This window comes from Nannobrachium achirus (assembly GCF_963921795.1).
Source record: "Nannobrachium achirus genome assembly, chromosome: 14".
In the NCBI taxonomy this organism is placed as follows: domain Eukaryota; kingdom Metazoa; phylum Chordata; class Actinopteri; order Myctophiformes; family Myctophidae; genus Nannobrachium; species Nannobrachium achirus.
This window is the reverse complement of record NC_137821.1, coordinates 23468892-23540980: the sequence shown is the minus strand read 5'-3', so window position 1 is coordinate 23540980 and position 72089 is coordinate 23468892. Positions and strand designations below refer to the sequence as shown.

At 43.1% G+C, this 72089-nt stretch overlaps 4 protein-coding genes across 4 annotated transcripts; 1 reads left to right on the top strand and 3 right to left on the bottom strand.

Moving 5' to 3' along the window:
* Positions 1-15663: 15663 nt before the first annotated feature.
* Positions 15664-37881, bottom strand: wrap53 (WD repeat containing, antisense to TP53; the record flags this gene model as incomplete). Its single annotated transcript, XM_080741497.1, has 11 exons — positions 15664-17932; positions 19725-19868; positions 20951-21054; positions 23409-23623; positions 27375-27598; positions 31102-31190; positions 32383-32491; positions 36198-36293; positions 36944-37139; positions 37465-37699; positions 37876-37881. The coding sequence occupies 11 exons, from the start codon at positions 37879-37881 to the stop codon at positions 17695-17697; spliced, it is 1656 nt and encodes a 551-aa protein (XP_080597623.1). The 3' UTR covers positions 15664-17694.
* A 2813-nt stretch (positions 37882-40694) lies between these two features.
* On the bottom strand, positions 40695-53813 carry LOC308297932 (E3 SUMO-protein ligase ZBED1-like). The gene is made up of 16 exons (XM_080741496.1): positions 53759-53813; positions 52439-52785; positions 51806-51949; positions 51159-51200; positions 50453-50653; positions 49297-49520; positions 47428-47611; positions 46753-46843; positions 46554-46651; positions 45047-45197; positions 44409-44956; positions 44157-44301; positions 42971-43202; positions 42198-42323; positions 42003-42095; positions 40695-41698 (listed from the first exon to the last, which is right to left on the bottom strand). Exons 2-16 carry the CDS (start codon positions 52629-52631, stop codon positions 41324-41326), a joined length of 2847 nt encoding a protein of 948 aa, XP_080597622.1. The 5' UTR covers positions 52632-52785; positions 53759-53813; the 3' UTR covers positions 40695-41323.
* Positions 53814-56712: 2899 nt separating this feature from the next.
* On the top strand, positions 56713-58674 carry LOC308297931 (cold shock domain-containing protein E1-like; the record flags this gene model as incomplete). The annotated part of the gene is made up of 1 exon (XM_080741495.1): positions 56713-58674. One exon carries the CDS (start codon positions 56713-56715, stop codon positions 58672-58674), a length of 1962 nt encoding a protein of 653 aa, XP_080597621.1.
* Positions 58675-59024: 350 nt separating this feature from the next.
* Positions 59025-68244, bottom strand: LOC308297930 (zona pellucida-like domain-containing protein 1; the record flags this gene model as incomplete). The annotated part of the gene is made up of 9 exons (XM_080741494.1): positions 59025-59050; positions 62223-62334; positions 63250-63418; positions 63707-63787; positions 64135-64232; positions 64452-64524; positions 65421-65551; positions 66117-66340; positions 68148-68244. The coding sequence occupies 9 exons, from the start codon at positions 68242-68244 to the stop codon at positions 59025-59027; spliced, it is 1011 nt and encodes a 336-aa protein (XP_080597620.1).
* Positions 68245-72089: the final 3845 nt, after the last annotated feature.

Genomic DNA, 72089 nt, shown 5'->3' with positions numbered 1-72089 from the left:
ACACCGATACAGACAACGATAGCCGACAACTACATCGTTAGGATCAACAACGATGTGGTTAAGATCACAGTGATATGGAACTGGTTCTCTGACAAACAGCTCGCGATGCGCACTGAGCGAGCGGCTGTTGTTAATTGACGCCTCTTCACATTGATGTCCGATAACTTTATCGGACATAAATGTGAAGGCATAATTATCGCTTTGATATTTTATGGCTATCGTCATCGTTATCGCTGCCGGTGGGAATGAGCCTTTTAACCTGACGTAACAAAGCACTTACACGCACGCGCACACGCACACACACACACACACACACACACTAAACAAATATTTTGTCTCTGTCATTGGAATCCGCTTGCTTTTCAGGATTCAACTTCAAAAATAGCAACAGTAGCAGATCTACAGATCTTTTTGCACATTAAATATTCAAAAAAGTATAAAACATGAACAACAAATTGTGAGGGTACAGGTACTTATTTTGCTTACTGGCAATGTGCATACAAAATATGTCACTTATCGGTGCAGAGGCTTGTGGGATTAGCTCTGGACACACGCACACGCGCACGCACGCACACACACACACACACACACAAAACTTTATAGACGGCTAGACTCCAGCAGAGCCAAATATTGCACCAGAAAAGTGCCACGATGACAAAACTTTTATTGTGATTCGGATGCAAATAAAAACTGAGTTGACAAACATAATGTCGCATATATTGTGTATGCATATTGTGCTCATACAGTCTGTCAGTCAGACACCTATACGTTACACACACATTATGCACATGCACACACACGCAGACATGTGCATGTGTACCGGGGGACATAATGTGGTGGGCTTGGATTCTTGAATATACCCACAACATGCATCATACATATGCATGCATACACACAGAATACATGGTATATCGTCGTTGTCGGGTGGAAACCTTGTATCTCCAAGTTTCAAATTTGTATGTTCTTTCGCAAAGTAAAGCCCTGCTTCATCGTACAAGGCCGTCGCACAAAAGTAGTGAAAACAGACGATCTACAAGCACACAACGCCTCGCACCTCATTTTTTTAAATGATAAATAAAAAAACAAACGGTTTTGGACATACAAGGTTTCCATCCGACAACGACGATATATAAGTGTATAATACATGCTCATGTCACATTTATATGTGCAGTTTATCTCCTCAAACTCACTGACTGATTCTCTCTCTCTCTCTCACACACACACACACACACACACACACACACACACACACACACACACACACACACACACACACACACACACACACACACACACACACACACACACACACACACACACACACACACACAAAGCCTGGCTCCCACAGCGCTCGCATTACTGAGACATGTGAGACACATAAACACACACACCCTGCCTCAATATAAAAATTCACACCGAGCAGATAGGATCACAGTGGCCCAAAATAAGTGTGTGTGTGTGTGACGTGTGTGGGTGTGTGTGCACGCGCATGTGCGTGAGCCTGCATCTCTGAGAGAGAGCTAGGCTGTGTGTCTGTCTGTCTGTCCGTGTGGAGAATCTGTCTGTCCTTCTCTGCACGTTTCGTTCACACTGTCACACAATCACCTCTGCCTCAGGCTCCAATACTCACCTCCTCCTGAGAGAGAGAGAGAGAGAGAGAGAGAGAGAGAGAGAGAGAGGCAGGGAGGGAGGGAGAAAGGGAGAGAGAGAGAGAGGAGAAAAGAAGATAGAGTAAAGAAAAACAAAATAAACAGAGCAAGATAAAGAGAGAATGGGATTTGAGAGAGAGAGAGAGAGAGAGAGAGAGAGAGAGACAGAGACAGACAGACAGACAGAGAGGGAGTAAGGAAGAGCAGTGGTGGAAAAAGTACTCACATTTACTTAAGTAAAAGTATCAATACTGCAATGTAGATGTACTCCATTACAAGTAAACGTCCGGAATTCAAAATGTACTTGATTAAAGTATGAAAGTATTGGCATCAAAAAGTACTTAAAGTACCAAAAGTAAAAGTACAACATGTTTGAAAATAGCAGATCTACAAGCTCACAACGTGTCGCGATGCAGCGCATTGTGAGCTTGAAGATCGGCTAGCATAGGTATGAAATAGGGCTAAAGTGGTGGTAAATGTATGTTTCTTAATAATATCATTTATATCTGCAAAGTAACTAGTAGTAACTAAAGTTTTCAGATAAATGTAGTAGAGTAAAAGTACAATATTTGTATCCGAGATGTAGTGGAGTGGAAGTAAAAGTATTGGAAATTGGAAATACTCAAGTAAAGTACAAATAACTCAAAAGTGAACTTAAGTACAGTACTTAAGTAAATGTACTTAGTTAGTTTACACCACTGAGGAAGAGAGAGAGAGAGAGGAGAGAGAGAGAGAGAGAGAGAGAGAGAGAGAGAGAGAGAGAGAGAGAGAGAGAGAGAGAGAGAGAGAGAGAGAGGGAGAGACGGGGAGAGAGGGAGAGAGAGAGAGAGAGAGAGAGAGAGAGAGAGAGAGAGAGAGAGAGAGAGAGAGAGAGAGAGCAGTGTGGCGGGGCATATCTAGTATAGAATGTACAACATCAACCTGCTGATGTTGCATTAGGAAACACTTTTTGTCCTCGACACCTAATCTCCGCCTCAGAGCCTGCATGAGAGCCTGCGTTGTCCCCTCAGCCTCCAAGGCCTCCCCCTGGCTGCCAGAGGCTGCCTACTAAACCTCCAGCCGGAGGAGACAAGATGGAGACACACACAGGGAGGCACGGGAAGGAAGGTGGCTGGGAGAGGATGAAAAGGGAAGGATGTTGGTGGGTGTTGAGGATGAAGGGGACAGGGAGAGGGATACAGGGATGGAGAGGAAGTCAGAGGAAGCGAGTGGCGGGTGGGGGGTTTAGGCCTTTTAGACCAGGTACACATTATTGCGTGTTATTATTTTATGCTTTAACTATTGAAAAATAGCAGATGTACAAGCTCACAGCGCGGCACCGAGTGCCGCGTTGCGAGCTTGTAGATCTGCTATTTTTGAAAAATCGTGAAAATTCGAATTTTGACCCGATTCTATAAGTGTCTTTTGAATCCTTCTAAGGTTTATTTTTTTTGAAAAACCTGTTTCTATTCTCAGCAATCTGGCCAGCCATCGTCAAAGAAAAGGTCCTTTTCACTTAACTGGAGCTCAGTTAGTCTGTTCTTGAGATACTACTATGTCAGTGGTTCTCAAACTTTTTCATGTGAAGGACCGCCAAAATGATATGTGTTTGGCCACGAACCCCCATCTCAAAATATGTATTTCCAGGGACCCCCAGAAGCAAAATTTGAGTTACAAATGTTCGCTTAGAAAATACATTTGCACACATTTTCACGACTTTTCAAAAACAGCAGATCTACAAGCTCGCAGCGCGGCACTCGGTGCCGCGCTGTGAGCTTGTATATCTGCTATTTTTCAATAGTTAAAGCATTCAATAATTCTAAATGGGTTAAGAGACCACATGGCAGAGGGAGGGCGGTGGATACAGAAAGGAAGGATGGATGGATGGATGGAGCGGGCTGTTAGCTCGCTAGGTAATCCACGGGGGTCTCCACCCGCGCTCACGCCCCCCCCAGAGTGCAATTACACAAGCGATTATTCCGAATGCAGACGCCTTCCCCCCCCAAAAACCTCCTACTTGCACATCCAATCTATCAGGTGCTAGTGGTTCCCCCCTCCCCCCACACACACACCTGCTTAATGTACCTCTACACAACATACATGGGCAACTGGCGGCCCGGGGGCCACATGCGGCCCCCACCTTCACTTAATGCGGCCCACAGGTTAATACCGGAATACTGATATAATATTACTGATTTCAGCTGTTACAATTCCAAACATGACCTGCTTTAATTACGTCAGTTATATTAGTAGGCAGCTTAATGACTCACTAGTGTAGAATGTATTTTTTATGCCCAATGTATTTGTATTTAGGTTCATAAAGTTAACATGAGTATATAACTAAATGCGTTTGAAATTAAATCAAAATGTTAGATTTCAGGATTCCAATAAAAAAATAACAAAAAAATAATTCAGGATTCCAATTCAAAAGAAGCAAAAAATAGCCGATCTACAAGCTCAAGCCGATCTATCTGCTATTTTTGCTTCTTTTGTATAAGATACTAGAATTAGAAAGTAGGACGTAGCAATAAGCGATGTGGCCCTCTGGAGTGAAGGTGGAAATATAGTGGCCCTCGCCATCATTAAAGTTGCCCACCCCTGCTCTACAAGCTCAGCCTTTCATCATAACTAGCTATGGAGGATCGCCCCGGGGCTTGGGGGGGGTGGAGGTGTGCAGTACTCGACAATGGGTCGCAGCGGCGCGAGATTGAGTACTTATTCTAAATAGACGTATTCTATATGTATGAGGTCGGAGCCGCGGCCGTGAGTGAAATGTCGATGGCGGCGCGGCGGGGCCATTGTCTGTTGCGCTAGGACATGTTTGAAGACAGTGATTGGACATGGATTTGTAATAATCTGCCTGGCTGTTTTAGATGGAAATCCATGGTCTGTGTGTGCGGCTGTGTATGTTTCATTTGTGTATATGTGCAGTATATGTGTGCGTGTACTGTATATGCATAGTTGCATAACTATGTGTAAGTATTTATGTGTGTGTGTGTGTGTGTGTGTGTGTGCACACACACTTATACATTCCGCTTTATACAGGTATACGTGGATATGCATACACTCATGTATGTATAGTATGTATATATGCGTGTGTGTGTGTGTGTGTGTGTGTGTGTGTGTGTGTGTGTGTGTGTGTGTGTGTGTGTGTGTGTGTGTGTGTGCGCCACATCTGGAGTGAATAGAGTGAGATCAGACTGCTAAGTGAAGTGCGAGCCCCGCCAGGGTCTCTTTCTCGGCGGGTTTTTCTGCGTACGCGCTGGAATACGTGTCTCCGATTCGGTGCCAATTATTTCCACTTCTAATGTAAACCAGAGAACAAGGATGTGTCAATCACCGCCGCGGCCTTTTGGAATGGAAATGGGATGTATTCACAGGCACGCGGGGCGGGCGGCAGCGGGTTTTTTCTCTCCTTCTCGGCGGCTGTGAGAAATGTGCTGCTGGATGATGATGGTGACTGTCGGAATATCACTTGACACGCTGCGTCGAGGCTTTTTTGGTTACGAAGATGTGCAGCTATCTGAACTTCACAACCCGACCGGTTCTCTCTGTAATACCGAGCACAGAGACGTGCGGCATTGTGGGTAAAATTACACTCCCCCAGCCGAAGAAGAAAGTCTTCTTTGTCATACATGCACATCAAGGCCGCATGCATTTATATTTAGGCATTTAACCACTTAAAGCTGTTTATTCCTAACTTTCATGTCCTGGCCGGGATTCAAATGTGTGTAAGCACCGAAAGTTCTACTATTGAGCTATAAGAGAGAGCTTGTTTGGGAAGGCAAGATATTCCCGTTTGAATTTCTTGCATTAACTCTTGTCAACCAGTAGTGGTCCTATGGGGTGGGAATGGCTACGGAGGTTGAGCGGCAACTTGGGAACCAGATGGTTCCCGGTTCGATCCCTGACTCCTCCTGCGTTAGTGTCCAAGTGTCCTTGCATAAGACACTTAACCCCTAACTCAGGGGTCTTCAACATTTTCAGGCCAAGGACCCCTTAGCTGAGAGAGAGATGAAGCAGGGACACCCACATACTTTTCGTAGATTCCATATAGTTTCATCGTTTGACAGCACAATCATCAGTGTATTTTGGATTCATGTCAATTTGTGTTTTCAGATATTGAACTACTTGAACCGTCAACAATTAATAAACTTGACCTTTCACTCCGTACTTAGTCTGCTCTTTTCCCCCTCTACACCAAACCTCTTTGCCGAAAATAGCAGATCTACAAGCTCTAAATAGCAGATCTACAAAGTTTGAAGATCTGCTATTTTTGGCTAAAGTTCTCCGAATATGGACGTTAGGGTTCAAGTGGTGAATATAAAAAAGGAGAAAAAAAGGTTTCTATCACACACATATTTGGAGGACCCCCTGTAGTAACTCTGAGGGCCCCCAAGGGGTCCCGGACCCCCTGTTGAAGACCCCTGCCCTAGCTGATCCTGAGCAGGTTCCCTCTGCTGTTGATGTGTGAGTGAGTGTGTGAACATAACGCACATTGTGAAGTGCTTTGGATGAAGGCGCTATATACTGTAAATGCATCATTTCCCCCAACCACAGGATATAAATGTCTCAATAGAAGAGTAAGGGAGACCACCTCAAACTACTTCAGTTTGTTAGTTATATTAATAGTCCCCTGCGTACAATGGCGTGTAAAGGCCTAGGTTATTTTTGCGACTTCCATCCATCCATCTTCAACCGCTTACCCGGAATCGGGTCGCAGGGGTAACAGTTCCAACTGAGACTTCCAGATTTCCTTATCCTGAGCAACTTCCTCCACTCCCTCTGGGAGTATACAGAGGCGTTCCCAGGCCAGTTTGGAGATATAATCCTTCCATCTGGTCTTAGGTCTGCCACGGGGTCTCCTCCCAGTGGGACGTGCATCGAGGACCTTCCTAGGAAGGCGCTCGGGGGGCATCCGTACTAGATGCCCGAACCACCTAAGCTGACTCCTTTCCAAGTGAAGGAGCAGCGGTTCTACTCCAAGTCTCTCTCGGGTGATTGAACTTCTCACCCTATCTCTAAGGGAGATACCAGCCACCCTTCAGATAAAACTCATTTCGGCCGCTTGTACCTGAGACCTTATACTTTCGGTCATGACCCACACTTCATGACCATAGGTGAGAGTGGGAACGAAGATTGCTATTTTTGCGATTTTCTGCCTATAATTACATGCCCAGAATAGGGACACCAGGGTTAATGTGGTTAAGCTGATGCTTGTATCCGAGCTCATTCAGGCTAACAATGTGACGATGATAGGATTCATAAAGCACCGTAGCTGCAGGTTGTCTGAAATGCGAGGGTGGCACATACTGTAGAACTGGAAAATAATATTCAGCTAACTTGGGTTTGTTTTCCTTCTAAATATAGCAAATTAGATAGAAGTCGCAGAACATTGCAGAATGCATGCATTTCGTTTTGGTGCAGTGGAATCTGAGTTAAATTTTAAAATCGACCATTACATATTTTCTTTAAAGAGAAATCTTCATATTAATGGTGAGGATTTTACTGTGCGCGCTAGACTCTAGACCAGTGTTTCTCTGAAAGTGGATTCCAGGGACTCTGTGGCTTCCTTTAGGGGGGTCTAAATGGAACCGTACAAGTCTGTAACTCTGACAGTGTACATTAAGGTTCCATTTGTACACTGTCAGAGTTAAGGAGAAACCTTGACATTTTAATGTTTGAGAACCACTGGTCTAGACTGAGTCCGATTTTCTCAACTGGCCAGAATATTTGATTCTTCCATGGGTTCAACTAAGGCCATGGCTACACAGAGCTCGATTTTTCATATCCTGTTTTTTTCAGATATCCACATAGAAAAATATCTAGGTCCACACGGAGCTGGATATTTCATATATCCCGGTTTTTCAGATATCCACATAGAAAAATATCCAGGTCCACACGACAAAGATATCTAGGTCTAACAAGAACACACACAGTAACGTTTTCAGAGATATCCGGGTTCCCCGTCTACACGGATCCAGTGAATCAGATATTTTTCAATCTCTCCACTTATTTATCCGGTTTTAAAAATATCCAGTTTCACAGCCGAAATATCCAGCTTTGTGTGGCTGCAAGCCCCAACAGCACAAAAAAATGTCTAACTTCAGAAATATCCAGCTCCGTGTAGCCGGCACCTAAACACCGCATGCGTGTGTGCGCCTGCCCATGTGTGGGGGCTTGACAGCGTTATGTCCCATCTTCAATCCCACATCAATCAGCCGTACCTCTCTCTTTTTTTTCATTTCAGAGCCTGCTCCTTCTCGTCTCTCTCTTCTTGCCCTTTCCAGGAGGTCTTCCGTCCAAGCCAAGGCCAGCCAGACCTTGTGATGTGTCCCCCCCTCCCCTCCTCTCCCCTTCTCTCCCCATCTCCTGCTGCTCTGAGTGGGGTGTGACAGGCACTGGAACGAGCTGCTGCCAGGGGCTTCTGGAGCCCCTGACAGCTGCCTGGAGGACACAACCTTGATCCCAGAAGCTGTTGGGAGAACACACACAGACAGACCGGCAAAAACAACACCGCAGGTTGCAGGATTAAAGAGATCACGGTGATAATATGGATAATATTAGATTAATATACAACGTCTCATGTTGTTAGGGCAGCTTTGGCTGCTTAACCATTTGAACCCCAGCAGCATCCCATTGAACCCTAGCAGCATCCCTATTCTGGAGCTGGAACGTTGGCTGAAAATAGCCGAGCTACAAGCTCACAACACATTGCGTTACAATGTGTTGTGAGCTTGTAGATCAGCTATTTTTGGTGCAGAGGGAAAAGGATGAGACCAAAGTACTGAGCCGTCCCCAATCAATGAAATGTTTAACCTCTCTATATACTTCTGGACTGGGTTACCACAGGGGTTTACTGTGGTAACCCAGTCCCCCCTTCGGTTCTACACCAAATCTGTTAGATCTGCTATTCTGGCTGAATGTTCAACTTTTATCTAATTATGATGACTTAGTTTTCTTTATTACTTATAATAATTTGAAGACCTCGCAAAATGGCATTTTACTTATTGTACCTGTATGAGTAGTGTAAATAAAACCTTCTGGATTCTTCTATCACGACATGTCCAGAATGGGGACGCTATAGGGTTCATGGATGATGACCACTGCTCCCCGCACAGACTCAAAGCCTCCCTTAGACGAAGGAGAAGCAACCCACTGACATTTTGATTAAATGTCAACTGCGACAACCTACATTACTCGCAGGAAATCTGTTCCCTTTGCACTGCGGTGCTTTTTTTAAATGCCAGGGGCCTTCCACCACTTTCAACCCAGGGGGAGAGTTCCGCCGATTTAAAATGAGCCCAATACGGAACTAAAACTTCCTATGGTTGGCCGCTAGTTGCGCTGTTTTCCCCCCCGGCCGATCGCAAAAAGAATTGTTCTCAATTGGACCCCATTCATTTTCCCCTTTTCATTTTCTAACCTTAATTAACACTTTCATACATACTTTATGGTTCCTATGTGCCCGGGTAGCTCAGTCGGTAGAGCTCTCGCCTTTGTACCGCAAGGTCACAGGTTCAATTCCGGGCACCGCCAACTCAGCGTATGAGTAGCACGGCTTGGCAAGTCGTGCGGCAAGTACTGGGAGCTGATGGTAGTTGTGGCGCTCCACCTCAGCAGTCCATCTCCCAGGGGTCTAGCGCATTGTAACGGGGACAGACTCCCGCGTGTTACCGGCTGATACCGACAATAAGCCACTCCCGACCTACTTGTGCTATCGCTAGTTAAAAATTGCCTTTCAATCAATATGATATGCGTTTTGTGAAAATAAGGTCCCATTTATGTTAAAATTGATGATAAAGTTGCGGGGGGGGGGGGGGGGGGGGGGGGGGGGGGGCGTGGCCAACTAAACTGATACCAGCCGGCTGTGTTCTTCTTCGTGTGCTGTATTTCGGGAGGCTTCGACCACATTCTCCCATGTATCCCTGCGGTTGCACGTGACCGTTGGCAGCCAATAGCCTCCTCTGATCGCATTTCAATCTATGATGGCAACACCCATGCCAAGGACCCATATTGTTTCATTTGCGCTGCATAGAAATCAATGGCGTCGCTTTGTCCATATCTTTTATACAGTCTATGTTTCAACCTGGTGTGTCCCTAAACTGGGCATGTCCTTATAGCTCATAGCTTGTAGATCAGATATTTTCACCATGTGACGCCGCTGTACGACAAAGTATTCAATAGGGGCTTAAGTGGTTGAGAAAAGGTAGCTGCAAAGTGAGAAAACACAGAGACATTTAACGGCTACGGCTTGCAGGAACGCGTCGTCCTATTACTCTGTGGCAATTTTATTTTAAACGGGGTCAGACTAGTGAGTGTTTGCTTGAGTGCTTTCCTCCGCGCAGGATTAGGAAGATAGCGAAGGCTGATGGCCATTTGAATAATTGTTTTCAAATGCCTTCCTTAACATCAAAATGCCATTACTTGCTATTCCGCACATTAGCCTCGGTGACGAGTGCTAAGGATTGTGCAAGTCGTTCTCTGTGTCGTCATTGTCGGGCAGAAACCTTGTATCTCCAAGTTTCAAATTTGTACGTTTTTTCGCTAAGTAAAGCCCTGCTTCATCATACAAGGCCGTCTCACAAAACTAGAGAAAACAACAGATACACACACGCGACGCGAGGCGTTGTAACTTGTGTGCTTGTAGATCGGCTGTTTTCACTAGTTTAGTACATTTTTTTTAGATGACAAATACAAAACGAACGGTTTTGGACATACAAGGTTTCCATCCGACAACGACGTGAGGCTTGTGCGCGCACGGTGTGTAATGGCAGGCACTTATGCACGGCCACGCAGAATCCACTCAAGGTGGAAGGTAAGTGGAAGCGTGGAGACAAACACTTCACATAGATAGGCTAATTAACTACAAGAGGGAAGGATACACTGAAACCACCTCGGGACATAGGTAATAGCCTCACTGTGTGTGTTGTGTCCGACAGACAGTAGTGCTTGTCAGTGTGCATCAGTGGCTGTGTGTGAGAGAGTGGAAGTAAGAGTGCAGGAGTGTGGGACAGAAAAACAGGAACAATCTAACTAAGATGCATGTGCAGGACATCGTGGACCCCTAATCTAAAGCCCCATTCCCACCAGGCACAATAACTATAAAGATAACTAACTATATTGTTGTTGTACATTTATCTTGTGATTTTATTGTTCTATATTTGTGTACATTTCTACATTCATGCTTTGGAAAAAAATGAAAAACTAACTATATTGTTCACCATTGTATTTCTTTTATAGTTACTGCCATCCACTCGACTTAGAACGATTTTTAAAACTATACTTTTATAGTTGTAGTGCAGTGTGAATGGCCCTTTAGTCGTACAATTGTTTTGTACAAAAACACTTAAAATAGCCGTTCACAACTCATTGTGATGCGTTGTGAGCTTGAGCTTAAATAATCATTACTTGCCAGGTTGTGTTTTACTGTTGCAGCACTTGCTACTGTATGTTTTTTTTATTTTTAGAAGTTAAAATTGTACCCCCAAAATCAATTATTTTATTCAAATAGATTGTTTTTTTAGGGGCAAGGTGGTGCAGTGGTTAGCACTTCGCCTCACAGCTCGAAGGTCCTGGGTTCGATTCCCGCCGGGGGAAGCTATGGGCGCTGGGGGGCGTGTTCCTCCACCCGCGTCATCAGCGCCCACACCCTAGGTGGGGTTGGCGATAGGGCCTTTCTGTGGTGAGTTTGCATGTTCTCCCCGTGTCTCATTGGGCATAGGCCCTCACACAAAAACATGCAGTAGTCCTGGTTTCTATACTACCTCCCCCTAGCCAGCCGGGTGCTCCCCGATGTCCCCTGGCGCGGCAGGGGGAGAGCGGAAACCAGGACTACAGGTTAGGTAGTCACCGGGTGAGAAAAATGGGTTGCAAAAACTGTGGGATAAAAAAAGAAAAAAAGAAAAAGGTTTTATTATTGATTAAATCATTTACTTCTGATTAAATGGTCATTGAGATGAGTTTATTTTTATACAAAATGTGAAAAAACGGGGGAGGTAGGATGTGCTTCGATTTAAAGAATCGAAAAAGGAATCAACAGAACAATCGCTAAGAAAAGTTGCAACTTGCAGCCCTAATATTATACCCATAAAAAATATAGGCTCAGATCCTCTCCGAGCACCGCATGCTGTCAGGGCTGCTCCTCTAGCCTCAACCTAAAGCTGTTGAACACTCAAACACAGACACCCTCGGCTGACAAACACCATCAGCCTCCACCATCAACCGCCAAATCTCCCCGAGCCGCCAGAACGAGGCCCTTTCCCTTCACACTCCAAATCACTGCCGCTATTACAGAGGAAAGACAAGCCATCAAAAAAGCGGCAATCATCGCACAGCTGGATTAGCACACACAGACAGCACACGTCTTGCACTTTCTTTCTGTACGCACTCCCTCAAACCCCTTTCCCCGCGCTCCGTCTCTCCCAACCCAACACTTCTCTCCTAGGGGTACTTGTCTCGTTCCACGATGGTCGCTAAGCAACTTGCAAAACACAACAGAAAGCAGCTCTCCAGCTCAGTGGCGGTGCCCCTGCGGTTTAAAGACAATCAAATGCATGAGTGTGTGCATTCATATGGAAGTGTATGTGAAAGGTGAAAGCTATGAATAATTTCCATCTCATAAATGGGAGCTAATAGTGCCCAGGGCTTTTAAGAGTAGCCCCTCGGCTCATGCAATAATCCTGAAATCATCACTAGATTATTACGGGTCATCAAAACCTGATTTGCCAGCGAGAAAATGAAGGTATGGATGGAGTGGAAACCAGGTAGCCGGTGTGTTATGAGATTAAAAAACAACGGAATCAAACTTAACTGCTAATATCATACACCTACACCCACCTGTCGTATTAGGCTCTGAAGGGTTGTCTCGTTGGAATCAACAAGCCCCAGAGATTTAGCAAAGCCTCCTGGTAGAAGGTTAAACGTCAAATAGTTATCCTGGCATTAGAAATAACATTTCAGCATTTCAGGCAGAATTCTAAAAGTGCTTAGCGATACGAGTTTGGGCTATGTTCAGGCTGACAGCCCAAATCTGAGTTTTGGCCTACGGTATCCAGATTGGAATGATACTGGTTTTATCAAGCAGGAACAGCAAAAAACACCACGTGGAAACAGATTTGCGGAAACAGATTTTTGCAACCACATTCCTAGGTGGTTAAAATGCAATTCAAAACATATTTGATTTATTCCTTGTAAGATGGTACTTGCTGAAAATATCCCATCTACAGATGTGAGCTTGTAGATTTACAATTTTCAACCAACGCAGATAGGTCCGACCACTTGGAAATAAAGAGTCAGTCCCAAAGATCAGATTTGAGAAACATATCTGCAGGATTTGCCTGCAGTCTGACAAAGCCAAGAACTGTCAAGAATTGAAGGCCTTGCCCTTATTGTGCATGGCTTATAAACATTCTAGATACTATATAGTACATACATAGTAGATACAAGGTGTAAAATACTACTCAAAGGGACTGGTTGTCCAGGATTAGGACCCCGCCGCAGTGGTGTCCGGTGAGAACTTAACCGAGATGTCAACTCTCATGCTTATGAGATATCTGGGTTACTTGTAAGGCCAGATATCCAGACTCGTACGGAAGGCTATTATGGGCTCTCTCCGTGAGCACTGGGCGCTGGCTAATGAATGGGATTATAGACTATAGGAGTCGTGTCAGCGTAGAGCTTTTGCTGACATCTAAACTCAGGGTGCGTCCGGTGCGATGGCCACTCTTATAGTGCTCATCTGTGTACTGTGAGACATCAGAACCCGTCATACTAAGCTAGATGTCTTTACTGGTTCCATATGCTTTCTCCATATATGAAGGTATATCTCGTCCAGGTCAAAATATGGAGCTTGTAAAGCCCTTTGCACACAGGCGCGTTTAACCGCACGGATAAAACGGACAATATAATTTTTTGAAAAGAAAACAAATGATTCTCTATGACCTCATGCACACCGGCTCCGAATTAGCCGTGCGACGAGTGGCTGCCGCCGTGCGTTTTTTTCTCGGTCGAACCCGGTTCGATTTGTGCGTCTTGTCGCATGCGGTAAAAAACTCATCACTCCTTTTATGACTCCTTTTGGGATCCGCAGCGCCGATTCCGCACAGCCTTGCACACCAAATCCAATGCGTTTTATTCATGCCGCAAACGAAATAAAACGCAACTGTCCTGTGTGCAAAGGGCTTAAGGTCAGACATACAGAGTACCAATATTCAGTGGGTAACTATGGCTACAGGCTACCTATCAACCACCCACGTGATGTGAAGGTGAGTGAGGGTCTTCGTAACACAAGGCTTTGAGTGGAGCTGACTGATTACCTGTGTGCTTATTCTACAGTACATCAATCCCGGGTAGCCAATAACTGCTGTATTAATTAACACGTTGCAACATACAAGCATGCTGTAAGCATTCACCCAGATATAAAATGCAATTTAAATATCATCTATAGACTAATATGCTAGACAGCAGTCATTACACAAGCACACTCATTTAAAAATAAACACTTCACAGATGGTTGAGGTCCAATCTATCAGTTCTTCATCGCTTTACAAAAATATACATTTGATGGATGGATGTGCAGAGTGACGCAACACTTTGGCACACACATAATAGTTACAAAAACTGAGTTTAAAAACAAGAAGTCCTAGTAATCAGTTTACAGAAATTAAGCATGATAACAAATGGCATGTAAACTACAGTATAGCAATTAGGACTCTTGGGAGCAGCCTTACAGCCACAATCAGCTAAACAAAAACAGTCCCACGGAAGCCAGTCAGGCCAGCAGCAGGTCCACACTGAAGGTTCAGGCTCAATTCACTTTCATTTCGGCTAATGACAAATTCTCATTTCTACACATTTCAATGGGACAAATGAAACCACAACGTTTAAGTCATACTGTGTAGCATTCATTTCAGTAGTAGTCTATTTGGTGACATCTTTGGTCTGCCAATATATGGGCTAGAACTACAATTCCCAGAATTCAGTTGGTTAGAAAAGAAAACTGTTCCGAAATGAACGCTGCAGGGAGCCAGCGCCGAGATATTTTGTTGAAACAAAGTTGAAAGAAACAGTTTGAATTAACTTTAAAGGACATAAAAGTTAATTCATACCTATGTTGTTTTTGACAGCAAATTTTAATTTAGTTTTAGTCATAGTCTTTTGAATAAAATGTCTTTTAGTTTTAGTCACCTGAAAAGTATTTGTTTTAGTCTAATTTTAGTCGACTAAATATCATACGGTTTTAGTCGACTAAATCTACAGTTGATTACTTGATTTAGTCGACTGAAATGTATTTTGGCAGGCCTTGATGGCAACGTAATGACTGATTTTACACTTGGTTGCATGCTGAAAATAGCCGATCTACAAGCTCACAATGCGTCGCGCTGCAAAACCTGAGAGCAACCAAATATAAAATGACTCTCTTCTCCACTAGTCCTCCCTAACGTTTTAGTCAAGTTTTCATTTTGTAAACAAAATTGTCGATATATTTAGTCTTAGTTTAGTTTTCGCCAGTGAAAAAAACGCAGTCGACAAACATTTTTAGTCATAGTTTTAGTCGACGAAATCAACACTGATTCATACTGATTCTTTCAACTTTGTTTCAACAAAATGTGTCGGGGGGCAGGTATCCGCAACTAAATAAAGTGATTAGAAAGTTACACAGAATGGTTAAGGTGAAAAATATAGAAATTGAGAAGTAAATAAACGCTCACACACCGAGGGATCCAATGCGACAGATGCTTTATTGCACCAAACGGTGCAATACAACATCTGTCGCATTAGAGCCCTCAGTGTGCGAGTTTATTTCTCATTTCTATACTAGTCGTCGCTCAGCACCTGCCCTATTCTGGGTTAGGGATGTGCATGTCTGCTCTCTCTTTAAACCCATTTAGAACAGGTACACATTATTGTGTATCATTATTTTATGCTTTAACTATTGAAAAATAGCAGATATACAAGCTCACAGCGCGGCACCGAGTGCCGCGCTGCGAGCTTGTAGATCTGCTATTTTTGAAAAATCGTGAACATTAGAATTTTGACCCGATTCTTTAAGTGTCTTTTGAATCCTTCTAAGGTTTTTTTGAAAAACCTGTTTCTATGACAGCAATATGGCCAGCCATCGTCAAAGAAACGGTCCTTTTCACTTAACTGGAGCTCCGTTAGTCTGTTCTGGAGAGACTACTATGTCAGTGGTTCTCAAACTTTTTCATGTGAAGGACCCCCAACATGATATGTATTTGGCCACGGACCCCCATCTCAAAATGACTCAAAACGACTTTTTCAAAAATAGCAGATCTACAAGCTCGCAGCGCGCTGTGAGCTTGTATATCTGCTATTTTTCACTGGTTAAAGCATTCAATAATTCTAGGCCTAAATGGGTTTAAGGTGAAAAATCTAACAGTGAAATTCTTAATCAAAAATAACTTTGGTGTAATCTAAAAGGTTACACGGTATGACAAACAAAATCTCAAACATTCAGACTCAACGAAAATACCCGAAAGTTAAGGCAAATTAACCGCTTAATTGATTTATTGAATAGTGAAAGCAATTGAGCCTTGTCTGTGGAACACTACCCGACCACCTAGCATCACACAGACTGTCAATGTTTGTTTTTTAAGGACTGAAAACCTTCCTTATTAACAATATATTTGCTGAACTGGCTAAATGCCCTTGTGTGACTTTATTTTTTACTTAATTCCCCTAGTTTTACAGTTGGGGGTTTTATGTCGTTTTCATGCAATGTTTTACTTTGTAGCACTTTGAGAGGTTTGTTTCAAATGTAAAGTGCATTATAAATAACATTTATGAATAATACCATTATTAAGCCTTATTTATTACTGAGCTCGATCCGGCTCCGGGGGACTGTTTCTGTTTCTCCGTGGGTCTCTGGTCTCATCAACCTGAGCGGAGGTGGTCGTCATTCAAGAGGAAATGTCAAACTCCCTGCTATTAAAACATTAACCATCGTCTTGGCATAATAGGTTCACATAATATGGAGTCTAGTTACCAACATGGCAACGATACTAGAGGCACAAATGACTGAAGCCTTCAGATAAAGAACCATCAGCGGCCGTATCCTTATCCCAATTCCATCCAGGGAATAGCAATGATATTAAAAAAGACCCCCATAACTCTGGTTACAGACCTGTAAGGGTCCATTTGGAGGCCCTTCAAGGAACCATGAGGGTCCCTGGACCACACTTTGGGAACTAATGAACTAACCTAACCACTTGAACCCTAAAGTCACGCCCCCTGGGTCACAGCAGTGTTTAACCCATTCAAACATTTTTAATCATTAAGAACTGTGTTCCAAAAATAAAATAAAAAATATTCCATCTATTTTAATCATTTGGCTAAGAAGCATTAACTGACAAGTGACAAAGAGTACAAAAATAAAGGGCCGCCTAAACAATTCTCAGGCACATCATGTTGCATTGGAATCTTTCTTTCTATAGGAGAGCAGCTGTCAGTTCTCAGAACAAACTAAATAAGCTGATAACAAATGTCAAGAAATCTATGGAATCTCAGGGATCTTTCTGATCGCATGATTTCCTACTGTAGTTTTCTCTACTTCTGGGTATTAATGATATTTCTCCGAATGCAGACGGTATCAAATACAACTAAATATCATAAACGACACAGAGCTACCTCCTTGACAGAATCGCTGGACTTTTTCTTTCTCGTAAAGGACGTAAAAAAATAAATGGAATTTTGAATGGGAAAAACACTTTTGTGATAGAGAGGCTGTGGGCTTACGGTACTCTATAGGGTTTAAGTGGTCAAAGTTCTACTGCTGTGTGGATTCACAGCTGTAAAGGGAGCCATCAGGTCATGTATCACATCTACGCTCCCAATAACATCTACACAACTTCAAAAGAACAAAAAAAGAAAAAAGAAACAGGCTTGTAAAGGTTCTTTATCTGAAGGCTTCTATTCCCTGGATCCTAAAAGAAGCCTTACTCTGCCATCACCTGTGATATGCAGTTAGCCGTGTCATCATTCCTATATTCTCAAAGCACACATTGGCTCCGTTACGGTTGGACGGGGGGGTTGGAAGGTCAGAGGTCTAGGCTTCCCCTGCTGGCTTGCTGTCCTCCTCCTCCTCCCCCCGCACCTCCGCCGCGTCAGGACCGAGCGGACCGGCCCACCACAGGCTGAGGGCGTTGTCCTGCCGGACCCCCGGCGAAGACATCACCGCGTCGCCCCCCTCGCCGTCAGAGGCCGAGTCGCCATCGCTGTCTCCGGGCCCTGGGAACTGCCGCTGGCCGCTGGACGTCGCCAGCAACGGCATGAAAGGATGGATACTGAGAGGGAAGGAAGAGAGAGAGAGAGACTATTAACAGAGAGAGAATGGGATGGTGAAACAAGGCATAAATGAATAAGAGATAAACGCCCAGTGTGGAAAACATTAAAGAGCAGCTGCAGGCTACAAACCGAGACGGCTGATAAATTTGCCCAGGCTGTAGTGAAAGATATCAATGTTTAAAACTCTGACATATGGGATTGGCAAGGATCCACAGATTGCTGTTTCTCCCGTCTCTTGATGCCAGATGGGGGGGGGGGGGGGGGGGATCATAGAAAAGCCAGGAACTGAGGCAGCAATCACACTTTAACTACAAACAGACGTGCGTACATACATACATAAATATATATAGCCTGCCTGGTGTTGCTGGGGTTATTTGGCTGACAACGTGTCGAGAAGAGACATGCCAATCTCCCCTACCCTACAATCAGAGTGTTGGGATTCTGGTACCCAGCATTGGCTGGGTAATAATATGTCTGAAAGTCTACGATTCGAGTAGAGCAGTCTATACATTCTTTGCCTGTTAATTTCTTACGAATAGCGTAAAGTTAGTTTCACCTACTTTTACGTTATTCTACCTACTTTCGGTAAACACCGACTGGTTCTAGTAGACAAAACCTAAATAAAAGGTTGACTAATCATATTACAAGTTTTGCATAGTTTTTAGACAAAATCTATTGCAGCTTTCTGAAATAAACAAAGGAACGGACATGGATTATAACACATAAAAGTTTTTACGATATGAAAACCATGTGCTTATGACCTACACAACGTAAACTGTGTGGAAGTGATTTATTTTTTGACCTCCGTAGTAGTAGGCAAGTTGTTTAATCTCATGATGGCTACAGTAACTTGGTACTACATAACTACAGTACACGCAATCAGTCAAAAAGACTTTCATACAGCATGACTACATTAATGTGGTCTAAATCAGCACTCAAACACTTGGAACTGTACTTTTTTTTGTAACACATTTTTTACCCAGTGCCAATTGCCTAAGCTGTAATCCTGGGCTCTGCTCTCCCTCTGCGAACCTGGGGAGAGCCCCAAACTGAGCTCATGATCCCTTCAGTGCCTGAGGAGTGAGCAAGCCGCTTCTTATCACCCGATAAGAAGCGGCCCAGGGAGGAGCTTCCCCGGTTGGACGTAGCACGTGGAAGGAACACGTCATTCCAACCAGTTCCTTTCCCCTCCATCAGGCGTCCCAGCTGGCCAGAGGGAGGCATTATAGAGACCAGGATTACTGCATGTTTTTTGGGAGGGTACCTACCTACCCTAGGGGACACGGGGAGAACAGGCAAACTCCACACAGAAAGACCCTTTCGCCAACCCCACCTAGGGTATGGGCACTGATGACCCTAGGTGGGGTTGGCGAAAGACCCTTTCGCCAACCCCACCTAGGGTATGGGCACTGATGACGCGGAGGAGGGAACACGCCACCAGCGCCTAAAGCGTCCCCCGGCGGGAATCGAACCCAGGACCTTCAAGCCGTGAGGCGACAGCAGTATCGACTGTGCCACTGTGCCCCCCGGAATTGTACTATTTTGTCAGAAAGTCTTATAGACCTTTATATGGAAAACAAGTAGTCAAATAGTCACATTTAAAGCCAATTAAATAAAGTAATAAAGTCTGGCACTCTCTCCCTAGTCCATACGTCCCTCTCCCTTCTGAGCAGCCAGTCATTTACTAGCTGAAGCTGAAACCCAACTCCCCATGCAGGATTAATTAAGGTCTACCTTTACCTTAAAACATAGGAGCTGACTGATCTGAATTCTAATGTTTAGCATCAATACCTGATGCCATTAGTGCAGTCTCTGTGGGCCGGGAACTGAAGCTGGGGTTGCAGTAGCATCTCGCTGCCATCGGTGGGCGCCGTCAGGGTGTCCCACACGGACACCACTCCCTCCGTGTCCCCGCTCAGCAGGTACCGGCCTGACCTACGCACACATAAACACAAAGGACAAGTGGTTTTCAAACCTCTTCATGTCAAGGAGGACCCTCAAAGAAATGTACCCACGGAGTTTGTGACAGGGACACCTTCATATAGGGCTGTCACGATTATCACATTTTCACACACTCAAATAATTGCGATTAGTGTATTTGTCGTTGACAATTACATTTCTGTTTGGCTTGTAGGCTTTGAAGTTGCACATGGCAGATATGACACATAATCTAAATATACAAAGAAATTAAGGACATATTTGAAACTTTACACTTTTCATGTAAAGTGTAAAGTATGTAAAGTGTAAAGTACAAGAATATTGATAGTGGAAATAGCCGATCCACAAGCTCACAACGCGATATTCTGTGTTTTAAAAAATCGGCCTGAAGGTGGCGCTAAATGGGACAGATCCATGTTGATGAGATGAGTGTACTCAGTGTAGACATACTGTGTACCGATTTGCGTGATTTTAGGGCAAATATTGTAGGAGCAGTGTCCAAAAATGTGTTTTGCAAGAATCGGCCTCATGGTGGCGCTAGAAGAGGGCCATGTGAGAACTGATGGGTTGTGGCAGGCAAGGAGTGTGTGTGCAAAATTTGGCATGGATCGGGGCAACGGTTGCGGAGATATGAGCAGGGCAAAAGTGTGACGTGTGACGTGTGACAGACGGACGGACAGCTGGTCGAGGTTTTGACAGTAACTGCAACCTGACGGTCGCAACAATAATTCAGCACAATAACGAGTCGCGTACTCCTATGTGCATTGCCCAAAGACAGGCAGTGTAGCAAAAATAAAGCGTGCACGCTGCTGCGAATGGACCACCATGGCGTGCATGCCAATCGTGCACTATGGACACGCACGTGCCCACTCCAAAAGGTAAGAAAATCGTGGCAGGGAACCATCAAAGTCAATTTATGGTGGCAGTAAATGAGTTAACAAAATCAATAACCAAAAACAATGCATAGCTATTTTTTCCAGGACCCTTGATCAATTCCAATACTTTAAATATTTTTCTAATTTCAAAATTTTCCAGGAATTTCATGACCGGGGGAACCCTGTAGCTACGGGTCAACTTACGGGTCCAGGTCAAAGTAGATGCGCTGGTTGGTGGCCACGTTCCTCCGTGCAGAGAACAGCACCTGGCCTGGCTCCCTCAGGTCCCAGCACAGGATCTCTGGGTCCTGCACATGGACCACACAAATCATTCAAGGTTCTTCTTGTGCTCAAGGTTAGAATAATGACGAGGCTAAGTGGTGGTATTCATTCACCCATTAACCCATTTTAGGCCTAGAACTATTTAATGCTTTAACTACTGAAAAATAGCAGATATACAGCTCACGGTGCCGCGCTGCGAGCTTGTAGATCTGCTATTTTTGAAAAGTTGTGAAAATGTGTGCAAATCTTTGAATATATGTATTTTTTTAAGCGAAAATGTGTAACTCAAATTTTACTTCTGGGGGTCCCTGGAACTAAATATTTTGAGATTGGGGGTCCGTGGCCAAATACATATAATTTTGGGGGTCCTTCAGATGAAAAGGTTTGAGCACCACTGACATAGAAACATAGGTTTTTCACTTATAGAATCGGGTCAAAAATATTCAAAGACTTGCACAAAATGTCCACAATTTTTCAAAAATAGCAGAGCGGCAACACGTGAGCTTGTATATCTGCTATTTTTTAATAGTTAAAGCATAAAATAATGCATAATAATGCGTCCCCGGTCTAAATGTGTTAATTTGCCCAGACCTTCCGTGTTTGGGCTTGTAACAGAACTCACAGCTTGGCCTTGTAGTTTCTTTCTAGCCGACAGATTGTGTGGAGCTTCACATGCGTTGGCACGGTGCTTTAGTAGACGGGCGGATTTTAATGAGTATAAAAGACCATTCAAAGCATATGGCTGGTCTAATAACATGTCTTCTTATTGGGTGAGATAAAGGGGAGGGGGGGCACTCAAGGACGATTACTGTTACTTTTGCAGACACGAGGGGAGATATGCCAACCTAGCAATTTAATATCAAGATACTCCACTCTAAACTTGGACGCATTGCATGATAGCATGTGTAACCCAAATCCCACACAGTATCAGCACAAATTGCTTTAGTACCGAATCGAACAGGCTTATTAAAGGAGCACTCCACCTAGTTTCAACCTTTATCTTCATATAATTGGTCCTCGCCTTTCATTAGTAATAATAATACATGCTATTCATATCTTGTTTATTCTAAGTCACTTATAAAACGGCATCATTTCCATCTACTCACTCTTCGTCTCATTTGGTGGGCTGTGGACAGTTCAGAAACCTGCCTACCAATGACAATATCAATGGGGATTCCAAGTTAATAGAAACTACAGCCCTACTCTTCCTGGAGAGTTAACATGCTGAAATAGAAACCATTGTTCTTGCATTAATACAAATGAAAATAAAATAAAGAAAGGTGTTTTGAAATCCTGTTTGAAATGACCAAAGGGGGGTTTCTGAACTGTCCACAGCCCTCCTTTGAAACACACAGCGAGTAGAGGTAGAAGATGGTTGAAAATGACTGAAGAGTTACTTTAACTAAAATTAAGAAAAACCAAAAGGGACATCAACTCGATAACTAGACAATACCCGTAAAAGGAACTAAAACTAAACTTAAATCAAACACAAACTGGAAAACTACACAAATACTATAGTAAATGCGACCTACGGTCGAAACTAGAATCTAATTGCGACCGTAGGTCACATTCACAATAAATAACCTTCAGCTCCTGTGCGTGTGTGTGTGCGTGCGTCACACCTCATCCCAGCTCAGCAGAAGGACCTGTTCTGACATCACAATTATGTCAGAACATCATTGATGGCATCAGATCCCTGAATACACATCCTTGTCCCTTTTATGCCCATTGACTGATTGATTGATTTCATGACAGTACGGTTCACTGGTACAAGGTCAACTAAAAGAAGATCCTCGTAAGCTTTACGGCTTATTTACACAGGAACCCTTTATGTATCTCACATAACATTGAAAGACAGACGGATAGAACACAGTACTATGCATAGGATATCATCAATAACAAAAGGAGGGGGAAAAAGAAGTAGCTGCCTGTAGGTAGGTGACTTTTCATAGCAATTTTGAAGGAGTACAGTTGGTGCAGTATCTTGTGCACCAGGTCCATTGCAAGATGCTGTACTCTGTCAGCTACTGTGAGCCACCCCACGCTTATATAGTGATAAGCAGTAAGGCCAAGCAGGACCCTAATCAGTTTGTTTTGGGCTGTTTGGAGATTTTAAGGCATTTGGGGCATCGTGATACCATACGAGGACTCCGTAGACAAGGAGGGGCAGAATGAGTGCACATCCTAGAGTCTTCCGTGTATTGCGTGCCCATGTGCACACGCCAATGTCCTTTAGGGTGAGGTCGCTTCTTGTCCTCAGGGCGTCTTACTGGTAATATTTCAAAACAGTAATAAATGTGGGGCAGTGTGTGTGTGTGTGTGTGTGTGTGTGTGTGTGTGTGTGTGTGTGTGTGTGTGTGTGTGTGTGTGTGTTCTTCACCTTGCGTCCTCCGGTGTACAGATAGTTTCCGTCGGGGGAGAAGAAGAGGTGGGTGAGGCCTCCGTTGTGTCGGGTGGGCAGCAGTGCCAGCAGGGAGCCATCCTCACAGGAGTAGAGGCCCGCGCTGCGGGAGTAGGAGCCACAGGCGTACACCGACATGCAGGGGCTGAAGGCAAAGCAGGAGATGATCCCGTTCTGACCCTCCTGCTTCTTCACTGCAGAGAGGCGGAGAGAGGCTCTGACTTTTACATTCCTGGTAGAGTCGTTCCAACACCAGCATCGGAAAAGCTGTCGATACTGCCTAAAATGCTGGTGTCGGTATCGGCGGCCGCGAGTATGCCAGTCTCCGATACAACGTTATTTATGACATGATATTTCATTTAGTCATATTTTGATTGCTTCAGTTGATGTTGCACGACTGTTTTGTACTCTTACTATACTATTTACAGGTACATTAAAATGTTACTAACTTGCTGCACATTAACAATTATTAATGGAAATGTTATTTATTCCTAGATCAGTGGCTCTCAAATGTTTTAATTTCAAGGACCCCCCTAACTCTGAGAGTAAGGGTCCATTTGGTCCCATTTTGTACACTTCCCAGAGTTACAGATCTATAGCTGTCCATTTGGAACCCCCTCAAGGAACCCAAACGGTCCCTGGACACCACTTTGAGAACCACCGTCCTAGATTTGTTTAAATTACACACTGGTATTGGATCGGTACTTACTCGGTATTGACTGATACGCAAGTTATGGGTATCGGAATCGGTATCATGAAGGAACAAATCTAATTTCTGGGCTCTCACAATTATTAAGTAATTGCCTAATCAAAGTTATTTGAGATAAACACTAGCGGAAATAGCTGATCTATAAGCTCACAATGAGACGTGTTGTGAGCTTGTAGATCAGCTAGTTCCACTCTTTTTTTTTAATTGTGAAAGTATAGTAAGTTATTAAATATAAATGTCTTTGTATATTAAGTCATGTGTCACATCAGCCCTGTGCAGCTTTTGTTTACAAAGCCTAAATGCCAAACAGAAATGTATTTCTTTTATTTATAGGTCCCAATGTTCAATGCCAAAAACATCATTAATCACAATTATTTGTGTGACAATCGTCAAGTAAAATGTTGTGACAGCACTAAGGAGGACCTGACCTTGAAAATAAACACCACTGCACTTCTGAAAAAAGGCAACAAAAGAAGCAGCATTTCCTTGAGTGAGGATACTCGGGAAGAACAGAGAATCTTTTTCTTTTTACTGCTGTTCCGTCGAGTCAGTGCTGAGCTAGAGCATTTTCTCTGTGGTTTGCCGGCTGCACCGTAGCAGAAAGAAAGGGGCTTCAGGGCGTCATAAATAGTAAATACTGCGCCCCCCCCCCCCCCCCCAGAAATCATTACATGCCCTCTTCCATCTCTCTGGGACATCTACAAGAAAAACTGTTTCAGGAGAACCCACGGCCTCCTCAGTGACTCATCCCGCCCAGGTCAGCACCCGGTTGAACCGCTGACCTCAGGGAGGCGCTTTAGGACCATCAAAGCCAAAACAGACTGAAAAACGGCTTCTACCCTAAAGCTGTTATTGCACTAAATGCCTCCCTAACCTAGCCTAGTTCCAGACCCTGAATCGCTAGCCACACCCCTTTAAATTTTTTGTTTTGGCGATTCAGGGGTCTAGAAGTGCTCTCATTGAAGAGTCCTTCCTCGGTTGAAAATCCGATTGGCGAATCAGTGTTGTGTGATCAGCGTGGGTGGGGGTTTCCCAGAACTCATGTGTGTTTCCAAGTACACCAGCGCCGCGCCCGTACCGTACCGCGCATCGCAGTAAAATGCGATCGTATCGATCTCGCTAGTATGAAACACCAGTAGCAGGCATGTTATGTTATGTTGTGTTTGATTACTAGTTCGTAGTGCTCCTATTCTGACTGTTTCTTTGGTTAGCAAGTAGCACTAGCAAGCAACAGGCTAGCCACTAGCCAGCCACACATAAACAACCATGATAACAACACTATGTCATGTGTTGGTCGGTGAACCAATCGCTGAGGACTGCCTCTTTTTGGCAACGCCCATCCCTGCAATCGCCCTGGGGGGAAGCGACCTCAGACTGAATAATGAAGTGAAACGAAATGTGAATTCAGGCTGAGTGTCAGGCTATCCCTAACCTGAAATCACATGTACATTCACCACACTTGACTTTGTGCAATTTGATAACGAACCGATGTGCAATATGTTGTAGTTTTTCATAGTTTTTAATCTACACGTTTAAAAGTGTTTTCATATTGAGTTTCACATTGTTTTTGTGTCTCTTGTGGTTTTAAGGCACAGAGTCTGAGAGCTGCCACTTGCATAATAAAAACTTTTTGATGACTGATCTACACAATGTTAATGTAACTCAGAGTGCGCACATGGATTTGTGAGCTTGTACTGTAGATCACCATTTTCATGTGTGCGACGCCAGCACTTACCGAAATAAGTCAGGCAATACAGGCACAGCGCATGTTATGATGTGAATGGGAAATAAAGAATTATGTCCTACGATGATAAATATTGAATCATGGACTAATTGTGGCGTCATCTTGATATTACCGTACCCTGAGGTTTTGGTATTGTTACATCCATAATCACTACCTATTTAGCGTTTCTTCGCTCTCTTCCCCCACAATCCTCTTTGTAAAACTGTACACTGTGTGTGTTGTGTCTTGGCAGTGATAGGATGCAGCATATGTTATAGATTTCAGAGCGCACAGCTCAACTCTTCAAGTTTCAGCCAAACAATGGTACACTTCAAACAAGCTTTCTGAAGCTACAGTACAACTCCAACACCAGTGTCTGTCTGCTAGACAGAAATAGAGGCATACTTTCTTGCAGTAGCAAAGTTATGGGACAGTCCTCATGAGAATTCAATGCACAGTTTTGAGATATGCCACACACCCACACAGAGACTGCATCTGTTACTCATCATGCAACAGAAACAGGGAATGTTCACACAGTAAGGTATGATAGCCTGGATTCTCCAACATTATCCAAAATTCTTCTACGATTCATTTTGCAACTTGTCACCGTGCTCATCTGTTTTATGCTTTCTATGATTTTATAACGATTTCAAAAGGCCCATACCAGTAGTATAGGTGTGCTGAAAATATCGTACATTATCACTTTCCAAAGCATACCACCGTTTGTTTGATTTTGGTGTAATTCCAAGATTTTGCTATCTTTTAATATAAACTTTCAGTTGATAACAGTAAAGTCACCTTAAATCCGCAGCTTCTTCTGCTGATATTTCTTTTCGCGTCCAAGAAGTAACTTCGACTAGACTTTTCAAATCAATCCACACTTTGAGCTCCCTTTAAGTCAACGATAACAAAACTTTGACAAAAAGTTACAGACTTCCTATCTCATGCAAGTTTCAAGTTTCTTCAGGTATACTTTAAAAACATACCGAAATGAACGGTATCCAAATGTCTACCTTGTAAATCAAACAAACCTCGGTATGCTTTGGAAAATGCTGGGCAGTGACCGCGAGTAACGGTAATTTGGCCAAACCAGTATTAGGTCCTCTGCTCTGGCTGTCAGATGGCTCACCTATGGTTAGGGCTGTCACGATATGAAATTTTACATGACGATTAATTGTCACACAAATAATTGCGATTAGCGATTTAATTGTGTTTTTGTTGTTTATAATTACATTTCTGTTTGGCTTTTAGGCTTTTAAGTTACACATGGCAGATATATCATAACCTAAATACACAAAGAAATATATATATCCATATTTGACAACTTTCTACTTAAAAAAATAACATTGATAGTGGAAATAGCCGATCTACAAGCTCACAACGCGTCGCGATGCGACGCGTTGTGAGCTTGTAGATCTGCTATTTCTACTATTTCTGAAAATGTTTGAAAATGTATGAACTTCTTTTTTTTACGATTAAGACGATTATTATGTAATAATTGTGACAAGCCTACCTATGGTGGGTCTCTCCTCGCAGTCCCTGCCGGGCCGCTCCGTGTGGAAGACCCTGACCATCTTGTCGAAGCCGCAGTAGAGCTGCGAGCCGTCGGGGGAGAAGCGGAGGGAGTGGGCCGCCGTCAGCACGTCCAGGTGGTTGTAGGGCCGGAAGCTGGCGCGCACCTCGCCATAGAAGGCGTCCCACACGTGCACCGGGTTGTCACGGCTGCTGCTGGCTAAGCTGGGTTCAGACAGGGACAGAGGAGCAAATGGAGGGAGGGGGAGAGAGAGAGAGACAGTGAGACGCATGGACCGCTGAGAATAAAGGGGAGACAGGATTTCAAAGTGAGAAGCTGGTACACAATGTGAAGTGTACGTGTTTATCATCCTTGGATGGCAATTTATGTCACAGCTGGCAGGCATTAAAATGCATTAAATCACACTTGTAGTCGCACAGTCGCACAAACACATCAAATAAATAAAAGTGAGGAAGCAGTGCACTGGAGACACAGGGACAGGAGGACATACTCCGCTGTTTGTTCATAAAATCATCGGCTGGTGCAATAAAGAAAGGTTAAAACCTGTTGTTTCCCCACACCTGCACCCTGACGGGCGAGACCGAAACCGAAACTCATTACAAAGAGGTTGGCGGGATGCCGTTCAGCCCGTAATGGTAACACATTAAGAAAGAAACGCAATTTCCTGGCCTCAAAGCAATTGGCACCTTATCCATCTGGATGCAACCGAGCACCGAGATCAATAAAGCAGCACAGCACACATCTGAGCCTGGCTAGTGTATAGAAAGCATATCTATCAGCGCAGCCTCTATTACACAGACAACCCCACAGCTCTCCTTTTATTGATTCAAACTCGGGGGCCACAAATACAGAGGCATGACTTTTTAGCTCCCGATTGTTTGGCGTTGAACAAACGGTGAAACATCACTGCGGCTCAATTAGACAAAAGAAATTAGCCCCTACCACCGCTGCCCGTGTTCTGTTGCGGGAGCCCTCTTGAGCCCCGGCTTTGTTCCAGTGCAGGGAAATGCCCAATTATAATGCTAGACTGCTGCTAGCTTGGAGCCCGGCCCAGAACTCGGTGCAACTTAGCCAGAGCTACAGCGGCGCGGCCCCTTCTTCCCTCTCTGCAGGAGGAAGCAGCAACAAACACATCACTTCTGGCAGATGGAAAGATCCAGCCAGCGAGGGAGAGGGAGGGAGAGAGGGAGGGAGGGGAAGAGGGCAAGTGAAAAGGAGAGAATAAAGGAGGAGGGTGAAAGAGAGAGAGAGAGAGAAGCTGGATATAGAGACTTTATAGTACAATTTCAACAAGACTCACTCACCGTGAGCCATTATCTGAACACACATCACACAACAGCACGCCTATTTTACAGACAGGTTTAGCTCCAGGAAATGTCTTCTGGGCCCGCCTGGCTTTGTCCTAAAGCAGACCGTCTGAAGTGTGGCGCTGATCTGATAAGGACGAAGGGCACACACTGTGAGTTCCTACTGACATTCTTATCCGTGTTACAGACCGTGAGGTAGCGCTTGGCTTGTTGACACGTTTGTATTACTACGCTTGTGAAGAATCAGCATTTTAGGCGCAACACACAGTATAAATCAGGCATAGAGTAACTACAAACTTAACCCCTACACCTAACCTCTAAATCAGTGTTTCTTAAATGGGGGTACGTGTACCCCTAGGGGTACGCAGAGGTACTACAGGGGGTACTTGAGATAGAAAATGGAAACATTTATTGTTATGTTTAATGATAAAACATTGACAATGTATGTGAATGTGCTGCTCCGTGAAGCTTTAAACCAAATTAAGTATGAATTTTTACTGTTACTGAATAGAAAAAAGGCTACTTACTTTTATTTTCAACATATTGACATAATAAAAACTGGACTTTTGATGTTAGTATTTTCTAGTCAAAATGTTGTTGTCGATAAAAGGGGATACTTGGATTAATATAATCTGTAAAAGGGGGTACTGAAGCCCATAAAGTTTGAGAACCACTGCTCTCCTTTACCTAATAAGTCGCCAAAAGATTATTTATCATAAAACAACAATTTCTCTTGTGACCAGGAAACTCCTCCTCACAATGTCCATTTCTCAAAATCTACTATACTAGTGAGGACATTTGGCCTCAGTATAGTAAAACAAAGACACACACACACAGACACGTGTAAGGGCCTCTCGAGTGGCTCATCCCACACATTAATCACCTCCTCTACAGTATGTTTACACAACTGTCATGCTAAGGACCTCCAACCCCTGACCCCCACCATCCTCTCTCCTCTGCCCAGGAAGGGCTGCTCGATGGCGGGGTGGAGCGGTGCCCACGCTGGGCCCAGATCAGAGTGAACTGTGGGAGTCCTGGAGGGTAGAGGAGGTTGGATGATGGGAGCGTGGGGGTAAGGGGGGGGGGGGCCGCGCACACTGCTGGCGGCCGGCCCTCAACTCGTTAGCGGGGCCCAGCCTTCGTCGCCGTGGCAACGACAGGCGTTCTCCACGGTAACGGGTGTCACTGATGTTCGTCGTGCCTCGGTGCACACGCACAAAACACAGCTGATGTCATAATCACGGCGTTTTTATAGTCCCCGGCAGGATGCTGCCTCTCACACACTCACAACAACAAGACCGAGCAGGAGAGAGAGAGAGAGAGACAGATGAACAGAGAAAACCCTGGGTCTGGGAATCATAAGGCTCTTAAGGCGTCCGTCTGGAGTGCTGTTAGTTGGCTGAGTCACTTCTGCAGAGCGCAGCGGGTCTCAAAACAGCTCGCTGGGGCGCAACAGACGCAGAGACAGAAGAGGGCCAACTCTTCACTTATAATGAGCAGACATAACAAACACGCTTTAAACAGTCCCGGTTCACACACACGTTGGCAGACGGCTCCCACATCCAACACGAAAGCTGCACGGATCAAGCACCGACTCGCACATACAAGTACACAGCCTCTTCCTCTTTTCTGAGGCTCAAAAGGCTCAAGTGCACTGCAGGGAACGCACGGCGACACAAAGACGAGTAATGTGCACAGACTGCACACACAAACAATTTGGCAAACTCGACTTTTAGGGGCGCGCCTGGTGTTTGCACTGCAGTGCAGACACTTGCCTCCGGTCTATGAACTTATAGCCTGGCTGTCTAAACCTCTGACACAGCATTGTGGGCTGTAGGAACTAAAACATGAGAAGGATAACAATAGGAGAACAATCATAGACCACCGATTACAGATGTTTTGATTGATATTTGATCAAAACGGTTTTTTTTTTTCATCAAAACTCATTAAAGTTTATATTTGACAACATTTTAATTATAAGTCAAAAACATATGAAACAAACACAAATAACTTTGATAGATACATAAACTATAGAAAATATAAGCAACATTTATTTTACCACTTGAAAGGCTTTCATAATTGTGTGCTATTTTTGGAAACGTTTAGATTCTCTTTTCACCCACAATGAAATTCCCAATATAGAGAGGCCAAGTTTAAAGTGGTAAAACATCGGGACACAACGGCTGCATAATTGCATATACCGATGTCATACAAAAAAGTCAATGTACTGTCAATGGGTCCTAAAAATCCTTCATATGCATCCATTCAAGGACAGCGTACAGGGCCTGGATGTCTCGGGGACAAGGCTGGGAAGGCTGCAATCTGGGAACCCATGGCGGAATCTGTTTTGAGAGATTAGGCTGAGTGTGCGGCAGTGCGATAAAAGACCATGGACTCACAAGCAGGACTCGGGATCCAGGGAGTTCATCTTGGGGTACCAGCAGTAGTCGTAGATGGTGTCTCCCTCAGCCATTCTCAACACAGGACTCTTGACACGCAGGGGGAGAGGGTGGGAATTGAAGGGATGAAAGGAAAACCATCATTACAACATAACCTCTGTCTATATCGTTCAGAAAATGGGGAAAAGAACCTGTGTTTCTATGAATGCATTTTAGTTTTTGTCACAAGCTCTTGTTAATACTTTCCACTTTGATTCACTTTATAAAACGTACAGTTTGTACTGTGTACTTAACTCTTATTGTGCCTATCCCGAACTAGTTCGGGATAGTTTGGACCTTATTAACGTTCGGGGTGCCAATCCCGAACTAGTTCGGCTTTAAAAAAAAAAGCCGGCCGCCGCATGCACCAATATTGGTGCATGCGGGTTAAGAGTAGCGTCATCGTATTCAGGAAATATGCGTATTCGTTGTACAGATGGACACGCAAGGGCGGCCTCTTCAGGTTTATTCACTCTGGGAGTCGGTTTCAAAGATGTGCGAATTCGGGCACCCAAACCGCCGGCTCTGTGTGGCCAAAAGGTCTAAACGAGTAAAAACGTATGCGGATTCACCTAAAATCTTATTTGTATGGACGCTGCCTCAGTCTTCAGTGAGTGATAAATGTAACATCCTTGATATAGTGTTTGCTTGTTCACCGATGATGTATGATAGATGTTTATTAGACAGATGTATGCTCATGGCTTGTTCACAGACGTTATTTAGAGATGCTAGGTTTGATGTCGACCAGTACCTGCTCTCCTGGTTACTTGGTGGCATTTCATTATTCTCCTAGCACTCTATTTAATTGACCACTTCGCGAGTTGTTTGGTGCACTTTGTAAATCGTTCTGGATAAGAGCATCTGCTAAATGACTAAATTGTAAATAGTGCGGGATGTCGTCAACTTGTCAAATAAATGGTAATAACGTCAACGGTAGCTCTAAGTGTTTTTTTCCCGTTGATGCTTAATGCTTCAGACACATTAGTGGGTGAGTAAACAGACTAAAAAGAAGAAATTGAATTTAAACTGTTATAGCGGCTCAAGTCACCCGATAAAACCCCAGCAGACAGAGCAGCAACTTGACGTTGTACTGCTTCATCATCGTTATCCAATTTTAAGCCATCTTGAAGAGCTTCAAAGCAATATCCGAACCAAATAAATGTATATATACTCTTAAGTACAGCTGAATAACACATCAATCTGGCAGCAGCCAATGGGAGAAGCCGTCATGTTGCCGCTCACCATCTCGGTGAGTAAGTCCCAGTTGTAGCTGTAGAGCTCTGCGGGGATGTTGTACACACGCAGCACGTTGTCTGCACTGTTGGTCAGGATGCAGGAGCCGTCAGGAGCCCTGAGAGAATGGAAGAGGCAGAGAGAGAGAGAAAGACACAGTGAACGCATCAATAAATGATATACCATTTCCATTAGTTTACTGCACTCTTAACTCATACCCTGCCAAAAAAGAAGTTTCTATGATAAAAACGTCTTTTTCACTATGGACCTCCCTGCCAGACGTCTTCTGAACGTCTTTAAAAAAAAAAAAAAAAAATTTGGACCTCCAACAGTGTACTAGGCATGATCGCGATATTGCATGTTTAACCCCCATACCAACCCCATCTTTCAAACATGGCAGCCATGTTTGTTTACATTTGAAGAAAACATAAGGGCTCCTTTCTCCTGAATGCCTGAACGGATTTCCAAGCGGATTTTTTTGTTTGAAAGCTGTGAAAAGCATGCACATGCATAGTGCATGATCTGTGCACGAATGTGTGCACCGGCGTGCACACTATTTTTTTAACCCTTTGTTGGCGAACCGGCAATATAAGAGGTCATCCCACTTTAAATATGGCACCGACTGAGTTAAGACTTATGGGCGTTAGAGTTCTACAAGGGTCCCAAAAAACGGACCCGAACCATAATGGACCTGTGACAATTGGCCACAGGTCCATTACAGACCTGGCCCAGAGTGTTAAATATTATATAATGTATAGGTTATGACCCGTTCAAGACTCGATGCTGCTATTTAGTAGGCTATTATAGACTGTGATGGCAGATTGGCAGAAGCACATGGCGCTGACTGCACAGCAAAATCCTCTGCATGCATTTTACTCTGGGAGAGCAGGTAGACTACAAAATGAACCAAACTGACCGATTTTTACACAATCCTACGTTCATTCATAGCGGGGAAACATGATTGCACAATCCACGTGCCTATCTTGATTCCTTGGGTGTATAGTTTGATGCGCTAAGAGTCTGTGCCATAGACTAGTCTGTGCGCTCTCCGCTCTCACTGAATCAAGACAATTAATCTGATCATGCTCTCTATCGATCAGTGCTGAGAATGGGTCTTGGATCCACTCTGGTATTATACATAATGTTAAACAGACCCGAGGTCTGAGATCATAGAACCGGAAGAGACCCGGTTCCGAGTGATTATGGTAAAACAATAAAAAACATGAATCCAGACCTGAGTGGGTCTCGGGTCCTGTTGTCGTGTATTTTTGGAATCGGGGCCACTGTGAAGAGCTCTAATGGGGAGGTTCTTGAAAATAACTGTTTGAGAACCACTGTCCAAGACTCACATGAACAGCATATAGTAATTATCATCCCTAGTTTAGTTGTTTATGCGCAGACATGTGGGTGCCTATCAAGAGTTTATGACCATGCATACTTCATGCATGGTCATACTTCACAAGTGTGGTGACCAGTGGTGGAAAACGTTTTACTTAAGTACCGTATTTTCCGGACTATAAGGCACACCGGACTATTAGGCGCACTGTCAATGAATGGTCTATTTTCTAACTCTTTTCATATATAAGGCGCACCGGACTATAAGGCGCACATAATAGACGCTACCGTTGCGTTATGCATCCAACAGATGGAGCTGTGCTAAAGGGAATGTCAATGAATGATCCATATATAAGGCGCACTGGACTATAAGGCGCACTGTAGTTTTTTTTAGAAAATTAAAGGCTTTTAAGTGCGCCTTATAGTCCGGAAAATACGGTAGAAGTATCAATACTGCAATGTAGAAATACTCTGGACTTAAGTAAAAGTCCATGATTGAAGATTTACTTGAGTAAAAGTACAAATGTATTGCTATCAAAATGTACTTACAGTACCAAAAGTTAAAGTACAAAATGTTTGAAGATAGATCTACAAGCTCACAACGCGTCGTGGTGCGATGCATTGTGAGCTTGTAAATCGACTATTTTCAAATAGAAAATAATTAATGTAGTGGATTAAAAGTACAATATTTGGATGTGAGATGTAGTGGAGTAGAAGTATTGGAAGTTGGAAATACTCAAGTAAAGTTTTATCACACCGTGATGACATCACACCGGTGTACTTTGCAATACAAACCCCAAAATCAATCCTCCAGTTCTGGGCAACACAGAAGGGGGGAACTTTTTTTTAATTTCCACAAAACTCCTCTAAGGTATATTAATTACATAGTTCAATATTGAAAATGGGTGGTTTTCCCCGGCTTTAAGTAAATGTACTTTGTTACTTTACAGCACTGGTGGTGACTGCACAACGACACTGCTTGAGGAGAGGTTGTCTGAGGCAATCCGTCTCTGGCCGCATCTTTATAACTTGTCGTTAAAATCCTATAAAGACAACCCAATGTACTGTGCAACTCCTTCTCTGGCTGGCTTGATCAGGCTGAGGGACGTTCAATCAATCCACTGGACTGTTTTTAGTTTTTTTGTACTGTTTCGACTCTCTAAAAATGTCCTTCATGTCTACAATCTCTCAGATGTCTATTATGAGGTCTCTTTTTTCTTTGCCGTTTCTGATGATGAGAGCTGCTCTAACTCTTTAACTTCCCCTTAGGGAAAAATAATATCTACACTAATTTCTTGGACAGACTTGGGTTAATGTCAGAACTAAGATATGAAAGTGTGTGCTGGCAGTATGGATAGTGGAAGTATCTGCGAGACAAGTTTCTCTCGCCTGTGCTTGTGTTATGTGGAACGTGCGCAAATTGTCCTGTAACAAACTTTTTTTTTTTTTTACAACAAGGGTTAATATGTAATTAGAGAAAAGAAAAGATGAGTGTTAAAATGTTTTCATTTAAGCATTCATAAAACTCATCTTTACTTTTCTATAATTACAATCTAAAATATGAACCCTTGTTGTAAAAAAAAACCAAGTAGTCCTTTAAGCATAACTTCACGTCCGCTGTCTGCAAACCCCCATGGCTACACAGATGCAGCAAATATAATCAGAGATTAAATCAGTATAGTCAGACAGGAAGAAAATGCACTGAACAGTTGTGCTTAATACTTCAACAAATGTTTACACAGTTGAATGAAGCGGAACAGATGGAGCATGGCACAAACACCACCAGGTTTAGGGATTTTCCCTAGGGTCACATGTTTAAGAAAAATTGCCTGTTGCCTTTGGATTAATCACCTTCAGTCTGGCTGGCACCCCTATTTTGGGCATGTCATTATTAGTCTCGCGTAGCCAGACAACTATTCCACAATCTCCGAATGCTATATAGAGTCTGGAACGGCAGCTCCCGAACGGCGAGTATCGGAAGTAGCCACTGCTGCACGGAACTGTAGTCCCATTGGAAACATAACAGAAGCACACTCGCACAGACAGAGTCATTCGAGCGGCATATTCTTGTAATGAGTGTATAGTTTAAGAAAACATTTGAAAACATCATGGAAGTAACACCAAAGAAAGACGAATTAATGCCCCAAGTTATTTTTAAAGGAGACATAACGCTTCCAGTAGGACTTGTTATTGCTACTGTACCAAGGGAGCGGTTGCCTCACATCCGCTCTATCTCGCACACATCGTATCTATTTCCATGCCCCAGACTGTATGCCGGGAGCATTTGCAAATCGCGGAGGCAACAGTCTGGCCACGGGAGACGGTGACATTTAGATTTTTTTTAAATGCCAATCTACAAGCTCACAACGCACACAAGGCATTGTTAGCTTGTAGATCAGCCATTTTCGCCATTCATTGGCGATCATCCAATCCCTCTGGATTGGGATCATCCCCAAATTACATGTTGAAGTTAATATTTAAGCGGTTACCATTTGCAGCCCCTCAGATAATTCTCTGGGAGGTTGGAGTACTCAGCCCACGAACCAGTCAGCATCTGCGGGTTCTGGCTGAAATCAAGTCCCAGGCTGCAGAACAGACAGAGGGGAAAAAAAGAGGCCTCGGTCATGGAGTGTAAAGCAGACAGACTGCAACTGCTTGTAATCAACTCATCCTTCAGATGTAGATGTATTGAACTTGATTTTTGGCTCCAACTCACAAAGACCAGCCATAAACCCTGCAGAAAATAAATCTCACTTCCCACATAGGTTTGGCGAACTCCATATCGGTTACAGATAGGGATGGGACGATATGAAATTTGCGATTTACGATATTATTGCGATAATCAAAATACCTCCAACATCATTATCCTGGGGCGGAACATAACACATTTGCCAACGAGTTGCGTTGTGAGCTTGTAGATGGGCTATTTTTTGGCAAAGAGATTTTGGAGAGTAAAAAAAAAAAAAAAAAAGTATTAAGTACATTATTTCCTGGTCCGTTTGACCAATTATAGAGGGTTTAAATTTAAATATGCAGCTCAGCAAATAAAAGGTGAATCGATCCCAGTGCATGACGGAGGACTATTTCACGATAAATTTAAATCTCCACAATACGATTATTGTGAGAGTTTTATAGCGATTATCGTCCCGTCCCATCCCTACTTCCCACATAAGTTTGGCCAACTCCATGTCGGTTACAGAGGATAAAAGTATTACTGACTTATTCCATCACTTACTGCTGGCCTTGGCCTGGGATGTCAGCTGATTGGTTACTCTCCTCCTGCCCCTCCAGGAGCTCCTTCTCCTCTCCTCCACCAGGAGAAGCATCATGGTCTCGGTCATGATGGACGCCGTCTCCGTTCAGATGTGACTGTAGCTCACCTCCTCCACTTGAAACACCATCTTTCACCACACCGCTACAGGCCTCCTCGGCTACAACATTTGAATCATCATCGTCAATGTATCATATTGCCTTTCATACATGCATTGCATTGCAGTTGTTCCAGGCGATTGACAATACTGAAGATTTACATTATATAACAGCATGAAAATGGACAAAACGTGAGCAAATGAATGGGTACGAGCAGGTAGCTGAGGATTGGGCAAAATGACAGTATGCTGAGCCATTTCTTAAGTATTTGCCTTATATTTGCCTAGTATTATATAAATGTGTGATGATTCAGGCGTTGACAGGCAGCCAAGACCTATTCAAAATGCCCACGTCAAGGCCGCTTATCATGCATGCCTTGCAACACACCTTGAGCTAACGGAGCTCCGTCTCCTGGTGCTGATGCCTCCTCCGCATCCAGCCCCTCTTCGCTCAGCCTGGGCCGCTTGATGGACGGAGGCGCTCCTTCCTCGGGTGACACTGTTTGGTTGACATTGTTCCCTGCCTCTGCAGCCTTTCCTAAGCATTCTTCACCTCCACCACCCTGCCCTAAGCCTTCTTCACCTGCACCACCCTGCCCTAAGCCTTCTTCACCTGCACCACCCTGCCCTAAGCCTAATTCACCTCCAACACCCTGTCCTAAGCCTAATTCACCTGCACCACCCTGCCCTAAGCCTAATTCACCTGCACCACCCTGCCCTAAGCCTAATTCACCTGCACCACCCTGCCCTAAGCCTAATTCACCTCCAACACCCTGTCCTAAGCCTATTTCACATTCACCACCATGCCCTAAGACTGATACACCTCCATCACCCTGCCCCAAGTCTGCTAGACCTCCACCACCCTGCCCTAAGCCTACCTCACCTCCACTTTCACCCTCCTGTCCTAAGCCTGCTAGAACTCCACCATCCTGCCCTAAGAGTACCAAACCACCACCATCCTGCCCTAAGTCTACCTCACCTCCACTTTCACCATCCTGTCCTAAGCCCGTTTCACTTCCACTTCCACCACTCACCCCCGCTGTATCTGACATTTCTGCCTCCCTGGCTGCCTCTCTCTCTCTCCCTTTCTCGGTCCTCGCCTCAAGCCTGCAAGTATAGGATTTTGGCCGCCAGTCCTTCCTGGGTCGTTTTGTCAGACGTGAGTGAGATAGGTGCTACTGGGGTAGTGCTTCTTCTTCTTGCAGGGTGCGTGTTTGAGTCGGCTGGAGGACGGGGACATCACAGCACACACTGACTGGCCTGAAGAGCAGAGGCAGGCGTTGTTCAGAGACACCAGCAAATAACCATTTTCAACCCGTCTTCCCTTTTTGTCTCATGTTTTCTTTTACATGATCAATAATTAGTCGAAAATTTAGTTTAGTTTTTATACCAGAGGTTCCCAACCAGTGGTCCGGGGACCACCAGTGGTCCTTGAGGGGGTTCCAGGTGGTAACCAAATGGATTGGACCCTTATAGATGTTTATCTCTTGAGAGCGTATAATTAAACCGAATGGACGCTTACGGGTCCATTTGGTTTCATTTCTCGCTCTCAAGAGTCAAATTATAGTTAAACATCTGCATTACTTATTTTACAAGAAATACAAAATAATAATCAAAGTTTTGGGTCTGAGAGGCTATCTCATCAAATAGTGGTCCGTGGCTCAAGAATAAATAATGGACCTTGATATGACATATAAAACCCCTGGCATATAAAAAAGTAAGATCTGCTATTTCCTTACTTTATAACATTTAAGAAAGTGTAAAATAGGGACACCCGTACACAGACCAGCTATGTGTAAGACTTGCAACAGTGAAATATCCAGTTAAAAGTTGTATTTTTGGTGGGGCGCCCGCTGGCCTACTGGTCCAGGCGCATACCACTTAGGTATTGCCACATAGGCATGGATGCCTGGTGGTGTCGCCGGTTCGATTCCCGATCCGGACGACCTTTCCCGCGTGTCACTCCCCATCTCTCCCCCCATTTCCTGTCAGTCTATCGATAAAGGCATACTTCTACTCCACTACATCTCAGATCTAAATATTGTACTATTTTTAATCCACTACATTTATTTGCTAACTTTAGTTACTTTCTAGATTTGTAGTATTATTACAAAACATACATTACCCACTTCAGCCCTACAGTAGATAGATTTTGGCCATTTGAAAATAGCAAAATCTTGTAGATCTGCTCTTTTCAAAAGATTTGTACACATGTGAAAACGTGAAATGGGACATTCTGCTGCATAATGAGTACTTCCACTTTTGGTACTTTAAGTACATTTTGACACTAATACTTGTACTTTTGTACTTTTCCTCAAGTACATTTTGAATTCCAAACTTTTACTTGTAACAGAGTATTTCTACATTGCAGTATTGATACTTTTACTTGAGTAAAGAATGTGAGTACTTTTCCCACCAAAAAAAAACCGAAAACAACCCAATAAAGCCTTATAGCAGTGTTTCTCAAAGTGGATTCCAGGGACTCTGTGGGTTCCTTTAGGAGGTTAAATTGACCCATACAAGTCTGTAACTCTGACAGAGCACAAAGGTTCATTTGGTTCCATTTGTGCACTGTCAGAGTTAAGGGGAGAGCTTGAAATGTAAAAGTTTGGGAAACACAGAATTAATAGCATCTGCTAGGCTCCAGCAACCTGCTGCTAACCTGTCTGTGTTGTGGTTGTTGGTCCTGGCCTCTGCTTCTGTCTTCAGCAACGTGTGTTTGTAAGGTTTCTTTTAGCCAAGGAGTCCGGCTGTTTTCGAGCCAAACCTCTTTTGAAGTCGTATTTTAGAAAAACGATAAAGTTGTTGAGTTGTGTGTCTATCACCAACTCATTGTGGAAAGTTGTAAACAGTCGAGGCGGCTGCCATGCTTTTCTCACGAAGTTATTATCGCGAGAGTTGTCGTCTTCTTCCCCCACTACTTTTGATTCCGGTTGGTTGGCAACTTGGCATCCAGCAGTGTTGTTTGCATTACCGCCACCTTCTGTTCAGATATAGGAGCACGTCTTTATAAAATATATCATTTTTGTTTTCAACCCTTTTTCTGTGTCAAGGCCCATTATTTATTGGGCATTTGAGCCACGGACCACCATTTGATGAGATTTAGCCTCTGAGATCCACCATTTAGAATATTTTGTTGTCTTTGGTTAACATTGTATCCACTATTCCATGTTGTATTAAGGTTGGTACCATAGGAGAGATGACAGGCAAATGTTGATCTTTTTTTTTAATCTACAGTCACTAATTTATTGTGTAGACTTCTTGTAAATTAAGTAATGCAGATGTTTAACAAGAATGTAACTCTTGAGAGCGTTACACAAAACCAGAAAAAGTATTTGGTTTCATTTAACTCTCATGAGATAAATCTCTATAAGGGTATATTTTGGTAACCAACTCTTCATTTAGCTGGGGACCACCTGGAACCCCCTCAAGGACCACTGGTTGAGAAACAGAAGAATTAAATAGCTCCCAGGACGTATTAACCAACAGTCATCTATACGAATTGCAAAAGCACAGTAATATCAACAATATCACAGAACCAGACAACCTTTACAAATGTTTTATTGAAAATACTGCTACCATTATGGTCACAGTAAACATCAAAGACAAGCACACTTTCAGCCCCATCAGAGCTCCATTGTAAAACAGAAGTTACATTTAAAGTAAAAAGGATGAAAGACTAACCCTAACCCAAGTTTGTGGGGGCACTTCTGGTAAGTTCTGGCCCACAGGCAGTGGGCATAGTGTCTGTGATCAATTCAGTGGTTCACAAGATTAAACGGACACTGACGGCAGGGGGGCGCTCTCCATTCCGACATGTCGCCATTCCGACATTGACTTCTTATTGTCGGAGTGGCAACACTTCCATAGAGGTTAGGTTTAGGGTTGCTGGCCAATGTGTGCGCCTGCTCCATGTCACTGCCGGACTGTTAGTCTGTTCCAAGTCCATTGTCTTCACACTGAACAAGGTTCTTTGTCTTGCAGTTATCTGGTGATTCCTGGAAGAAACCGGGACCGAGGGCCTCTCTCGATTCACGGTTCTTTTTCACCTCAGGGAGGGGAAGCTCCTGCACCCTAATGCTGGACTTTGTCTTTTTCTGACACTATGACATTAATGGCTGTAACGGCAAATTTGAACTTAACATGTTACGTCATATTAACGCTTAACAGTTTGACGTATACTTCAATATTTACATCAAAAGTTTATAGTATAAATTCTGAGGCAGCAGTCTCCAGCTTCAAACCTTTCAGCAATTCTTTTGCAGAAATATGACCATATTTGCGTTCTCTGGCAAAATGCCACACCTCTCCTGACTGATTTCATGTCCTGTGCGCGAGAAAACCCTCTCAGACGGCGTTGACGAGGCCTGTACACACAGATATGTGTTGGAAAGTGCCGACAGTATAGGGAGACTGTCCCTCTTCAACCACCACCAGGCTACAGGGTCTTGTCCCGATGGGATTGGAGGCAGACCTTTGTAGATCTCGATCTCTTTCCGGACACGTTCAGCGACAGACAGGTCACTGATCTTAGGCGTCGTGGCCTTCAGAAGCTCTTCGTCCTCGTCCTCGAACAGCTCCTCTAGGGCTGATTTCTTGACACGCTTGTTGTGGGACGAAGGCTGAAAAATACATAAAAGTTGGAAACGTTTTTCAAAAAAATGAAATAAAACGAATATTCAAATAATATAGTTTTTGATGCATTAAAAATTGAATTAAACACTTTTTCAAAAGACTTTCATAAATAAAATGAAAATAAATTCCATTAATTAATTAAAAAGGTAACTTTTGAGCGGAAGTGAAAACAGACTATTTTCACTTGTGTGGCTCCCAGGGGGGGACATACAATTTCTCTTTTGGGTCATGGTTTAGACAAACTTACAAAATGATAAGTGAGTTTGACATATTCCATGATTATAAACATACATATTCCTCTTTCTTGTCCTCTTCCGAGTCATCTGATTCTTCTGAACATTCCATCTGCAAAGTAGGCATTAGGTCCACTGGATCTATTGGACGCTGTAGACAAAACAAATGTGCATGGATAAATAGCAATAATTCATCATGGAAATGGAAACATGATGACAGACAACAAGGGAAACAAGGTTGAGTGTAAAATACCTGCTCTGTAACTGCCGCGTTCTCCAACCTGTCCCAAGCATCATCTGCATCAACCTCACAGAGTTTCCTTTTGAAGCGAGGGTCCATCAGTGTGGCCTCCTGGAGGAAGTTCAGGACGTCTTCATCCTGTAATGAAAACATTACTATTTAGAGTCTAATTGTCTAAGGACATATTCAAACTGGTAGCCCAATCTAGATTGGAGACGGATGTAGTCTGGAAAAGGCTAAGGGATGTGGTGTACCTTGGAGTACCTTCTACCTGACCGCCATCAGACTCATGAACAAACACTGAACTACACGGCCCGGACTATATGGCCATATGTATTGGCTTATGTATTGGCATTTGCACAATGTTGCGCTTTGCACAATTTCGCAGTTTGCACTCGAGTTTTGCACTTTTTAGGTAGTTTTAGATCTTAACATATAGACCTTAAGCAGCTTAGTTCTTTTAGCAACTTAACACTGATTTTAATGTGGTATTCTTGAGACTGTAGCTGCTGCTTTTGCTTGCGCACAATGAATTTCACTTGCCCTTTTACTTGTAAATTGGTATTGTTGACAATAAAGTTGAACCTTGAACCTTTGTATGATCTGAAAACCACATGGAGTTGTTTTGTTGTTGTTTTTGCTGTTCAGATTTGATAAAAATTACAATACAATTACAATCTGGATAGACCAAAAATCAGATTGGAGTGACAGTCTGAACATATAGCCTAACCGTGATATGTATGTGTTTTTCCTTATTTCTTGCACAGGCTCTCGATGAAAAATACCTGGTATTGTTGTCTCAGATCAGCCCAGACCTTCTCTTTCACTGCCCTGGTAAATGGAGTGTCGTCTTCGGCCACGGTGAAATGCACATGCAGCTTATTCAGGATGGGGAGAATCTGCCCACATGTGGGGGACTGCTCACTGGACACACACCCAGTTAGAGTGTACAGCAACTTCATGACGCGAAGAAACTCCTCTGCTTTGTGACGGTCGTCATCTGTGAGCCTTTCTAGTCTGGAGAAACAAAGTTGATTAATTGATTGACTGATTTATTGCCACCATTGGTGTGTGAATGTGGGAAGTGAGGACGCTGGCGTCGACAGTTCGCCGCTTCACTTCCCAATGTATGAAAAAATGGACCATTGTAAAGCGCTTTGAGTTTGCAACTTAGCTTAGAAAAGCGCTATAAAAATGCCATCCATTATTGAGAAAAAAAAGTACAGGCAGTAAAATGGGTTAAAAACACACCAAAAGGATGACACAAAAAAGCCAACTGCTTTTTCCCCCCGTGTGATGCAATAAACATTCAACACTGCAAGTACAACAAAGAAACATAGAAAATAGAGAATTGTATTTCATGATGTAAGATCCAAGTGGGTGAAGTTAAATTCGTTATTTTCTATGTGACCATGGGGTGGCACTGTTGTCTATATAAGCCTCAGTGTCACTGGCATCAAAGATATTTAATATACCAAGATATGGCATCCTGGTTGGAGCCACAAGAGTGCGCAATGACACACAAAGCCTACAAATAGCCTCCTAAGTGGGCACTGGTGTCTGACAGCAAATCTCGCGCACGACACGTCCCATGTTTACTGGTGCTAGATCCTGCGAGAGTGTGTTGCTGAGACAGAGAAAGGTCGATAATAAAGATAATGGAAAGTATGGAAATATTGTGTGGCATGTGTGTGGCCTGTGACGATCGGGTTCAATATTTAGTTCAGTGACTGTGGGGCTAAAGAATGGTGCAGAAGCTGTGTTCACATTCACTCATCCATTGGAAACGAATAGACTCCAACCTGCTTCCTGCCTCCTAAAAAGGTGTCACCCTACTTCACGTAGATACAGGAAGTAAAACGGAGAAGCCATGTCTTGCTATCTACGCCCTGGCTGGCATGGGTGGGAGGTTTCACCCGGAAGGGCAATGGTTTTTGACTGCAGGTTACCACTGTTCTTCTTGTCTATCACCTGGCTTCCTCCATTGGCTTCCTGAGTCTTCGGTCAAGTGAGGCAGCCTGGATGGCTCGGTACTGCTCCAAAAACCTCTGCATCATCAGGAAAAGGGAGTCCCACCGCGTTCTGACATCCAGAATCAAGTCGTCTTCTGGCAGCTCTGAAACACAAACAAATATTTTTAATTGCAATCTGCTGAACATTTAAATTACAATCGCCATTGCTGAAGATGTTTGAAACAAATAACTTTGAATCTACACTTCTTACTGAAAGCTCGCTGCTTCTCTGCGAGGACAGTTTTAGCCACGGCGGACCTCTTCAGCCACAACACGACAGCTCGGACTCTGGCACACCACTTTGCGACGGCGACGACGCCGTTGACCTTCATTGCCGCCAGGTTTAGGGTATGGGCGAAGCAGCCCAACTTCAAGAACTTGAGATTCTTCAGAGCAACATCCACATTGCTGGCATTGTCTACAGTGGCGGCTACAACTTTAGTATTTATCTGAAACTCCTCCAAAATACTCTGCATTTCCTCTGCAACTAACAGGCCTGTCTTTGACTCATAAACAGCTTTGGTGTCTAGCACCTTCTGTTTGAGGTGGCCTTGACTGATGTAGTGCACAGTAAGTGTAACGTAGTGGTCCTGTGCCACAGTGGTCCACCCGTCACACGTAATAGCAGCCTTCTTCACTTGGGCCAACTCCTGAACAACATTGTGTTTCTCAGCAGAGTACCAAGCAGGAATAAGTGTACTGGACAGATCATCCTTGGACGGGGGTCGATAACCAGGATTGAGGGCAGTGGTCATCTCTCTGTATTAAATAAAGATGAATATATTTATTAGTCTTAGATGCTCAAATTGTAAATAAATATTGTTGTCATACTATCCTTTTTCTTTTTACCTGAACCATGGAGATTCCACAGTGGAAAAAGAAAGCAGTTCCTTGACCACAAACTTGGCCACAGCCATGTGCAATTCCTCCATCTTCTCTTTGGTCAGATTGTCCTTTTTTGCCGAGGTGAATGGAGTCACTGTCGCAGACGCTTTTGTAACTGAAAAGTCAAAAATATAAACATACATAATGTCACATCTTTGCAAGTCATGTGCTAATTTGTAGTACTTATGTTTAACCCTTTCAAAGCCACAGAGGTAGATTGACGATAATTATTAATTAGGCAACTAAGCCACAGGCGTAGGTTGACGAGAATAGGCTATTTTTGTTATAAAACTCAAAATATATTATTTTTGCAAGGGTTCCGTACGGAACCTAAGCGCTTGCCTGCAGTGGCAGATCATGTGACTGAACGAAAACGCGGAAGTGCACGGTCCATTCTGGGTCTGCCTTGTTGTTATTCTGGTTAGAATGCATTATACATAAAAACACACTTTGCTCCTCACCCGTAAGTCGGATTTTCATTCCGAAAAAAGATCTGAGCAGCTGGTGGCAACCCGGTTCCGATCGTTACCACATGCACGGAGCGCGTGCGTGGAGCGCCCGACGCAAAAGTAGGTATTTGCTCATTTTGTTAGAATGGTTGTATGAGTGTAACTATGGTGGAATTTAGCGTCACCCAGGGTACTGAAAAGAATGGACAGAACGGATAGATGTGTAAACAGCGTTTTCTTGTGGTCGTAAAAAAACACTGAAATGGGCTGGCATTGAAAAAGTTAACGAGGGAGTATTTGGCTGTGACGGTACTCCTGTACTAGCCGCAAATTGCAACACTAGATTTTCTATAATCGGATGAATCTAGGGTTGCAATACCTCCCATAGGGATACAATGCATCAAAACAGTTTTTTGCTATCTGATTGTATTAAACAACGTCAGACTCACCAACATTGCGGCTCTATGGAAAGCTTGGAATTTACTCTTTCTATCTGCAAAGTGTTTGTTTCAGAACAATCCACAGTAGACATGTTAGGAGTTACTTTCTATCCAAGAAATTTGGTTCAGGTGATATTTTTTTCTAAGTCCTGGAGTTTGGAAGCGCTCGTGGAAAATCCCTCAACGGTCCTGTGACCACCTGGTTCTAAATGTCACATTATGCAGGAGGCAGCGGGACATGGCGTTTTAGAAGACGAGCGCTTTCTAAGTTCAACACTTAGAAAATAAACCATGTCTGCTCGGATTTCTTGACAGAAAATATATCATAACAATTATACGGTGGATTTTCCAGAAACAAACACTTTGCAGATAGCAAGAGTAAATTCCAAGCTTTCCATAGAGCCGCAATATTGCTGAGTTTGAAGTCGTTTAATACAATCAGATAGCAAAAAACTGTTTTGATGCATTGGATCCCTATGGGAGGTATTGCAACCCTAGATTCATCCGATTATAAAAAATCTAGTGTTGCAATTTGCGGCTACTCCTGTACAACAATTTCGTAACAAAATATTTGCTTCTCACTTGGTTTAGGGTCTGCTGAGGTGGGACAGACGTCCATGGAGTTTGGAGGGGGGTCCTTTGAGGTGGGAGGGAGGGCCAACGCGTGTGGGACAGGGTGCCTTAAATAATAGTAAATATAGTTAAGACAAAATCACATTCGATCACATTCAGAAATAGCTGATTCTGCGTTTTGATTATGGTTTATTTACTTCACACCCACCATTGAGTAACTGACAGGCAGGAAGGAGAAATAGCACCAACTAGGAGGGCAGGAGGAGCAGCACCAACCAGGGCTGCAGCGGCAGCAGCATCTATCAGGGGGGAAAGGAGCATCAGCATTACCTGGGACAGACACCACATTCAATATAATAATTTACACAGCTCATTGTTGAGGAGGGTGGCACAGGGTTGCAAAGCCACATGCGGACAGACCACCGGGGTATCAAAAACATCTGGGTAGGAACAGCCACTAAACCTTTGTTAGACTAACGGGAAAGAGAAATAAAAAAAAAACGGAATTCAAATAATTCCAAGGCACTCCTACAAGGAATATAGACATGAACGGAAATCTATAAAAGTGCAATGAATGCCATGAAACGAGATACTGACCAAGGGAGAATAACAATGAACTCAAAGAGTGCTTAAGTTCTGGAGTCTAGTCTTTGGGAACAGAGTGTACAGTTTAGACTTTAGAGCAAACACTTCTTAAGCCATACTCTACAAGCTAACAACTTGTCGCATCGTGGTTTGTTGCAATCTTGTATATCCGATATACAAAATGTAAAAATGTTTGAATAATTTAGAACATTGTTTTGCCTCTTCTGGACGGTACCTGGCACAAACATTCACCCAAAATAGCAGATCTAAGGATGCTAGAGAAGGAAATAATATTTACTCTTCAATTTCAAGATGTATTCATATGCCCTGGTCATCGCATCCAGCACGCTTGTCATCTGCTTATCTTCAACAGCCAAATATGTGACCACTTCTGTGACCCAGCTGACCGGAGCCTTCTTTGTCGGCTTGTTCTGCCCTATGAATAGAATGGGCTTGCGGCCTAACGCTTCCAGCTTACCAACCTGCAATGAACAGATGGAGAACCCCAACATTAGCATATACAGTATCTCTTAACTCACTCACTACCAATGCCATTTTAAAAAGCCTTCTGTCCCCATGACTAGATATGACAGATTTATTTTTTTATTTCATTTAATCAAACATTACGCTGGTGTTTATCTGCTCAAAAAGTAGCGATTTTTGGAAACCGGATATGAAGAAAACCAGATCTGCATTGGGTCCCATTTCGGTTTCCTGAACATGTCAGTTGTTGGAGACGGATTACATTTTCCCTTGTACCCTAATTTATGTTTGTTATGAGGCACCTCGACATGCAACTGAGCTTTCCACTGGCCCGGCCAGCACCACACCACTCCACACCACACCACCGCCTTGTGACAGGTATTCCACTACAAGGACCTGGGTAGAGTGGTGTGAAAGTGGTACTAAACGTGGTACTAAAGAGTATCCAATCTAGAGTAGGTCTGAGCTAGGCCAAACAGGGCCAAACACTTAATAATGACTGATCACTCACTGAGTTTTCATTTAGACCACCAGGATATAGTTGTAATACATGATAATAGATTCTGTGTTATAACCACTATTATAATCTATTATAGTGTATTATAATTATCATAGTAATACATTAATACTTTATTGTGTATTATAATCACAGTTATAATCATTTATAGTGTATTATAATTTAAGATAGTTTTAATATATATTTATATTGTATTATAATCACAGTTAAAAGGGTCATTTTATTTCTTGCCGATAGGGGTACTTTTGTGTAATGGAAAATGTAGATATTGTATGTGGTGTGGTGTGGTGTAGTGTGGTGTGGTGCTAAAGCTGCAGTCGAAAAGGGAATGACCCAGTAGGTACTCCTATGCTCGGATCCTTCCACTGGTACTATGAAGACAATGATAAAAGCTTGGTTAGCCCCACATACTAATCAGGGTCAGGACCCACTAGAAGATCTTGGTAGTGTTGGAACTTCACAGCTAGGGCTGTCACAATTACTACATAATCGTCTAATCGTGATTATTTGAAATAATCGTGATTATTTTTCATGATCGTCATAATCGTTTCCATGTCAAAAATAGTGGAAATAGCCGATCTACAAGCTTGTAGATCTGCTATTTCCACTATTAATGTTCTTTTTTAAGTATAAAAAATATATGTCAGTAATTTCTTTGTATATTTAGGTTAGGTGTCATATCTATCATGTGCAACTTCAAAGCCTAAAAGCCAAACAGAAATGTAATTGTCAACGACAAAAACACAATTAAATCGTTAATCGCAATTATTTGAGAGAAAATTAATCGTCATGTAAAATGTCATAATCGTGACAGCCATATTCACAGCCCACCCAGGTGGTCAGATAGGTGGGAAGTGTACATTTTAAATGATCAATGAATTTATGTTCCAGCTTGGATCAGTGGAACTAACGTAGTATACTCAAGTTCCTATTTATCGTTATCACAATGAAAACGAATCGCTGGGTTAGTGATATTCTTTATTCTAGTCATAGGAGGTAATATCACAGGCTGCAATTACTCTCTAAATGGCTAGAACATTTATTCTAAAACGTGATTCTAGAAGCGCTCCAAATAGCCTAAAGGACAATGATTATTTGGTGATATATTAAGAATGAGAATATCTTCTGTACTGTTGTTATACAAAACTTAGTGGCATCGTTACTTACAATAATACGTGCTTGGTCAACAATTCGGGAAGCGTTGTTATGTTTAAGGACAGCCTTCCCCCATTCACCCTTCATGTATTTGGCCTCCCTCTCTTTCCATTTTCTTTTTAGAGAGAAAACGGAATAGCATTTGTAGCAAGTCTTTCTGTTAGCTTGATTGGGTTCCTTGCAGGCGGGGCACGGTCTAAATTTGGGTCTGGTCATTTTGGTCTGGTCGGAGAACCCTGGAAACCAAACACAGAGAGGGACAACATACAAGAACATTAGAACATGGAATGGATCATCTATGGCAGTGGTTCTCAACCTTTTCAGGCTGTGACCCCCACCCTGACGAGCACTAAGAGTTGAGGCATTACATTTTGTATAACACGGTTCTATTGTGAAAATAGCAGATCTACATGCTCACAACGCCTCGAGTTGCGAGACGTTATGAGCATGTAGATCGGCTATTTTCGGCTATGTAGATCGGCTATTTCCACAATTTCTGCTTCTAATATTTGACAATTTGGCCAATGTTTAATCTGTCATTTTAGAGGTATTAAAAAGTCCATAAATTGTCACTTTAGAAATGTGCATAGTCTGTACACTTAAACTGTATGTTGTTTTATTTACTGTGGAGTGAGAAAACAATGTTACACATTAAGTTAGCGTCTGGGGACCCCCCAAAATAATTTAGGGACCCCCCCCTGGGGGTCCCGACCCACAGGTTGAGAACCACTGATCTATGGATCATTACAAATACAAAACAAAATGTTGGCAGTTGGCATAACTTAACCACAGTCCGGTGTAAGTTTATTATTTCCCCCCTAATTTATTTGACTCCCAAATCCACTAGTCACAATTTTTGACAAAGCAGAACAGACCAAGTACCACATCTGGTCTAGCCACAAACTCAACAACATCAAAAGTTGTAACTCGAATAAACACAACCTGATGTGTGATACCACCATACAAATATCTACTCCCATCATATCAGGAGCTCGATGAAATCACAGATTTCAGTGAGCTCAAGCGTATACCGGGATCAATTTGCTTTGCAGGATGCAATGCACAGGATATATGAAGATTTTAAAAATGTATTGTTTTTTTTAAAGAGTATAAAATTGATAATATGTATTATATGAGCAAATATAAAAATACATAATGCCATACATACCAACCGTCTCAGGAGCAACGATCTCCCCACAGTTTGTGTCAGGAGCAACGATCTCCCCACACTTTGTGTCAGGAGCAACGATCTCCCCACAGTTTGTGTCAGGAGCAACGATCTCCCCACACTTTGTGTCAGGAGCAACGATCTCCCCACAGTTTGTGTCAGGAGCAAGGCAGGCAGGATCAGGCCCACAGCTCTGACCAGCTGTAACGGGAAAAACAACATCAAATCAAAAAACTGCAACAGAATCAAATCAGAATCAATCTTTATTGTCCATCCCATCCAGCAATTACAAGATAGGTAACATTATTGGAAATAAAATAAATGAGTGGAGGAAACACATACGTGTGATGTGCACGATACGTGACTTAACATAATGATATGATGATTACGATTGCACTAGGACTCAAGTAGGGCTGGACAAGGAACCGAAAATATATTGAAACAGACATATAGAAACGATAACCGACTTAAACTTGCTATGCTCAAATCGAGAAGCAAGCATTTTGTTTCTATGTATATATAATTTCTTATATATTGATTGATTATAAATTGATTGGTCGCAATGTGATGAACGAAATGTTTATGTTCATTAATCATAATTGAGGCAAACGTTTGATAATAATAGTGATATTGATTTGAAGTCTAACTGTTTCGCCCAGCCCTAGGCCCAAGTGTTAAACAAGCTGGATGAAAAGACAACACTGACCACGCTTGGAAAGATTCCTGACGGAACGTCGCCGCTGATACACTGTGTGAGTGAGAAAACAATGTTGCACATTAAGTTAGTCATCTGGGGACCCCCCAAAATAATTTAGGGACCCCCCTGGGGGTCCCGACCCACAGGTTAAGAACCACTGATCTATGGATCATTACAAATACAAAACAAAATGTTGGCAGTTGGCATAACTTAACCACAGTCCGGTGTAAGCTTATATTTCCCCCCTAATTTATTTGACTCCCAAATCCACTAGTCACAATTTTACCAACTTATGTTTTACAAAGCAGAACAGACCAAGTACCACATCTGATCTAGCCACAAACTCAACAACATCAAAAGTTGTAACTCGAATAAACACAACCTGATGTGTGATACAGTACCACCACACAAATATCTACTCCCCAGGGAATCAATATATCAGGAGCTCGATGAAATCACTTCACATGACAAAAGAAAATGCTACAGAGTGCTGAACATGACTGTCTAAGATTTCAGTGAGCTCAAGCGTATACCGGGATCAATTTGCTTTGCAGGATGCAATGCACAGGAAATATAAAAATGTATATTTTTAAGAGTATAAAATTGATAATATGTATTATATGAGCAAATATAAAAATACATAATTCCATACATACCAACAGTCTCAGGAGCAACGATCTCCCCACAGTTTGTTGTGTCAGGAGCAACGATCTCCCCACAGTTTGTGTCAGGAGCAACGATCTCCCCACAGTTTGTGTCAGGAGCAAGGCAGGCAGGATCAGGCCCACAGCTCTGACCAGCTGTAACGGGAAAAACAACATCAAATAAAAAAACTGCAACAGAATCAATCTTTATTGTCCATCCCATCCAGCAGTTACAAGATAGGTAACATTATTGGAAATAAAATAAATGAGTGGAGGAAACACATACGTGTGATGTGCACGATACGTGACTTAACATAATGATATGATTACGATTGCACTAGGACTCAAGTAGGGCTGGACAAGGAACCGAAAATATATTGAAACAGACATATAGAACCGATAACCGACTTAAACTTGCTATGCTCAAATCGAGAAGCAAGCATTTTGTTTCTATGTATATATCATTTGTTATATATTGATTGATAATAAATTGATTGGTCGCAATGTGATGAACGAAATGTTTATGTTCATTAATCATAATTGAGGCAAACGTTTGATAATAATAGTGATATTGATTTGAAGTCTACTAACTGTTTCGCCCAGCCCTAGGCCCAAGTGTTAAACAAGCTGGATGAAAACACTGACCACGCTTGGAAAGATTCCTGACGGAACGTCGCCGCTGATACACTGTGTCACCTTCACCGTCTCTTTTTATCCACCTCACTCTTGGCTCGGGTGTCTTTACAATCACTTCTTCTTTCTGTTGTGCCAAAAACTCCTCAAAACTCTTCTGAAACTCCTCAGAAAATTGTGATTCAGAAAATTCTGAATCACTCATACCGCTGTACTGATTCACATAACTAAGACAGAAACAGAGAGACAAAACAGATAACAGAGATAGACACTGGCAGAAAAACAACTGGACACACGTGGCACTTAAAGTTGCTTTGAATTCCTTTGAGATTGAAGATGGTGAGCGGTATCGGGGGAACCTGTTGAAAAGGAGGGGAGGAAAAAAAGAAGAGAGAATTGTGTGTGAATGATAAGCCAAACAGAGAGGGACAACAACATGCTAAAAACAGGTGGTACATGGCCGTTGTGTGATTTCCAATGAGCACTTCCAAACTCCAACACTTTGGAAAATAATCACAGGCACGACAAGAAAGCAGAAAGTAGCTCATGTCTTGTCTATGGTGGATTTTATGAAACTAAAACTTTGCAGATATAGAGGATAATTCAAGCTTTCCGTACAGGTGCAAGGTTGGTGAGTTTAGTGTTTTGAATCAGATAGGACTTTTCTATTTCGATGTATGGGCTGTCAAGGGTTGGTGTTACAATTCTAGATTCCAGATATTAAAAATAAATGGAATCTAAAAGTTGCTTGCGGCTAGTAGGTTTCTCCCAGTCCCTCCCCACCTAATTCTGTAAACCTTCTTTTATGGGGCTCCCAGGCACCAAATCTTTTCAATGAGGGACATTAACATGTTTGGAAAAAACACTGGTTAAAGCCAAAAAGAGGCCCAAGAGTTAAATGATTGTTAAACATCTGCATTAACAAGAAGTAGGATAATTGTTATTTTGATCAACGTTTGCCTGTTATCTACGGTACCAACATCAATAAAGCATGGAATTCTAATCTTATCCAACCATAAAATAAATAACAAAATTATTACATTTTGGGTCTGAGAGGCTAAATCTCAGAACCAATGGTAGTCCGTGGTTCAAAATGCAGAATGAATGGACCTTTCTATGAAAAAGGTTGAAAACCACAGTACATTCACTAGTAGTCCACCACACTGCTGCTAGCAGCTAGCACCGATAATTTAACAATGCTGGTCATCATCGTTGCTCGATGTGCGGCCGGTCTTCAACTCTAGATGTCATCATGAAATACTAATAAGATAGTTTGATATGATGTGGACAGTATACTTAACATGAAGGTATAATATAATATAAGGTACTTACCAAGAGGCAGAAACAAAAACAAAACACAACAACAAGCAACAAGATCCAAACTCCCCCTCGATTCGTCGCACAATAATGACTTCACTTCCGTTTTGCGCGGTTTCTGCCGTGTTGCCATGTCTGCTTAGTAAGCGATTTCGGGCTTCTTTTTCTGTAAAGTCGGTTGGTGTTTAGTTGGTGTTTAGTGTAGTGTAGTTTGCGTGTTTGGGCGCGTCCTTCTTACATGTTGTTTGAACCAGTGGTTCTGTATATATGGAAAGTGGTTCACCACCAGCCAAAGACCTAAGAGTATATACTAGGCCTACTACCACTGTGCAAGTAGTAACCGCGGCGCTGCAACCTGCAGGATGGGTCTGCAGATCAGGTTTGATTGATTGATTGATTGAAGACTTTATTAGAAGTTTGCATAGGAAAAGGTACAGTTTCATGACGGTACAGTTCACTGGTACAAGGTCAACTAAAAGGAGATCCTAGAAAAGACTAAGCTTATTTCCATAGGAAACCATTGAAGTATCTCATATAACATTGAATGACAGACGGATAGAACACAGTGACAGTACTATGCAGTAGATATAGTCAGGAAAATAAAAATAATAATAAAAAAAAATACAGTAGGTAAATACAAAGAAGGGGCAGGGGAGGGTAGGGCTGGGCTATGTTTGTTTTTACCAGTTGCGAACAGCTGTTGCCTGTAAGGCGCCGTACAGACATCTGCGTCACCCATCATCATCTTATCGTCTGAGAATGGCCACTGGGAGCGCCGTACTAATGCATTCTCAATGCAAGGTTGTTTGGTGCTTTGTCGTTGCCGTGTCTCTTCAAGAGCGTACAGGCTGCGGTTGAGCTAGACACACGGCAACGACAAAAAACCAAACAACCTTCCATTGACAATGCATTAGTACGGCGCCCCTAGTGGCCATTCTCAGACGATAAGATGATGATGCGTGACGCACATGTGTGAGCGCGGCCTAAGTGGTTTTTCAGGGCAAAGGATGCTAGTGATCCACACTCCTTTAAGACCTTCGGTAAGGGTAAGGCGTTCCACATTTTTGTGGTAGGCCTATAGCAGAAGAACGAGTTTTACCCTTTCTTTGAGGTGACTCTGGGTTGAACTTGAACGTGATCTGTGGCGCTTTCTCTGGTGTTGTAATTATGGACATCCTTAGCGTTTATAACATATTTTGCCATGTACATGGGTATCTTAGTGGTGTAGTGTAGCCGTAGGCTATCTTGTACACTAGGCCCATTGCAAGTTGCTGTACTCTGTCATCTACTCTGAGCCACCCCACTCTTAACTGGTGAGTAGTGGTGAGGTGAGTCTGATAGGGAAGGTTAAGCAGGACCCTAGTTTGTCTTGGGCTGTTTGGAGCTTAGATTTTTAGGGCTGTGGGGCGTCCCAATACCATACGTGGACTCCATAGTCAAAGAGGGGCTGGACTATTGCACCAGCTATGGTCTTCAGTGTGTTGAAATTGACCATCGGGGCGATCCTCTGTTATATTTACTACTTTAGACGTCATCTTTTCGCTGGAAAGATTAGCTTCAAGGATACATCCTAAGTAGGAGATTTCGTTTTTACGCGTTATTACCACTTTGATTGTGAAGTTATCGACTTTTTTGAGGTTATGGTTTGATCCAAAGAGGATGGATTCGGGTTTTCCCAGGTGAATTGATAATTTGTTGTCGTTAAGCCATGTACAGATCTTACTTAGTTCAGAGGTCAAACTCCCTACAGCTCCAAGTGGCAGCCTTTGGAACTGACGGCCAGTCAGTAGCAGTGCATAGGAGATTATCATTGTGTAATATATTATAGTATAGGCTACTTTATTTATATATACTTACAGTAGCCTATATTAATATTGCTATATTTGTGCTATATTTAGATATTCTGGTTCCCTATTTCATACAGTCCATCCATTTGTAGATCTAATTCCATCACCATTCCCATCACCAGTAGTTTCACTGTTTTCCTAGGAAGGCTTTCCCGGGGGCCGTGGGGGTCCGCAGGGGTCCGTGAACAGCGTGGCGGGGCCCCCGTGCTCGGTGGGCAGCCAGGGACCCCTGGGGACCCCCCCTGAGAAGCGGGGGTCCGCGGACAACTCCCCAGCCGAGCCACTGCCCGTGGAGCTGAGCTCTTTTTAACGGGGTGCAGTGGCAGGGGTCCGCCGCTAGGTAGCCACCACACTTACGTCGGTCCAGTGGTCCGCCGGAGCGGTGGTCCCTAGCAATTGCCCATGAGCCACCCCTTATAGAGGGGTCTTTTTATCTGATACACAGGAGGCGGCGCGCCGCCGCCAGGGGGTCCCCGGAGCTCCGCGATACTCCCAGGGGTCCCCGGAGGTGGTCCGCGACATGGGCCACTCGGCCGTCCCAGGCCGAGGCCCCAAAAGTCGGATGGGAGTGGAGCGGCGGCCGACCCCGACATAAATGTGGTCCACAGATTTTCAAGTAGGCCTACAGGATGGGGTCTGCAGACCAGACCCGGGTCTGCAGACTCCTTCCCACAGGCTGCAGCGGTTAGGTACTCCCACTGTGTGCAAAGTTGTGACGACACATGACGTCATCATCAAACCATGCCAAAACGTTGTCTAGAATCGGCCAATGAGCTCTCAGGCTTGACTGTCCAATCACAGCGCTTCTTTTTGTCTGCGTGACGTATGCCTTTGTGCCGAGCCTTTACAAGCTTGTGCATGGCAGAAATGTAGTCATTCCTACAAGTTCGCTTTGAACTACCCGTCCTTGACCCTCCTACTCTACTTGCATCAGGATTGATATAGCCTATTGAATAACAGTGATATTTATGACATAAGTGCCTGCCTATGAATACAGAGCAGTGATATATATTTCAGTGTTTGAGTTACAGGAGTGATATAGCTTAGTGAAATACAGTGATACTTTCGACATAGTGAAGTTAGAAGAGTTGATCTAATAGTTATATTAGTATGCACCTGAACATGGGAGAAGTTAGCTTTTATATGGATACAAGCAAACATATTGGTCCAGTCAGTGCCCATAATATTCACCTGGTGAAGAAGAAGCCGATTAGGTGCCAGGGTGTGGTGATTGAAACCAAGGATGCTGGTGGGTATATTGAGAGGGCAGACGTGGTTAAGATGATCTTCTTTCACTATAGCGATTTCCAGGGTGACCAGGCTTTGCAGGTGGGAGATGACGTGGAGTTCACAATTGAAAACAGACACGGTGGTGATGAGGTGGCCACTGATGTGAGGCTTCTCCCCCAGGGAACAGTAGTCCTCGAGGACGTCAGCATCGAGCAGTTTGAAGGCACAGTCACCAAGGTCATCCCCAAAGTTGCCACTACCAGGAACCAGAACACACTACCGGGTCGCATTACTGCCACGATTGGCTTCACTGAGAAGGAGCTTCAGTTTGGACCAAATGACACAAAGTCGAAGGTGACCCTCCTGGATGGAGATCACGTCCAGTTCAACATCTCCACCGACCGCAGAGACAAGCTAGAGAGAGCCACCGGCATCGAAATCCTCCCCGACACCTTCAGCTTCACTAATGAGATACGTGAAATGGGTGTGATCGCTGCTATGCTCGAAGGCTTTGGCTTCATCTTGTGCGTGGAGCGGGATGCCAGGATGTTCTTTCACTTCAGCCAGGTCCTGGATGACAGCCAGCTGCAGGTCGCAGACGAAGTGCAGTTCACAGTCGTACCGGACATGATGTCTGCTCAGAAGCTCCATGCAGTGCGCATCAAGAAGCTTCCTAAGGGCACCGTGTCCTTCCACACATACTCAGAGCAGCGTTTTGCAGGCATAGTGGAGAAGGACGTGGTGGCAGCCGCCACCACCAAGAAGCCTCAACCAAGAACGCGTAAGGGCAAGGAGAAGGAAGTGGAGGAGAGAGTGATTTCCTATAAAGATGGTGGAATGAAGCTGACCGTGCCCTACCATCCTAAGGATCTAGTGGGATCCTGTCAGCCACAAGTTGGAGATACGGTGGAGTTTTCCATCAGCGAAGAGAAGAAGACCGGACAGCAGAGTGCCGTCTCCATCAAAGTCCTCGACCAACGGTCGGTCACGGACGACAGCAAGAAGCTGTTGGGATTCGTTGCCACACTGAAGGACAAATACGGCTTCATCGAGATGGCCAATCACGACCAAGGGATTTTCTTCCATTACACTGAGGTCTGCGGAGACTTGGAGAGCATAAAGCTTGGCGATATGGTAGAGTACATCCTGTTCAAGGGAAAAGGAAACAAAGTCCGTGCTGAGAAAGTTACCAAAGTGGCAGCAGTGAAGAATGATGGAGTCATGGAGGACATCAGTGTCACAGTGATTTTAGGAAAAGTGGTCCGTCCTCTGCGTGGTGTGGACGCCTCCCAGACAGAGTACCAAGGACTTATCGAGGTTATAGAAGAAGGTGAAATTAAAGGACAGAGTTTCCCTTTTGGCATCATGGGCATGGCAAACAAATGTGATTGCCTGCAGAAGGGAGAGTTAGTGAAGTTCCAGCTGTGTACAGTGCCTCAGACTGGACAGAAGATGGCATGTAGTGTGGTGCCGCATCGTAGAGCCCTGGTGGAGTCTGTCAAAGACCAGTTTGGTTTCATCACATATGAAGTCGGGGACAGCAAGAACTTGTTTTTCCATTTCAAAGAGGTGCAAGATGGCCTGGAACTGCAGGCCGGGGATGAGGTGGAGTTCTCAGTAGTCCTCAATCAACGCACAGGAAGATGTAGTGCCTCCAACGTATGCAGAGTCAGTGAAGGGCCAAAGCCGGTGGAGACCCCGCGTCCTGATCGACTGGTCAATCGACTCAAGATCATCACTCCGGACCATGCTAGTGCCCCCCGCCTTGTCATCGTTAGGCAGCCCCGTGGTCCTGACAACTCAAAGGGCTTCAATGTGGAGCGCAAGACTCGTCAACCTGGTGCCATCGCCTGAGCAATAAATAGCTCACCTCATCTAAAGGTGGCGCTGTAACTCATGTCCAAGTCCACATCTATGAAGGGAACCTTCATCATTTCATAGTTTGTAGCCTGCACTATAGTAGACATGGGGAAGGACCTCTTCCTTCCCCACGTATACCATAGTGAGTGTGCATGCATGGTTAAAGTAGGTATTTGTTTTTTCTTTGTCTATAATTCTACACCTTCAACTGGTCCGGAGTGGGGTCAATTAATCTAGTTCGTTCATCGGTTTCTGTGTGTCCCACAGCTAATCTTGTAAACCACTGGATCAGCACCAGATTTCATTTTGTGGTTTCACACCGTCCGCCAAATTACCGATCGGTCTTATCCAAATATGGCGGTGCACAACACTGAAGTCATCATTATGACATAAGAGATTCACAGAGAAGCCACACTGTTATATTGGGCCCTGTCTTGTTTTCTTGGTTACGTACTGAATGGCCTGTGACTCTGTGTCTGGGGGTCAACCACAAATGTCTTGCCCACGCTGCCAAGGACGTAACTCCCTGTATGTTTTATATTTTAAATTAGATTTTTTATAATGGAAGTGGGATCAGGCTGAAACCTGTCTAGACCTGTCTTGTTTTTTTTGTGTGCTCTGTGTATGTTTGTGTTCAAGTATTTTGCGTATGCACGTGCGCGCACGCGCACACACACACACACACACACACACACACACACACACACACACACACACAAACACACACAGTTTTATAGTTTAAACACTATTCTATGTGCCCTTCAACAAAAACATGTAATAAAACAAAGTGAAGTTTCCTCCTAATGAGGCTTGAATTTCTCATAATTAATGTGAAACTGAGACTACAAAAAACTGCTTTGGTTAAAGTTTGGTTGAATTTCAAGCATATTTAGAAGTAGCTCAATCAAGTCAAAGATTGTACATTTTATTGGTCAAAATCGAATTGCACTGCAAGCACATTTAAGTTATACATTACACATTATTCTTATACTATTAAAGCACAGAAATGATATGTTTTAAGCTTACAAATCTAAACACAAATCTGATTACATGTTTGTCATATGTCAAACCATATTGTATTGTAGGAAATAGCAAAGCAAAGAATGACAAATTGCTATTTTTCATTTAACGTGCACAATGACATGTCTTTATTGCACACTCTTCAATCATACTCACAACACACAACAAGCACACAGCCCCACTTCCTTGTTTACCCCCAAAACCCCCGAAAGTCACTGCAGTATAGTAATTCAGTAGTTACTGATCGATTCAAGTTTTATTACGGCTATCGGGATACTTGTGCCGATGGTTCTGCACAATTTGCAGCAAGTATTGGAGTTGGGACTCATCTTTAGTAATGAGACCACAATATTCTTGTATTAGGGCAACCCCACGCTCTGCATGATCATTGACAACATTCATCGCCTTCACTACAGCCAGAGCTTCTTGGTAGTCCTCCCTGGGCTCCCACTCATCGGGATCAACGTCAAGGAAGTCATCTGGGATCATCTTTCTTGAGCCCCTTGGATTTGGGAGACACAAAATCTTCAATGTTCTTCCTTGCAATTGTTCCAAGGTCAACAGTAAACAGGCATAAGTCATGACTCGTTTTGTTTGAAGACATGCAACTTGCTTACACGCGTGCTTTGACTCAAGCGGAAGACATCTTTGTCTTTGTTAAAGGTGATACACCATGCATTTAAAAAGTATTTATGTCATATTGTTTATGTCCCAAAAACGTTTTTCAAAAGGTTTGAGGCTAAATTACCACTCCTGAATAGAGAGCCTCTCTCATTTTTGAATGGCTCTCAGAGCATTTCAGCTGCAGTACCACCTTTGGCCTAACCCTTTTATGCAAATTTTTCTTCTGCCTCTAAATCATACATGCAAAGTCACACTTTCATGATGAAATACTGTAGAGGGTTAGTCCAAATATCATTAAAACCAATCTTACCCCAATTGGCCAAAGGGGGGCACTATATCATTTTGAGCAGTGCATAAAACCGTTTTTATTCTGGGATCTTTTTGCAATTTGCATGAAATATTCTACACACAACCTTTATCTAACATGCCGATGAAGTGCACACAAAAAAAATATAAAATAATAATAATAAATATAGCTGCAAGCAGCGATAAAGTGGCCAAAAACACCTCAAATCATGAACACAGCCTGCGATGAAATCTTGCAAGCACATTCCCACTAAGTCAAGGAACAGATGCCACCCTTCTCACATTGACCTGTTATAGCGCCACCAGCGGGTCAACTTTTGGATAACATATTTTTGGAACAAAATGCCTCAAATCATGCATGCAGCGTCCAATTGCGTCAGTAACATCAAAGAGAGCACTGGCTGCGATCTTGACATTTTGTACTTTTATAGCATTGTTTTTTGGCTTGAAGCGAGCCCACAATTGTTTCGAAGGAACAATATTTTGTAGTTTAAAATAATAATACTGTTGTTTGGAAATGCATGACTAAACAAGAAAAGGGCACTCCACTGAGTGCAGATCTCTGCCAGGCCGGGTTGTCTTCTTCTACACAGATAAGCTACCCTGTGTCAGTTGTCGGGTACAGCCGCCAGGGCGCGAGGAAGATGGGGGGAAAAGAGTTTGTACGACAGACTGCGTGTTTGTGAAAGCATAACAAACAGTGACTTTTGTGGAATTTGTGGTACCGCTATTTGCTTTTGGCTCTGTGTTGTTTAGAGCACTGGTTCCAAACACTGGGTCAGGACCCGTTTGTTGGTCGTGAACACATTTTCATGGGTCCCTTTATTTTTTGTTTCCAACATTTAGTTTTTAATAATTAGGAAGTAGTGAAAATAGATGATCTGCAAGCTCACAACGTGGTGCGAAGCGACGCGTTGTGAGCTTGTAGATCTGCTATTTTCACTAGTTTGGGTCCTGGGCAAATATATAATTCCTCTTTTGGGTCTTAGGCTAAAAAGTTTGGGAACCACTGGTCTAGATGTGTGATAAAAACAAAAATGAGTTTATAAAATATTTGCAAAACGGGCCCCTCCTACAAATTTTTAAATGCCACTCATAGCCAATCATAATGGAATCTGAAAAACCTGATTGATAAAAGCTGAAAGTGCGCATGCAAAGTTTCACATCGATTGGTCCAGTGGTTCCTGATTAACTGCTCACAGACACACACAGACGGGCGGCTGTTCGAACGGACAGGAGCGAAAACATACGTAGTCTATGGCCTTCGTCTATCCGGCCTAGCAGAGACAATAATCAAATAATAAAGAAAATAATACACTCTTGATTTAATGCAAAACAGACTTACCGTTAGTTTATTATTATTTATTATTTATGGTTTCCACCGGCTAGAAGAAAGAAATGTGAGAAATATGTCAGTATCCATGATTGTTTTTGAGTTATTGGAAATATTGTTTTAATATATTTGATTATTTCAATTTTTATTTAGAGAAAGTGAGAAAAGGTGTGAGGAGACAGACATAGACAGAATGGAAGATGTGGAGGTAGATTTATGTAGATATGTATACATGCTGATCGACTGGTGGGAGACATACTGTTCTCTGCCTGGGTTGCAATGGGTACCGTGAGTAAAGATGGCTCAGTGATACCATCGTGGATGACAGTGGTCTCAACATCCCTCCTTCTCCTCCTGTTGGTGGGACATTGCTGTGGAATTAGAGAGAAAGAGACAGATTGGTTCACAGTAAAATCCCCAGTGACATTTATTAGCACAATCTGAGTTAAATCAACACTGACTTGATGTTATTGGTGTGAAAGATTTTGGCTCTCTGTGAGTGCGGTGTTCTAGGACTCAGGTGGCCCTATGGAAGTGGAGGGCCACCTAAAATAATCTGCAGCAACAGATTGAAATGTTCTTTTTGGAGGCATATTGACTTGCTCATGAATCAAGGCAGCCAGGCCTAGAATATAGGGATTATGGGGAAGGAAGGGGGGAGGGCATATTATAAAAATAACGCTAGTTTTTGGATAGGGAATAAAGTACATGACATGAATACCAGAAAACTCGCCCTCTTTCAAAGTCGCCCCAGACTCGTTTCCCAACGGGTCTGTGGCCTTAAGCTAGATGCAGAATCAAATCTGTGCTTCTGGGGGTCCCTGGAACAAAAAAGTTTGCAATAGGGGTCCATCCGTGGAACAAAATATTTTGAGATGGTGGTCCACAAACTTTGTCATGTGAAGGACCCCCAGAATGATATGTATTTGGCTACGGACCCCCATCACAAAATATTTTGTTCCAGGGACCCCCAGAAGCAAATATTTGATTTTAGTCTAATCTGCATCTAGCTTAAGGCCACAGACCCGTTGGGAAACGAGTTTAGGGGCGACTTTGAGGAGCAGGACTGAAAAAAGGTTCCAGGAACCTCGTCTGAAAGCGGGCCGTGTGCAATGGAAACAAAACCAGAATAAAAAAAATAGGTTCAGGTTCCTGAAAGTTCTGGTTCCACCTTGCAGTGGAAAGGGGGCTATAATGTAACAATATGTTTAAAAAAAGGTTAACCCTAACCCTAACCCTAAGTGACCGCTTATATTGCTTATGCCAGGAACCGGCCCTGGGCTTACCTTAAATGTTGCACAGGTAGTGCGCTCGCAGAGTCGGGTGATGCAGTGAAGGTAGTAGGTGGAGACTGTTTGGTTCTGCTGCTCGATGAATCGGAAAGCAGGGAAAAAGAAGCGGGCCCTCTGGCTGTCCCCATTCTCCAACATGGTGGTCATCTGATCTACAGAGCACCTTTTGGAAAAAGGCGAACCTCACAAGTGCTCATTTGCACATCACACAGATACAGAAAGTATATTAATGATTGAAAATAAGGGAGGTGAATTTAAGAATGAGGCTCCCCCGACTTGAGGTGGCTGTGTATATACTGCACAAAAAGTGGAAAGCCTGTAAGTATTTTGAATTAAATGTGGAATTCTGATGACCATCGGGCAGAAACCGCCATCAAGCCTTGATTAAGTGAGAGGAAAAGAGTTACTTTCGCGGAACAGTGAATGTATAAAACTGTGCTGTTTGACTTACGAGACAAAGATATTGAAGAAGGTAGAATTGGTGGGTTGAGGAGAGACTGAAGCATAGCATCGGTCCAGCAGAACATGGTATCTGTGCAGAAAAAGTGAGGTCCACAGCACCGAGTCAGAGACTCCAGGTCACAGGTGGAGTCCTCTAATCAAAGTCTAGCACTAATTATTCAGTCGGATGCTATAACCAATGATATGTTGAAGTCTATATATTTCCGTACATACCTGTACATACGTGCTAGTATGTGTGCATGCAAGCATGCATACATACAGTACATACGATATTTATAGATACAGTTCATGCATTCATACAGAGACAGATAAAAAGTATATACATGTAACATATACAGACATGCATGCAAAGTACATGCAAATCAATTTTCCAGTGATCCTATGAAAATATAAATAGCTGTGATAAAGGTTTCTTACTGGGATGTCAGATTGGATGCTTGCACCTGTACGTAGATTTTAGTTCGCAGTTCAAGGCCCTGAGGTGGTATTATGAGGGGTGTAGCATAATTCCGATCCTGGCAAACAAAGAAGGGATTGGCAATTAATATGGACGTAATTGAAATGCCAACCTTCTAGGCTTAAAGTCGGCAGAAGCTAATATCTGAGATGTGAGCACCGTTCCTCTTCATGGTGCTTATAATATACACGTTGGCATTTGCCAATTCGTGCAGCTCAGAAATCAGTGTGTCAGCGCGTGCATTTGAGATAGCGCCACTGTGAATGTGTTTGCTCACCCGGAACAAGGCCATGTTCAGAGTGCTGATGAAGCTCCGATTGTTGTCTTTCAAGGCAATGGAGGAGGCTGACCTGAGAGGCAAGAGAGAAGGTCCATACATAGCACTCAAAAGAGTGATTTATTCTTAGTTGTGTGCCAGTGTCGCGTAACCAGGAATAAACCAAGCAAAACACTATGCATTCAATCTACACTATAAACCAAATCCATTATGAGTATCCTGTTCCCAATAGGCGTAAAATATGTTGAGGAAGGATGATAGACATTTAATTTATGTATGCTTAACGCATTAATATATGCAATCCTTCTATCTCATGCATTAAGGCAAAAAAAGAAACTGAAACACTTACACATCCACCTGGGTGTTGTTAATGAGTGATGGTAATAGAAATCATATTCCATATGGATAAACAGTTTTCCCCAACCATAATAAAGTACTCCACACAAGAAAAGAGTCCACACCAGTGCAAAGTCCGTTTTGTGTTAGTTGTATTGAAAGTATAGTTCCAGAGTTCAAATTGTACAGTACAGCAAGTACAGTAGAGCAAAATCACCCATCGTAGCTTCTCTCTGCCTATACCAAACATAACTTCACCGATATATGGATTTACAGAATACATTAGTCACATTCTGATTGGACAATTAAACATAACATGGATATCAGATGTTTTCGTGTTGTTGGGCCCAGTAGCCAGGCCAGATATCATGGCTTGACAATATCATTTTGTTATCCTGTGTCCTGGGCAGTCTGACATTTATTGAGATATCATTTCCCTGGTCAACATCTTTGTACAGACCTGGAGTGGAGACATCTCGTCACAATGGATTAGTTATCAGATCAAAACAAAATAACCTTGACACTTTTAAAACTGAAAGTGTTGTCTAACACTAAAATGTAATTTCATATTGATATCAATCAATCCTTGCATCAATGAGGTACTCAAGTGGGTAGGCACAAGAGTAAAAGTACTTGAGCTCTGCATTGTACCGGGAGGTGATTTTTCCAATAGGATCCCAAGACCGGACCACTCCACTCAAGTTGACGGACAAGTCGGACATGATATTGGAGAAGTCTGAGAATATCCCCTGGCCTGGAGCACTCTGAGAGAATGACAGCAACAGATTGTTAATGCACTTCTGGAATAAGGGACAATAAAAAGACTGACACCAAGTGGACACTATGTGCAGTGATGTGCGTCATACCTGCTTAACAACAGTTCACATCACACATTAAATATGTGTAATTACATTTAAGTTCTTAACCACTTAAACCCTATAGCCTAAACTTTGTTGACCAGGATCCCTCATGGCTATTACACCTTGTTCCCCTCTACACCAAATCCTGACAATCTACAAGAAAAAAAGTTGAAAAAGGTGAAAAAAAAAAACATTTTCAACTGAACAAGATGTGGTCTAATAATGGTTGATTCTGGTTGATCCTGCCAGTAGCATATGCTTGTCTCAAAGATTAAGCCATGCATGTCTACAAACGGCTTGTACAGTGAAACTGCGAAAGGCAGTTTCACTGTTAGAAATCAGAATTCTATTCTATCAGTCTTCTGTGATGTCAATAGTTCATCATGTTTGTCGAACGACACGGCCATCTAACAAAGTAACCCAAATTGGCAATGAGACATCTATACCCAGAATATAAATTCAGACTTACCTTGAATGTACTGCCACAGGCATTTCCTTCTCTGATGGGGATGCGAAATCTCAGCACCGGAGGAGCCACTGAAGTGTCCAGTGTTCCCTTGCAGCCCGGATCCATAATGTGGTTCTGGTTCAGCACCAGCAAGCTCTCATTGTACCCAACGTAGACAGCTGGGCAGATTAGGATGGCCAGTTCAATGGTGTTGGTCCCACAGGCAACCGATATATCAGTATATTCTGGAGAGGATCAGACAATAATGTTACAATGGGAATGCATTCATGCATGATCATTTGCCATGCAAAATAACTTCTGGAGATCAACACTCAGGATGGTAGACATTCAGGGGAGGTAATTTCAATGAGTGAGTATTATATGGCATAATAATTATATTAATAACTAAACACAATAATAATCTATCTATAAATGCGAGAAGTCTCTGCGTGTCTGTCTGTCTGTCTGTCTGTGTGTCTGTAATCCGCGTATCTCGAGAACCGTTCGTCCCACCGGCTTCAGATTCGGCACGCGCGTTCCCCGCCGCGGCACGGAGTGCAGTGCCGGGTCTCGACCCGACCCGACGCGCGGTTTTCCCGAACCGGCGCGAAACGTTCGGAATCTCCTTATGCGGGGTTGATTGTTGACATCAGGCTGTTCCGGAGGAAATCGGTGAAAGCTCTGACTCATTGTGACATCACTTCATAAAAGGCTCTGACATCACGTACGCCACATGAGTCAACAAAAAATCTCTGTGAGTGTGTATGTATGTATGTAATCCGCGTATCTCGAGAACCGTTCGTCCCACGGGCACGCGCGTTCTCCATATATGGGCATAAAATGAATGCCCCCATATATGGGCATAAAATGGATTGCAGACAGACAGATACAGATATCTCCATATATGGACATAAATGGACAGAGGCAAACAGATGGTCAAAGATCTCCATATACAGTATGGGCATAAAATGGACGCAGACAGACAGATACAGATATCTCCATATATGGGCATAAATGGACACAGGCAAACAGATGTTCAAAACGGGTCCTATGACAACAGGTATAATGAGGTTTGCATTAAAGGGGGAACCGGCACTGTGTCTGCAACACAGTTGGAGGCACAGACAGATACTCCATATATGGGCATAAAATGGACGCAGATAGACAGATATCTCCATATATGGGCATAAAATGGACCCAGAACTATAACTGCAGTGATCTCCATATAGGGACATAAAATGGACGCCGACAGACAGACAGACAGACAGACAGATACAGATATCTCCATATATGGGCATAAATGGACACAGGCAGACAGATGGTCAAAACGGGTCCTATGAAAACAGGTATAATGGGGTTTGCATTAAAGGGCGGGGCATTCATTCCCTATTTACATTGTTCCGAGTTGGCCAGGTCACCGACTAGACGCTGGGCCGCGGCCCAGCTTCTAGTACTAATAATAATGATAACGATAAGGGTAATGATCATAATAATGATGATAATAATAATACTAATGATGATGATGGTAAATAATAATAATAATTATTACCCTAATAGATTAATAGATATATATTTAGTGAACATATGTATGTATGTATGTATGTATGTATGTATGTACGGTAGGTTGTGTGTGTGTGTGTGTGTGTGTGTGTGTGTGTGTGTGTGTGTGTGTGTGTGTGTGTGTGTGTGTGTGTGTGTGTGTGTGTGTGTGTGTGCATTTATTATTGACTATTAGTAGTGTAGTAATAGTAGTAGTAGTAGTAGTAGTAGTAGTATTGTTGTTGATGATATTCATGTGGACTTTTACAATTAATAAAATATGACTCAAGTTGATACAGTCAGTCCAGCTTGGGTGTGATATGCTTCTAAAATCCCCTATTTTAAATAGTTTAACTTAGAACATAATAACATATAATATTGTATCTTAAATAAGGTCATTTACATTTAGCATTAGTGAAAACTATTCACAATCTTCATGCTGCAGCCATGCATTAATGCAAACAAGCAAGCTAAGCTTGAAAATATGTTTTGAGAACAAATATTAGTCCTTACCTGGTTTCCTATAAAACATTCCGCAATCATTTGGAGTAAGGGCCTCTCGGCCTGCAATCCACAAGGAGGTCAGGATGAGGAAGCAGACTAAAGCCATCTCACCGAAATGGCCTCTGTGAAATGCTGAGGCAAAGATAAAAACAAGCATGCAAGCGGAAGATGAAAATCCAAAACAGTGTACATCAAAACATCTGTAGATCCAGTGAGGTGCGTAGATGCTGAAGGTCCAAAGCAAGCTGTATAATCTGATGTTGTCAAACAATGAAAGTCTGCTATTAGTCTTATACTGTGTATGATACCTCAGTCAGATGGGTTGTATCTTTCCTCTTCAGTCTCTCAGTTCTGTTGAGGTGTGACCGCAATGCTCCGTCTTATATATGGCAAGCAGAACAGCTGTAAAGATGCAATACTGTTTTAGGATTGGATGGAAACAAGGTCAATGCCACTTTGGTGGAGCTGCCTCAGTTTGCTTAAACAATTCACTTTTGTGGTTGAGGCACCCTGGTACTTTCCTCGAGTTACATGACTAAACAATGTCAAAGTGGCTTTGTGACATTGTGTGCGAAATGAACTCCTTTACATGCCAATATGAAACTTAATAAAGTAAGAAGGTGTATGGTTCATAGTCTACTGGGACTATGAGCACAATGAAAAAGGAGCTCCTGTTTCCCCATATAAGTGCATAGGTTTAATGTGTTCTGCATGATCTTTTGTGTCTGTTGTTCTCATGTTTTACAATGAGACAACGGTCGTTTGGTAAGGACAACTGTAACTTAACTGCAGTAATAGAACTGACTGTTCCTGTTTGTTTTTTTTTGTTTTGTTTTTTGCTTGGAGCACATGTCACTTCTGCTTTTTGCACTTATCACACTTATGTAGCAGTGACTGTTATGGACACATTTGATTAGGGTCACTTTTTCTTATTTGGCACTGCATTCATGAGTAGTAAGAAGAGTAACTAAAAATAAAGTTTTATTGAAGGAAATTATTGTATTGTTTTTATATCAAAATAGCTGCATGTATACCGTATCTCATTTACAGCTCCAAGTGAGAAGAAGGTTCTGGGTAATTATATCTCAATTATTGCTCATTACTGGCTCAAAGTAAGAATATGGGAGAGAGTTAAGAGACTTAAACTAGCCATTAGAGAGCTCTCACCTAAGTCTCATTTATTGCTTGCTAGTAGCTTTCTGTCTGGAGAGCAATAGATGAGCTAAACATGAGCAGCATTGTTTTCCTCTGGAGTTCTCATCTGTTTATCTTATACTTCTCAAACACTGCTTAAGGTCATCTCAACTAAGCCTCATAGATGGCTTGTTGGATGCGGTTGGATGTCTGGGTTCACTTTCTCATTTGCTTCTTATGAGCAATAGATGTAATTCTCCTAGTTTTGTCTCTAGGAGAAAGAGAAAGAAATAAATGATCACAGAATTAGACGAATATGAGAATGCTCATTTTTGTCTTGAAGAAGAAAATGAGAGACGGATAAGCAACACATATTAAGCTATGGGTAGTTGGCATCACAGTTGTATCCATTGAATTGCGTGAAGACTGATGCAATCTTACTCATCATTAGGAAAATAAAGAACATTTGCTTCATTTCAGCACTTGTGGGAGGCTTACTTACTGTCATCTTCAGAATGTTAACATTGCATCAACCACTTTCCTCAGGTTACAGCATGGATCTGACACTTATCTCAAGATTAGATATTCAAACGATCATTGCACTGCCTTCTGGTTTCTTTCTAAACGATTGTGAATCGAATCCTGTATCCAAGTAACGCAGCCCTTCCTTCCTAACTAATCTGTCAAATCGTGTTCCCTCTACACGATTTTACTTTATCCCGTCTTGTCACGTTAGCCCCACAACTCAACTGCTCCACCCCTTTTAAACTAAGGTGCCCCCTCTTTGCAGCTCATTGCCCCACTCCCTTTTCTCTGTTACTATCACACTCCCCTTTTCCATCCTTCTTCGCTCAATTTCTGCCTCATCCAACAAAACACCAAAGCAATTGATTCGAATCCCTCTCATCCCAAATACCTGGTTTATGACGACACAAACAGTGGGGCCTCAGGAGGGGGGCCAAGTCCAGGAATTAAGCTGTCATTGTCTTCTACAGAGAGTGAGCTGCGGCCTACATTCACATGAACATAAAAGTCAACTGTGGTCTGATGCGAGTGCATCTCTCCACTCCGACATGTCTCCTTTCCGACATGTCTCCATTCCGACACTAACCCTATCTCTAACCCTAACCCTAAACCTTAGGCCCATGGGAGTGTCGCCACTCCGGCAATAAGAAGTCAATTTCGGAGTGGCGACATGTCGGAATGGAGAGAGCCTCCCGTCTGGAGCTAGCCTGGCGTTGCTCATACTAATTCCTCACTGCGTGTTGGATATTAGTCTGGACCTGGGAGCAGAATTTTCATTTCCAAGGGGTGGTTTAAAAAAATGTCAAGGTGACTTGCTCTCAATTGCTCCCTCTGAACTTCAAAGGGGTTGTGAGCTGTGGTAATTGATTGAGCCATACAAGTGTCAATAGCTTGTTAGTTCAATGAAAGCATCAAAGACTAGGGACTGTTTGAAGTCTGTAATAGAGTGGAGGGGGGAATATGTTTGAATACACACAGACTCGCCTGATTGGCTGAATGGTTTTGAACCAGGCCACCACCCACCATGTGCCCCAAGCCTACAGCCCTGATTGGCTCGCCCTTTCTGAGGGCTGGTGGAAAAAGATTATTAAATGTGAAGGGCCAGACCACAACACCACCACTACCGCCAGGGGGTGGTGTTGTGCAGTCTGGTTTATTAACCAGGCTAGTCTGGAGCAGGGCTGTGTGTGGGTAATTTTGGTGCACAAGGCATCACTTAGAGAAAAGGTATTCTATGGCATATATAATGTGATAGTCTTATAGTGACTAGAATTGTAATATCTTTACAAGACCATAACCATAACATGTAGGTACACACAGAGTTAAAAACACAACTACGCTATTTGGAACTTTCTTACTGTTTAGAAACAGATACATAATTTACTTCTTGTTGGAAGCGCTACCCATTTGTTGTCATTTGGATCATTGATTGTGCCTTTAAAGGACGATACCTGTGGTCTTGGACATAACTGATTTCCATTTTCTAAAGCAGACTGTCTGTTTGGTGTTGTAGGAAATCAGTATTTTTCCAGTCATTTTATTAAAGTATGAAAATAAACTACTGTTACATTTTAATGCAATTTATTTGAAATATTGTTGGTCTTTTGGGTGAACAAAATAAAATCAGAATTAGTTTTGTTTTGTTTGTCATGTCACAGTTGACAGGTGTTTTCGTGCGCGCTAGGCCTACATCGTTTTGTTGAATTATGTGAGAAGAAAGAAGATAAAGGGTACAGTAGAGTGCATGGGAGCAAAGGGAAAGAGAAAACAAGTTAAGATATACATACCGGTATATACAGAGTGTATATAGTGTATGTGAAAGCAGATGTACATGACATTTAGAACGTTTGCATCATATGCAGGTGTGTACATGTTATTTTGAACCATTGCAGGTGAAGAAAAAGTAGCAGCAGGTAATATTTCTTAAAGGTGCTGCTTAAAGACCGGTTTGTGCAGCATGGAAAGGTATACACACTGTAACAGGCTCGGGTTAGTTGAGAGAGCTTTGTGGGTGCAGTGACACAAACACAGGATTTCAAGTCCCCTCTGGCAAGTGGCCAGGGCATTTATTAACACAAAAAGTCACTCAGCAAAAGTCAACTCAAAGTCTCTGTCCCTCTCTGGGAAATAAACAGTTGTCTTTGTTTGGGGAGCACGCCTGCTCTCCTCACACTCCTCACACACTCTGGCATCCCCACACTCTGAGGCCTTGATTTTCCCCTCAGCCAGGTGTGTGCTAGATCGGCATTGGTTGGAGCCAACGAGCTGGAATGTAGGTGGCCCCTATCACCA

Bases quoted from the DNA above. Each gene is read 5' to 3' on its own strand.
- LOC308297932 (XM_080741496.1), bottom strand. From the start codon at position 52,631: ATGAGTGATTCAGAATTTTCTGAATCACAATTTTCTGAGGAGTTTCAG. The intron at 51,950-52,438 runs GTCAGTGTTTTC...TTCCCGTTACAG, and splicing joins CAGGAATCTTTCCAAGCGTG to CTGGTCAGAGCTGTGGGCCT. The intron at 51,201-51,805 runs GTATGTATGGAA...TCACTCACACAG, and splicing joins CGTTGCTCCTGAGACTGTTG to TGTATCAGCGGCGACGTTCC.